Below are 72,089 nucleotides of genomic sequence, written 5' to 3' on the forward strand. Positions count from 1 at the left end.
ATGCTTTGGAGAATGAAGATTGGATCAAGGCAATGAATGAAGAATTTGAGAAAATTGAGAAGAATAAGACTTGGAAATTGGTACCAAGACCAAAGGATAAGAATGTGATTGGAACTAAGTAGTTTCATAAACAAGTTGAATTTGAAAGGTGAAGTCACAAAGAACAAGGCAAGACTAGTTTGTAAGGGATATGCACAAGAGGAAGGGGTTGACTATGGTGGAACTTTTTCCCCAATTGTGAGGTCAGAAGGAGTGAGAATTTTGCTTGTATATGTTGCTTACAAAGTATTCAAAGTGTACCAAATGGGTGTAAAATCTACATTTCTTAATGAAATTTTGGAGGAAGAAGTCTACATTGAACAACCTGAAGGATTTTTTTATCCAAACAAAAAGAATATGGCATATAAGCTACAGAAAGCTTTATATGGGTTGAAGCAAGCCCCTAGAGCATGGTATGAAAGGTTACACAATTATTTGGTGAAAATTGGTTTTGCAAGAACTAATGACAATAGCAATCTGTATCTGAAAAGTGAATCTGAAAACAAGATATTGCTAACTAAAAAATTTTGTGGATGATATTATTTTTGGAGGTAAAGATTCATTGAGCAAGTCATTTGCTAATCAAATGAAAAAGGATTTTGGGGTGTCAATGTTTGGAGAGATTAAATTCTTTGTTGGATTACAAGTGTCAAATGAATAAAGTTATTTCCATTACTCAATCCAAGTACATTAAAGAAATTTTAAAGACTTTTGGTATGGAAGACTCAAGACCAATTGGAACACCTATGGTGATTGGACATAAATTGTCGAAGAATCATAACTCATCTGAAGTGAATCAAACATTATGCAGGTCAATGATTGAAAAACTACAATATGTTGTACATAGCAGACCTGACATTGCATTAGTAGTTGGAATTGTTGCTAAATTCTTTGTATATCCTAGAGAAAACTATATGACGATAGTAAAGAGGATATTGAGATACATGAAAGGAACAGAAGACTATGGTTTATGGTACAATAGAAGCAGCAAATTTGAGTTGAAGGTTTATATAGATGTTGATTGGGCAGGAAATGTTGATGATAGAAAGAGTACTAGTGGAGGAGCTTTCTTTTTAGGAAGAAAATTGATTTTTTGGACAAGCAAGAAATAGAATTGTATTTCACAATCTACAACAAAGGCTGAGTATGTTGCTACAATAGTGAATTGTTCAAATATTGTATGGATCAAGTAATTGTTGAAAGGTATGAAGTGATCACTAAACCTATTATGATATATTGTGATAACATAAGTTCTATAAACATATCAAAGAACCATGTGATGCATACAAATACTAAGCATATTGAGATCAAGTATCATTAGTTGAGAGAATGGTACAAAACAAAGAAGTGAGATTGGAATATGTGAACGTAAAGGAACGGTTAGCTGACATATTCACCGAGGCACTACCTAAGGTTTTTTTTGAGTATCTAATAGGTCAGTTAGGAGTCATACCCCCACCTGAAGAAAACTAAATAGAGTTGTTGCATTGCATCAAATTTTGTAAATCAAAATATCATAAACATTGATGCAGGAGGTCACACTTTAGAAGCTACCTAAAGTTGTGAAAAGCAAGACACTGAACTATGAGCAAATGAAGTTGCAAAGAGCTAATGTTGAAATGACATTTCTATATCAGCCAGAACAGTGACATGAAGATGTATGAGAATGGTTGACGTCTTTGGCATTGTTGTCAAAGAGGGAGAGAATTCATTGAGTTATCATACGAGTATAGATACAAAGAGGGAGATGTATGGCAATTACCATTCCTATCAGACAAAGAGGGAGAAAATGATCAAGTTGTTATGGAGAGAGTGATCGAACTTGTGAGGTGTTTCTACAGAGGGAGCATCCTGAGCTTGCATGGATGAGAATCAAAATGAAACTAAGAAAGAGAGAACACAAACACAAAGGGAGTTGACAGTGAAGATTTTGGATTGCATAGTAACTAGTGAGGTGTTGTCATCAATGTCAAAGATGGAGATTGTTGGAGACTACAATTGGAGCAATTGTTATGTTGTCATTGATGTCAAACCTATTAGTAAGACAAAGTGTCAAACCTACTAGAGAGACATTTACTAATGGTGTAGAGTGTCATTTCATTTGATTGATGAAGAGGATTTGAAAAGAAGAGATAGCAAGGTGAGCTAGTGATGTTGATGAGTGATGAGAAGTTAAGTATTATGGAAATACAATGGGCACTTGATAAGCTAGTTCTTGACATGATAATATGTTGTTCAATCAATACATGAAGTGAAGAAGACAGTTATGTGAAGCTTAGAGTTGAAACAAGTCCAAAGGATAAGCTTGACTGAGTATCAGCATTGGTTGGTCAATAAAGAAGTTGAAGCAGAAGATTAAGAAACATAAGTAGAAGCCGAACAAATAGTTCAAACTAGGTGCTAGTTATTGCTGAGAAAATGTATGAAGACATGTCAAGTGACAGGAAAAGTTATAGTTTGAGAAAGATTTATTTTTGAGGTTGACGCAGTTGAAATTTTGAGTTAGTCAAAGCGTATGGAAGATAAGAATTGATGAGCTAGCATATTTAATACACAAGGAGAGTTTGTTAAGTGATCAAATACAAGGATTTGATCAAAAGTTTTAAGTAGAAGGAGAACAAAAAGATTGAAATTATCTATTTAAGGAGGCGTGAGAGATGTTTTCTAAGGTTGGTTTGTTGTTGATTGGTGATCTTAAGGAGAAGTTGTGAAGACCATAATAGCATAATAGAAGTGTGAAGATTTTTGTGAAGAGTGATTGCTTGAGGAGATGTCAAGCAAATTAGTGATGGAGATGGCGATGGAAGCTAGTCAATGAACCAACAGATAAGTGAATGGAGATTTGAATTTGGAAAGTGGATTGTACTTTACAGAACAAACCTACTATCACATTCTAACCCTTATATCAGTCAAAATCCTTTAATCAAGGTTGACATAATAGTCATTTTGTGAATCCTTTAATCAAGGTGGCATTATAATAGTATGATCCAAAGTCCTCTAACAAGGCCACTCCTAACAAGGTGATTAAATCTTTTAACAAGTCATATTCATTTGTGTGTTGTATAACCTTTAATAGGGTTGGCTCTTAACCAAGCTCACTTCATAAGAGTGAAAAAATAGTAGCATGTTACTTGGTAGTTTTTCCCAAATTGGGTTCTAAATTAAATTATGTATCAAAGTGTTATTTTCATGTGTGGATGTTATTGTTTTGCTTGCTATATTTTACAATAGTTTATTTACTAGCAGTCAGCACATATATAGAGATGAAGACACAAGAAATTGCATGAAAAGCTAAATTGTCAATGATACGCTATATAGAACGAGTGGGTATCTGAGATTGATTAAGTTGTTTGAAGTTAGTAAAAGTTGAATTGGTACATCTAGACATGAGGATAACGGATTCCCTTGTGCCGCTGAAAATTCTAAATCATTATAACATACATAATGCATAATTTTTGGCTAACTAACATATATATGTATATATATGTATATATATATATATATATATATATATATATGTATATATATATATATATATATGTATATATATGTATATATATATATATGTATATATATATATATATGTATATATATATATATATATATGTATATATATATATATATATATATATATATATATATATATATATATATATATATATAATTTGTTTGAAGTATATTGGGGAAAAATCTATGTGGACAAGAATTTAAAATATAACAATAATTTGGAATGCAAAATGATATGGTAGAATAAATTGTGCATAAAATACCACAAAATATGTGAGTTGTTTTTGTTGAAAATTTAATGCAATTGACTATGTGAATTAAAGTATGACAACTATTAGAGAAGCAACCCACACTTTTTTAAACGATGCAATATATATTACTATCAACCTAATCATTGCACCTCCTTTTGGTACAAGTGCTAGTTTATATCTTTATGCCTATGTATCTCTATCTATGTATCTCTCTCACTTGTACACAAAAAGGCCTTATTTCTTCCTCACTATATCTCTCCATATTTAGATATATCTTCACCTATATCATTCTATCTTTATCGATCCCTATATTTATAGGAGAAATTTGGTATCTTTGTCCCTGAATTGAGTTTTATGATCCAAATTCGATCCTCAATAATTGGGTCTTATTAATCAACAAACGTATTATTTAGTATTAAGTCCTTGCAAACAATTGGATTTGTAAAATGTTTAGTGTGATAGAACGGACTATAAGTAGAGATGTTCAAGAATTCCTTGCACAAAGATTGCAAGAACTCTCATATGAACTTAAGAGGAAGGAACCCCATTCCTTACACAGTTATCATGCAACAGCGACAAGAATTGGGACATGCATGTAATAAGCTAGTAGATAGGAGCTTACTTGCTTATCCCTACTCTTCCAGTCTCTATTGGTCATATGGATTGTACTAGATTAGAGGGACGAAAGGAGTATAATGTTGAGAAAGATCATCCAAGGTGGACGAGGGTTAGCACAGCTAATGGATTCAATTGGAATCTGCTAGCACCTCACTTAGGAATGACACTGCATACTTGTTATACCAGCTCTAATGAGACACCAACTAGTTGGGCCTGTTTGGGAACAAGTGAGCAAAGGTGAGAGATGATGAGTCCAAGATTTGTTTTCCTGTGTGGCCTTAAACAAACTTTAGTTAGACTATTTTTTGCTTATTATACTATAGACTTGTTTTAGACTGTAACTCTTTTTAAGATCTCAAGATACCTATGATGTAGTTTGAAATATTTATCAATTAATTAATAGCAATAATATACATATATGCTTCAAATTACAATATGATATAATGCAATTGAACGAATAAGTGTTATATGTGATGCTTGGTATACTAATATTGCTTATCGCATTTACACTCGGTTTACTCATCTATCTTGTATAATCAAAGAAGGGCATGCTAGGAAAGAATCAAACAAATAGCTCAATTATCCTAGTTAATTGCATAGTGTGGATCACTCGGAGACTTCTCCAAGGGACGACTCATCACCTCTGACAAATCATTTATTGATTTTATTACTTTAATATGAATGGGTAGTTATGTTTTGATGTGATTTTAATGGTAAATACTTTTAGGAGTTAGAAGGTATAAGTTATTAGGCTCGATCATATATTAGTATGTTGTAAACTAAACATATATATATGTTCATGTAATGTTTGTGTAATGAGCTGATGTTGAAAGCATGAACATAAGAGGTATTGATTTAGTTTATCTATTATACTGTGCATTTGGGATTTTTCCTCAACAGGGGCCATGTGAGGCAACATATCTTCACTCTTTGCTTTCATGTTATTAGTTAGATATTTACTATGTTATTGGGATTGAGTAATTGTAGTGTTATTAGTAGCAATGATTTTTTTAACCAATTTAATCCTAAAATCATTGAGCTACTTTAAGGATAGATGGGTTTTCTTGTATAAATTCATTGTTGTTTGTTATTACCCTAAGTTGATTGGGTTTGTGTTTTACTTAATTGTAATTATTTTTCATTAAAATGGGACAATCTAGATGAGGTCATGTTGCACATATGATGTATATCATATAAGCCATGAAGGGTTGCTCACTAAGTTTAGGGGTTACTAAGATATCTATGATCAAAGTGGACAAAGGGAGCTCTACACCAACCACTAAATTTCTTAGTCGTCGTCTACCAAGCAACAACGTTTATTTTTTCCAGTCACTTAGTCACCTATTGGTTTTTCTTTTCATTGTTTGGTTAAATACCCCTTTTAGTTTATCATTTGCTTGTTTGTTTGATGTTCATGCTATTAAGGAATGAAATTTCTAATTTTATTTTCTTGTTATGATACAATAATCTATCATGTTCTTTTCTTATTCTAATTTGTTCTTCCATAAAATTTTGTTAGCTTGTGGTGATTGATCACACTTTCCATGTAGCTATTTTTTCGGAGTTCCACATCTTGTAATTATTCTAACCCTAATTTTATAAGTGGCAAAAAAGCCTATATAAAATGGCTTAGGGTCAGGAATTTCATAATGCATGATGAGATAGTAGCTTCTTGCAGCAATATTGAGACACAAGAGAATACAAATTGTAATCAAGTTGTAATCACTGGATAATAAGAATATTGGACTTGTTGTTAGTGGACAAAGCCCAGGGAGTGGGTGAACCACATTAAATATGTGTCTTGTGTTCTCTTCTACGTGTTTGATTATTTTCCAATATTGGATATATTTGCATGTAATTGTTATTTCTGTCTCTTTAAATCCTAACAAATTTGATGAGTTCTCTTTGGCACTGGCTAATCTCTAGACAAACTGCACTAAAGTTTTTGAAAAAACTATTTTTCTTCAGATTCAAGAAAACATAGTCAAAATTTCTCAATTTTTGTTGTTTTCGATCACAAAATATACATGATCATGAAGATCAAATGCTGAAAATTTCAAAAAAATCACTGTGTTCTCAAATTTGTTAAAATTTTATCAACGGTACATTTTGTAAGGAGGATAGCCACGTCTTTTTTCATTAGTCAAACAACTATGTGCCAAGATCCTAATGTTCATCAAAGGATTAAAACAAGTCTCAATAAACTCAATTGTTAATAGAATAATAGTTTGAATATCATCCAACATATTTGTACCTTGTTATATGAATCTAGGTTTGACAAAGTCTATTGGCAAGATCACAACACAAATGTTGGCACGATGATCTCTCTCCATGAAACTACAAAATCCACCTCATCTTACACTTTGGTTAACTAGACAACTGCATTTCCCGCACAATACCATTAGTCTGAGTTATCTGAAAACACAACCAATGCATTAAATTTTAATTGATAACATGATGGTAATAATATTAATATCAAGAGTTCATAACTATTACATATACGCAACCCAAATGTTCAGAGTACAAGTTCCATCACTAGTCCAAAATACAACACCAATCATATTTTGTGAATGAAAGAACAACGCCTAATCCAAATTACAAGGGGACTAGTGAGTCTTGCAAGATAATAAAGGGGTCCACATGGGATGTGACATTATATAAGCCTCTCACCGCATAGTAGTAGTCCTGTTGATTTTGGCTAACCGGTGGTTGTACTGCTATTGTCAACTTCTAATCTAGGTGATTTATATTCCCTTCAAAACCATCTTTATCTTAATTAAAACATGTGTGCATTGATAAAGGGCATTTCTAATAAAAAAACCCTTAGTGTTGGCATAAAAAGCACTTGACGGTATAAATGCTCACAGCACTGTGATAAATGGTCAAAAATGACCATGATATCAGACCTACAAAGCACTTCAACCATGGCAATCACCCTTCACATTGAAACTTGGAATTAGACTGACATAATGACTAGACTTGCCATAATATCTTATGCTTGGGTAATAAGTTTCAACAATCCTATCTGGCAAAAGGATTATTTAATAATCCTTCCAATGAAACTCCCCCAAATGACACTTCCACACTTCGGTGTGACAAACTTAGCTTAAATCTTACTATTTCTCAATCTAGAAATGCCTACATTGGTAGAGGAACGAGAATGTAACTAATCCTAAGACATTTTTCCATGTATAAAACGTTCGTCAACTGTAACAACCAGAGGATCTAAAATTGTACTCCTCTGATTACTTTTGACTGACTTTGGATCTAGAATATCTGTTATTTCGGCACCTCCTTATTGCCTTAGCAGCTTTGCAAAAACAACAAAATCAACTTGCTGAAGCCACGAGGCAGCAGATTTTCAAAATTAGAAGAACACAATCTTTTTCTTTTGTTTTGCCTGTCAATATCGCCCGACAAGAACCCAAAAAATCCAGAGAACAGTGACGCCTTGATTTGAACACATTAAATATACCATGACAAATTTTATTGAATTTGGAGTCTTGTTTAGAAACATCTCTATATTTAAAAAAACAAAAAAATAAAAATAAAAACATGTCATTGGCGTGGTCTAAGCAATGAAAACAACCAGCTTGAGATAAACACCTAACTTTTACAGTATGCAACATCCACTCAGTTCCATGTGCAAGAGTCTCTTACAAGTGACCAACAAATTCAGAGAGTTAAATATTCAAAGTCAAGGCAAAATGTTAGGGGATATCTGGTTAAAACACTATGTATGAAGTCAATTTAGATGGTTATTGTGCATCTTCATCCAAGAAATCGACGAGAAAATTTCTGCTTGCAATGCTGCAAGAATGAAATTAGTTCCTACTGGCCTTATTATGTGGTTGGTTAGGAGACCCCTTTTTCAAACAAAATTAAAATATGTTTTGATTAATGGTCTTCCGATCTAGAATATCTGTTATTTCCGCACCTCCTTATTGCCTTAGCAGCTTTGCAACAACAACAAAATCAACTTGCTGAAGCCACAAGGCAGCAGATTTTCAAAATTAGAAGAATGCAATCTTTTTCTTTTGTTTTGCCTGTCAATATCTGCCGACAAGAACCCAAAAAATCCAGAGAACGGTGATGCCTTGATTTGAACACATTAAATATACCACGACAAATCTTATTGAATTCGGAGTCTTGTTTAGAAACATCTCTATATTTAAAAAAATAAAAAAATAAAAAATAAAAATAAAAACATTTCATTGGCATGGTCTAAGCAATGAAAACAACCAGCTTGAGATAAACACCTAACTTCTACAGCATGCAACATCCACTCAGTTCCAAGTGCAAGAGTCTCTTACAAGTGACCAACAAATTCAGGAGTTAAATATTCAAAGTCAAGGCAAAATGTTAGGGATATCTGGTTAAAAAGCTATGCATGAAGTCAATTTAGATGGTTATTGTACATCTTCATCCAAGAAATCGACGAGAAAATTTCTGCTTGCAATGCTGCAAGAATGAAATTAGTTCCTACTGGCCTTATTATGTGGTTGGTTAGGAGACCCCTCTTTCAAACAAAAATAAAATATGTTTTGATTAATGGTCTTCCTTTCCAAATATATATCCGTAGGGGAGAGCTTCTCATAGATAATAGTGTAAAGGTTTTTATATTACAGCATTGCAGATCGCTCTCATCAATCATCAGGAAAACGAACAGAAAAACTGGATCACTGAGTGTAATCCAAAACGTGAAATACAAACATCTTTACACTGTTATCTACCAAAAGCTATCTCCTATCACTCTAATGGACTCTGGAATTATCATGTTTTTAATATTAAATTCATAAGTATCTGCCATCCATTTTGAAATAAGTTGGTCTTTTCTGTCTTTAATGATACCAAGTAGTAAGTGCCAAATCTGTCCTTCCAAGGGAGTTTTCACTAATATAGAGATTTGCAACCTGACTCATTTGTTCCTGATCATTAAAAAGGGTAGGCTAAATGGTTTTTCCAGAGGTTCATTATTTAATATTAACTGGGACGAGGTCTGCTCCAGCTAATGCTTTTCTGATCCATAATTTCATGTCTGATATGCATTCTTCGTACCTAATATACGTCAATGAGACCTGAAGCTCCCCACACAAATTGAGGCAATGGATAGCAAAATTTTCTCTAAATATTAAAGTTGGAGGTCCCAAGCTGCGCAACAATTGCAAGTTTGTTGGAGCTCAATAATATGCACATTTACATCAAATGCTTCTACTGTGAATTGAGCATCCTTGCTGGTAAGAATAAATGTTAATGAAAATGTCACATCATTATTCTGAAATAGGAAGCCATTTTTTTTACCATTTCTAAATTTTTCTTCTTTGTTTCTCTTGGAGAAAGGTGTCCAAAAAGAAGATTAACAACACTATGCCCCGTCTCTAACACTCATTAGATTAGATACTACTTCATTCATATATACGCAGTGTAAGGACATGGATAAATCAAATCATGGAGCTTTTTTCTTTTAATAGTTATAGAAAAATATCACTTTGCCACTCAGTTAATATAGAGAATTATTGTTCTTTCACAAACAATTCCAGATGAACCCCACTAATTCTTCCCAAATCAATTTCAAAAAACATGAACTCTAATATACTTCATACAACCAAAATTTCAACGCATTACCATTTGCAGCAATCACTTTATAGTATATACAATTGGAAACAATAAATAATATGGAATTGACAACAAACAAACTCAATGAATATATAGGCAGAATTTCTACCCAAGTAAAGAAGATTTCACGATGCCAATTTAGATGGTCAAACCATCCACCTTCATATGTCAATATGAAGCCAAAATTCAGTAGCCTCTGAACCAGAAGTTGTGATGTACTTCCGTACACTCCATTAAAAAAATGCAAACCTATTTCCATGACTCACAGCAAACAAGCTATACTCTTCTACAGGAGCCTGCCCATTGGACATTGCAATGTCACTTTGGAGCTGTTGTGCAACACAAGCATCCTTCATGGTTGAATCACGTGCAACTTCTTCATGCAGGGGAACTGAATTTACATCACTATCTTTTGTCACTGCTGCTGGACCACCAAAATGAAACAGGGAAAATGTTGATGTGTCATGAGTTGGTGAGTTTGCAGAAATTCCATCCTGTTGAGGAGATGTTACCTCTGGTGAAGAAGTACAATTGGAAACCTCTTTCTGAGGGTGATGCTTTGCTTCCTGATGCACTATTTTGACCCCATTGCAGAATCTAACTTCTCCAATCTGAGGTTCCCCCAATCTAGAACTTGTAAGACCATTATAACTTACAGAAGCAGATCCATGTGAGGATGGAATCTGACTTACAGGAAGTAGAGATGGCAAAGGCTGAAAAGAAGGATGTGCCAAGGAAAAGCCAGGTAACCTACCCGAAGATAGTCCAAACCCACCTGGACCAGGAAAAACAATCCGATTTGGTGGAGTAACCGGCAATAGACCACTGGCAGAGACAGGGGACCATCCTCCACTACTTTGGTAGTAATTGTGGTTTTGATTGTGTTGAGAATGTAAATGAAACATTGGTGAAGATATACTTGGAAGGTGAACAGGCAACATTTGTTGTTGGGATGTCATTTCTGAAGTAGTGAATAAGCCTTTTGCTGCAGACACAGCGCTCACTTGGACAGTGGACAATCCCGTTGTCTTTGAAATATCTTCTACATGATTGAGCACCGGAGAACATGCAGTTGCAAGCTGTGACCCACTCCTGTGCCTCTCAAAGCTTCCAATGCTGCAAGGATTAGAGCAAGGGACATGCAAATCAGTCCTGCATTTGTTGGAGATTTTTACATCTCCATGTTGACAACCATTCTCTGAACCAGAGGAGGAATCGTCAGCAACCATAGTGTCCTTTGGTTTCTCACTAATGTTGTAAGAGGAAGGAATCACAATGCAGCCATTGTTGTCTCTACTTTGCGGACAACAGTCATCTGCAACTGATGTACACGAACCAGAGTCATTAATATGATTCCCAGTAAATAGAGGCACAGAATTTAACGACTCTGTTATTTGAACATGACTTTTAGATGTTGCATCACTCTCAGAATGGTGTGAATTGGATATCCTAGATTTTTCATCACTAGCATTGATTACACAAGAACCTATGGGGCTCCATTCATTTGTATTGATTGAAGCCATTGAAAGATTATCATTATTATCATGCATTGTGTTTAGTTTATTGCTGCATTGATTTATCTTCCTGTTAAAAGTCTCTCCCTTTTCAGAAGCAGCAGTCTTTGAGGCAATGGAATTTAACGGAATACCATATTGTGAAGGGCTTCTATTAGCTTGTCTCCGTAACTCTAAGGGCTCCCAGACTTTTTTATGTGAAACCATTTCCCCTCTGCTCCCACATACCGCCCCAGCAGAATTCTTCCCCTTATGAACTCCATAATCCAGAATAGGCCCAGCCATATGGCTGCCAATACGATAAAAAGGTTTTGGCATGTCATATGTAGCATCAGATCTGTCTGCAATCCTAGTCTCCCTAGCAGATTTGTCAAAACTGTGTGTATTACAACCACAAAGCTGATAATCATATCTATAATGTGACCTTCCACTGGGCCAGTGATATTTTTCATGGCACTTAGTTGTGTTATTTTTATTATCAGCCTTCCCAAAATTATCAGGCTTCAGACTTTTTGAATGTTTTTGGAAGCTGTGTATGGATCCAGCAGTAGTCTCAAAATATCCATGGGATGTTGGCCGTTCAGAGCTCCTGATATGGCTGTTTGTCTCAAAACTCATATTAGACCCTCTCCTAAATAATCGACCCGAAGATGTGTCCAGCATTGGACTTCTCCTTATCTTTGATTTCCGTCTAGCTGATTTTGACTGGCCAACAATGAAGGAGCCACTGCCATCTCTACCATTGAGCTCCTTATCCACATCAACAACTGAAAATGGCATGTCATACTCTTTCCCATTCCCATTTTCTCCGAGATCATAATGCATGGAAGATGTGGCCATTATCATATCTGGTGAAGAAGACCTCGCCATAAAAGTATCATCATTTTGAATTCCTTCACCATCATCACCAGAATGGCACGCAGACTCCTCTTGTTCGGTTGAGACTGCACCATTTTCAGATTTCTGGGAAATCAAGACAACTGGGTCCACCTCCAGGCTGTTCTTTTCTTTCTCTCTTCCTTTTTCTTTTAGCTTTTCCTTCCTCCTCAATTTTTTCTCTCGTTCTTTCAATCGTTTTCTTTCTTTCCGTTCCTCCTCTTCCCGTTTTTCAGCAGCCTCCTCCTCAAGAAGTTTTTTCTGCAAAACAATAAAAAGAAAGAAAAAGCTCTATAATAGATCTTTCAATAGCTAAAAATTATATACAACTGATGTCATCTACAAAAACTTTAAAGAGCTCCAAGGTCAAAATAATTATACATCTTTTAAATAATTTGTTCAAAGGCGGCAAAAATTTCTATTTACCTGCTTTTCCAACGTAATAATTTCTTTGCATGCAACATGTACACGCTCTTCCAATAGACCAAGTGCCAAACAAACAAAAATACTATGAGCATTTTGGCGTGCAGTTCCCTCTCTAAAAGCCTTTTCTACCTGACAAACAAAACGGAGAATTGACCTCAATGGCTTTTCTTGAAGAAGAGCATAATTACAGCGAGACAAAGCAAATCACATAACCTAGCTGTCTTTTGCCACTTTACTTGCATTAGAGCTTAATGTGTCCACTTACTCTATCAGGACTTTTAAACTGAGAGCTGAAAAGCATACTTGAGCAAAAGAGGAACCAAAGTGTTTACAATGAAAAAAAATCATCACTGCCCTTAACATGTAACACTGTCTGATTGAAAGATTAAATCTAATAGCAGCAACACTGACAATATCTCAAAATTTAGTGTATCAGTAGCATCTGTGTTTTGTCCTGTTACTGTATCCTACAAAATTTCACAGAACTTCTATCCTATGGCTAAAATTACATTTTACAAATTGACATTCTTAAAAGCCACCTTTCATAGCAACTCAAGCACCAATAATACAGTTAAAAATGTGTTTCTCTTGCACATAAATTTATAATGCAAAATAACTGTATTGACATTTTGGATTTGTATTGACTGAACAATAATCAGCCATTACTATCATTTGGAGCTGCAGACTTATACCACTCCGTCAATTTGCTAAGCTATCATACATGGAATTTAACAGAATTTAATTAAAACTTTAAAAAAAAAAAAAAAACTCGACTCAAAATACCTGGATGTCTCTTACCTGTCCTAGGGATGGCTAGCCATCTCCTGCACATTTTGGGACGTTTTGGAAGTACTTCTTTCTTTTGCTTGGAAAGAGGGCAAGGGAGGAATTACTAATCATTCTCTAGTCCTCAAAACATCCCATGCAAGAAACAGGGGTACCAAGGCAGCATGTCCCCAGGGATCACTGAACAGTAGTTTTTGTTTTAAGTATAAAATCTTGCTATATTTTTTAACAAAACAAAAGTGATTGTAATAATCCTTTAGACTTTCTTGAACATATAATTTGACCTATAAAAGATAAGCAGATTGCTACAAATTATTAATCTATAGAGTAAAACATAACTGGAGATTATCCTACTTCTGCTGATATAAATTATGCACCAATCCATAATTTTGAAGTTCAAAATATGCTTTTCTTTTTAGCTATCCATCTTTAACACCCCATCAATTGCAATTTATTGGCTATAGAATTGCAGATACATTACATTCACTTTCCGACTTGCAAATATATCATCCTTGCTGTTGTCTTCTAATCTATATAGTAGAACACTGTATCTATTGTTGGTCTCAATAAATTGCCCCAGCATTTGCAACATGAGTTTGTTGCTTTCTCTAGGATTAAACAAATGCAGTTAGCAACTACAATTGTCAGCTAGGCCAGTGGTTGCAAGTTAAGCTGCAATTTTGTTGTACACTTACCAGAATATCTGAAGACACTAATGCTTCTTACAGGTGTATTAACAACATATCTAATACATCACAAGTGGAAGGGTTTTATTTCTTACACAATAACGATGCAGAGATGTTGAGTTCTCACACTCCAACTCACATTGGACGTCAACTATTTTGCATCATCCAATAAGTATCTAGAGAGAACTAGGTTATGTCATTAAAACCCTAGCTAAATAACTCATATGCCAGATTTGAAAACGAGAAATTTGTGATCTTACAGACAGCCAGGTCTGCACAAATCCATGCTGCAGACTCACTGTACACAGCAGGGTCACAAAACACATAATACTGTTCAAGCAACTTTATGCAATTGAAGGCAATTCAAGAAGCAAATTTGTGCAATTTTCTAACTTATAGGATTCATTGTCTTGTTTTTTTAACGGTTGCACAGAGACATATTTCCAACCCCCAGGATGTGCATCCCATACCAAGATTTTGGGCTTGCCAAGTACTGTCCGAGTCTGAGTCTGCAAACTATGGTACACATGGCTGATATAACACATGAAAATTTATTTGATGAAGCTGTGAATGCTGTGTTCGAAAACAAAGCTGCATTTTGATTCCCTCCTTAATGTAATTCAAGATATCATATAAAAATAAGTATTCAATTTCAATTTGAGTGTATAACATTTTGCATATTATCATTTTTCTTGGGGTATATGTCTATATATCTATTGCACTTACTGTAAAATCACAAGCCAATAATCTTGATGACTCTACTCAAAGGTGTCTGCTTTATGTCCTATGCATCTATTGCACTTACTGTACTTGATTTTGTATATTTTGTTCAAATTACGACTTTTTTTTGTACATTGTTCTATATTAATTAGAACCCGGAACTTAGTAAATATATTACAAGTACCAATTAGTGATCAGAGTCATTTGAACATCTTTCAATAATACTATTAGTATCTGTGACATTGCAAAATTTAAACAAGAAATGAAATTTATAGAGACAATGTATCATTGCCTGGGTTGGCACCTTAAAATAGCTTCTAAGTTGGCATCTTAAAGTAATAAACGCATAGATCATATGTAAGAAAGAGTAAATGTAGTCAGAAACGTAAAAATTTATTCATTGGGATCTAATCGGTTATCCATGAAATGAAAATACTCCATATCTGACTGCAGTTAATTCTAATTCACATAAGATGCAATTAGAGCCATGCAAACTGACCTTTAGTACAAAGGGTGAAACATTCTTTCAGTTAAACTGGTCGCAAATGAGAACAAAGCATTGTAGAGCCTTTTCAAAGTAGTTTATTTTGTAGTTATAACCAAGTCCATGAAAGATTGTGCATAAAAGGCAAAATTTATTGATCTGATATGGTTATTTAATTTTTATGTGCAATTTAGCAATTGATGGTTTTAACTTTTTGCAGTAAACTAGCCGAAGCATAGAAATGGCTGCGATCAGTTCTTTTCATTTCATTATCTACAAGTTATCATTATATACTAGTTTTCCCCCATTTTCCAACTTCTTCTAATCACACTACTTTTGATATTTTCATCTGTCGTCAATTATTGTAGTCTTGTTTGTCTTCTTAATCCCCATAATTCCTGTCAGAGTTTCAGCTAATGGCATCTCAATCAATCACTTTTGTGACTTAGTATTCTTTTATCATCACTGCTATCTGTTAACTATGATTACTCTACCACCCAAATTCCAGTCTAACATAAAAATTAAATTCCTATGCCTCCAATGATGACATTTCTAATTAACAAAGCTCAAAAGATGACTAACTTTTTCATATCAATTGATAGACATAAGACTACCTCATTCTTGGTTTTACAATAGCTACAGTACGTTACAAATAATGTAAAGGTAATATATTTATTACATATCCCATCTGTTCTAATAACTTTTACAAAAGCACCATTGCTATAATGTTCTACAATTTTAGGTCATCTTTGACATTGACATGTTTTTCTGATTCAATTAATAACCATAAGTTTAACTATCTCTTGGTTTCACAATAGCTAGTGTACCTTAAAATTTGTTCTACAATTGTTAGTCATCCTTGACATTGACAGTTATTTACTTTCTTAATCAATTGAAACTCATTGGATTAACATATTCTTGGTTTCACAGTAGCTACTGTACCTTAACCAAAAATTGAAGGTGATACATATATGCCTTGTTAACTCTCCCACACATGATACTGCATGTCCCATTTGTTCCATAAATCCCACCAGTGTTGTAATGTTGATTTTGAAGTGAAATGTGTTTGGAATCAATGTTCACAGATTAATTTAATTTTCATAAATGCCACCAGCATATCATTCCACTTAAGATCTAGCTCATCCTAATGAAGTCCAAACGAAAAGGGTAAGGTAGCATGTAAATCATGGGTCACTGTGGCAGAATACGTATTCCCTTGGACCTGGCATTTAAGCTGAGAAGATTCCCTGTTAGGGTGCACCTATGGCCTCCTCTGTCTTCAATAGTTTTGATGAGGTAAAGGATATAGTTATGATTTTGACTTTGCTATAATATGTAAAAGATGTCCATATGTATGTACGTCTCTCTCTCTCTCTCTCTCTCTCTCTCTCTCTCTCTCTCTATATATATATATATATCGCCTTTTATCATTTGGAAGAGCCAATAAAGGAAAAGGCAATCAGTATGATTAAGAAGGTCCAAGCTTAATATATAGATTCGTACAAAGACACAGATTGTTTATATAGATTACCTCTCGGGTTAAAATAACTAGTGAAAATAATGAAAATGATTTTGAGACGTGCAGATCTCCATTAAGACTGAGCTACTGATCTAAATATTTATGAATTGGTTAAATGAAAATCCCCACTGGCATTTTACTTTGTAGTGCTTGGCTGTCTTCATCCAAATTTTATAGGATGAAAATATCTACAAATACATTGACCTCTTACTTTAAAACAAATAGATATGTGTTAAGCCAGCACTCCCTTGTTTCTTCAAACAGGAGAAATCAGATTACAAACCCATGGAAAAATTAAATTATAAACCAATAATAGCATAGTGTGATGGTTAAGTCGATGTGTTGTTGTTCTTGCCATCAAGGTTCAGATCCCATCAGGGATGAGGTCCCCCATTTGAGGCCTCACCGATTCGCAGCTTCAGGTCAACGCGTTCACCCCTTTTTAAAATAATTAAAAATAGAAAATAAAAGTTAAAATATGCAAAACTAATCTCTTAGACATGTTGGACTTTTCTAATTGTATTCTCATGTTAAACTATTAAAATAGGGGAAGAATGGCATAAGACATATACTGTGATTTTACTGGTATGTAGCTGTGATCCAGGTTTAATTCAAACAAAGTTCATGATATGGATCAATCTATCTGGCAATCTGCAAATTCAAACAAAGGCAGGATGCTGACTGTCCAGACAAACCCAGGCAAACCTAAACAAAACCCAGTAAAACTGCAATGAACCTGAAGCAAACCTGTCACATATTAGACCATTTTTTTTTTGTTTTTTAAATTTGCAATTTGACTTTAACAACGATGCACCAAACAAATCCTTAACTCCAAAAGTGACTTCTAAAGCACTTCAAATAGTAAAACAGAATAGTTTCACTTCAATGTGGATACACACACACACAGACCTTAAGGATTACAATGGTAGCTAGTTCCAGTTCTATGGGCCAAGGTCACCTCAACATGGACCCACATTTTCCTCTTGGAAATATGTTAATATTAAACAATAGGTTTCACATGGTGAGGATATATTTGGAGTTGGCGTAATTAAATATACACTAATTACATTTAACTTAATCTCGCTTAGGTCAATGCATTGCATAATACTTTGCATATGAGACAACTAGGAGTTTGCAGCTATATTAAGCACATGGTGTGGGAGAATTTCACTTTAGGTAGTGATAGTTGTTATCTCGTTCCACTTTATGTGTGAGATTCACCTTTGTTGCACATACTTCATTGCATAATAGAGGATGATCCACTTCGGTGGACATGTGATTCCGCCTTGCATAGGTGATACACTGATACTTGATCTACTATTTATCGTTGTCTCTTATTGCCTTGCCTATATAAGTAGGGCTATTATGTACATTTTAATTATATCCATTATCAATAATATCATTCTTGCATCTTAATGCAATTGTCTTGCCATTCTCTTGTAAAAGTTATCTTGGTCTTTCATTTGATCTTTGGGAGAGTTCTAGTCACCTAAAACTCTAACAATATATCAAAGCTCTCAAGGTGTAAAGACTCAATCTCAAAAAGCAAAATGTTGGTTTGATTCAATTGTGAGTGCAAAATACAGCAATTGTAGCAATGCCATCTTATCTGGGAGGCTATTTTGGTGAATTTTGATTATAGATTTGCCTATATTAGGGAAAAATCAAATTCAAGGCAAAAGAGATATTACCAAACTGAGTCGTCAAACAAGATAGTATCAAACTGAGTTGTCAAGAAAGATATTAGCAAACTGAGTCGTGAACCCTATATCAAAGCAGATTGCAGGCGCTGAATAAGGCTATTTAGGCATTGTAGCTTATTGGTGCAAATTAGAGGTTGGCATCATATTAAGGAGGTCCAAAACCCCCAAATGAATTTTTTTCCTTCCAAATCGAACACCAGAGGCCAATCTAGACTCATTTGATTTTCAAACATCAATATTCCAGTCATCTAGCAAACTACTTTTTCCAATTTTTTTTTTGTTTTGGGGTATAATTTTGTGTTTTATGCAATGGTGTGGGTTACTTCTAATGTCTATTCCTAAATTTTCTGAAAATCAGAAATCCCATTTTTTGCAACTCCTAGGGCCTTGTTTGGGCTCCTATGAACTTCTTTCCATGTGCATTTTTTTGGTACTTTACAATGGTCATATCAGATTAGAGTAAATGTGATCAAAACTTGTACTTTCAGAATTTGGCTTAGTTTGGTATTTTGCATAGCAACCTAAGTCTATTATAGCCCGATTGTGTGGTGTAATCATTTGATTATCTCAATCGCAATAACTTTGACAAAGTTAAATTATGAGTCACAAGCAAAAGGAATCATCTTACATTTTAGATGGCTTAACTCTTACCTAATCTTTATGGTCTCATTCTTGAGCTAAAGATAAAATGGTCATATTAGAGGATTGCTTGGTTTGAGTCTTGGTTCACATTTACACCATGCATTATACTCTGAAATCAAGGATACTTATCGTTCATGCATAGTTTGGACCATTATTTGTGAGCATTTTGGAGATCCGCATATATTCCCTATGATGAGGATAAATTAGATGAAATTGAATATAATGCATATTTATTGAGAGTAAGGGTAATCCAATGACTCCACTTTCCTCTCGTACTTATCCAATTGAGATCATAAATTCATCTCTTGTTGATGATTCTTTTGGTGGACATGTGACCTTGCATAGGTGATAACTTATCTACTCTTTGTCATTGTCTCTTATTGTCTTCCCTATATAAGCAAGCCTATTATGGACATTCTAAGTAAGTCCATTATCAATAATATCATTCTTGCATCTTAATGCAATTGACTTGCCATTCTCTTGTAGAGTCACCTAAAACTGTAACGGGATTCACATTAGGTGTGGTGTCAAGTAATCGAACTTATATTTTCAGATTTAAACTCATTTGTGTGGTATTTCTAAACAACACGTCAATGTTATTCTTAGAAAGAATGGTGAACATGTATAATTGTAATATAAACAAGTGGGCATATATTAAAAGTGGGAGCAAGCAAATGAAGCAACAAGACAGAATATTACCAATTAGTTAAGAATATATTTCAATAAATCAAACACCCTATACCCATTTATTTCCTAATATTGTGGTAGAGAACTATCATTTTTTTTTCACAACTCAAAAACAAGCTGTTATGAATAATAGACCATGGTGATGGTTGAAAATGGCATTTAAAAACGACTCCCAAGAGATTAAAAAACAACAAAAATAATGGTGAAAAAATAACGAGTTTATATCTATGCAAATGGATTGCTTTCATCATTCATGCTATTCACCTACCATATAGACAAAAAATAGTGAAAAAATAATGTAGTTCCAAAAGGGTATATGAAAATTTAATTGAACAACAAAATCAAGCTTGTCAAAGATTTATTGAATCCCAGAAGGAAATCATGAACCGAGCTATGGATGTGCATATTATGAAGTAACTGGTAAATATTTGCTTGATATTAACAGAGACCAAGAGATCAATATCTACAAAAGAATAAAAAGATGTTTCCTTAAGAAACGATCGTAAAGAATAGAAACATCCCATTCTAGCTAAAAGAAAGCTAACAAATAACTACATACTAACTAATATTAGAGACATTCTAATATTTACAATTGATTACAAATAGATAACTATTAACTAATAATAGAAGCTTATCTATTATCATAATACCCTCGCTTAATGGTTAATCTATACACAACACCAAGTAGTCCATTGAATTTGACAAATTTATTAGGACCAAGAGGCTTGATGAGAATGTCTACAATCTGATCCGAGGTAGGAACATACTGCAAGTCTATTGCCCATCTTCAACCAGTTGTCGTATATAGTGACATGAAAATCCACATGCTTGGTTCATTCGTGGAAGACTGCATTCCGTGCTAATCTGATAACACCTTCATTATAAACAAACAAAGTGATCGATCTTGTTGGTGACATCTGCATATCTCCAAGCATTTGACGAAGTCAAACAGCAACACAACCTGCCTTGACTATCCCTCTATAGAGGAGAGAGAAATTGCCTTCTACTTCATACTAGTCCATGTGATGGCACCGGATCCCAAACTGAACACATACCCAAGAGTTGGCTTTTTATCGTCAACAAAGCCTGCCCAATTTGATCTATGAACCCACTGAGCCTAGGATTAGAACTCCGCGAGGAAAGAAGTCCATAATCTGAAGTGCCCTTCACATAAAGGACATGCTTCGCTGTCATCCAATGATCAGCCTTGGGAGCTGTCATAAAGCGGGAGTTGTAGTTGACTGTGAAGCTGATAACAGGCCTAGTAGCAGAGAGGTAGATGAGGTTGCCTACTAGTTGCCTGTATGTAGTATCATCAACGAGAGGAGAATCAAACTGGGCTGATAACTTAAGACCTTTCTCCATGGGTATAGATTCATGCTTGCAATCTTGCATATGAAATTTGTCTAACAGAGCCCTAGCATATTTGGACTAAAAGATGAATATACCAAAAGACTGTTGCTAAACCTCAACACCTAGGCAATAGTGCATGAGCCCAAGGTCAGGCATATCAAAAGCATGGCATAAATTCTATTTGATTCCCTGAATCAAAGATGTTGAACTACCAGTGATGATCAAATCATCCACATAAATAACCGGAAGGATGATGTCACTGTCAATAGTTTTGATGTACAAATTTGAGTCTGAAGAACTCCTCTGGAAGCCTTGATAACTGAGGTACTTATCAATTTTCATGTACCATGTCCTAGCAACCTGCTTCAAGCCATAGAGAGCTTTCACTAATCTGAGAACCTGATGTTCTTTACCGACAACCTTGAAACCAAGAGGTTGTGTGATGTAGACCTCCTCGTGGAGATCAGCATTCAGGAACGCACTCTTGACATCCTTCTGATGGACCTTCAAGCCAAACTGTGTTGTCATGGCTAGGACTAATCTGATTGTGCTCATCTTTGCAGTAGGAGCAAAGATCTCCTCATAATCAATGCCTTGACGCTGAGAAAAGCCCTTTGCAACTAAATGAGCTTTGTACTTATCCAAAGTACCATCAGATTTGTATTTGATTTTGTAAACCCATATGCAGCCAATGGGTTTCTTCCCTGGTGTAAAATCAGAAAGAACCTAGGTGTTATTCTTTAACAAGCTTTGGTGTTCAGATATCATGGCTTGTTCCCACTCTGGAATTCCTTTAGCCTCATAATATGTTTGAGGTTCAAACACACTGTGAATGTTGGCCATGAGAGTGAAGTTAACAAACTCTATAGGTTTGCTCTTTTTCCAAGCAGTTCTCCCATCAATGAGCTCATCATCATGAAGATCAGCAAGTGTCTTAGCCCACCACTTAGGATGGAGAGGAGAATGACCAACATCAATATCAAGAGATGCTCTATGATCAGGTTCCTCATCTAAAGAATCTAGATCAAACTCAAGTGAAGCATCTACAAATCTAGGTGATCCTGCAAAAGAAGTTGGAGGTGTATGTACAAGGATCACTGGCATAACTAGAGCCGCAAGAGCTACTGGAGCCCTCCCATCAAATGGACCTAACGGAAGCCTAACTCCCAAATCATGGGCCTTCATAGGTTAGTCTGCTAGATCAAGAACAGGAGAAACAGGCATGAATGGTCCTCGCTACTCATCAAAGACTACATCACGACGATACAAGAGATGAGATATCTCAGTGTCAAACAAGTGGTAGGCTTTGTGAAGACTGTTGTATCCAACAAGCATGAGTTTCTGACTCTTGGCATCCAACTTGGTGCGGAACGCATCAAGGATCAAAACAAAAGCAAGGGAACCAAAAACTTTCAAGTGACTAATTCTAGGCTTGTGACCTGACTAGGCCTCTTCCGGAGTTTTACCTTTGACCGCTATTATGGGTGACTGGTTCAAAAAATAAATTGCAATGTTAGCTGCTTCTGCCCAGAACTTCTTCAGAACATGTCTATGTTCGAGAATCGAGCGAGACATCTCGGTGATTGTTTTGTTCCGACGTTCAACAACATTGTTTTGTTGTGGTATGTGGGGTGTGGTTAACTAGCATTTGATGTCATGCGTATCCAAAAAGCTAGAGAATTCATTAGAGAAAAATTCCCCGCCATTGTCTAACCTAATAGTAACAATAGATTTCCCAATTTCTTTTCAACTAAAGGTTTAAACTTTTGAAAGGCAAGAAATGCATCTAATTTCTTTTTAAGAAAATATAACCACATTTTTTAACTAAACTCATCAACAAACAATGGAAAATACCTGGACCCAAAAATAGGAGTGGCCATAGGGTCGCAGATGTCGGCATAAACAAGCTAAAGTACCTGAGAAGCTCGCCATGAATCGCCACTAGTGAAAGGTGTGCAATGTTGCTTCCCAACCTGGCATGCATCACAAACTCCAAGCTGTTGAGTCTAAATCTTTAGCAAACCGAGGACAAGCTCTTGCCGAGCAAAATGAGAGAGATAATGCACATTTAAGTGCCCATACTGCTAATGCCAAAATGTGCTAACAAAAGACCGTCAAGCAGCCATAGCTAAGTCACGAGAATCAGTAAGTCGTAAAAGGCCATGATCCTCAAGACCCACTGTAACAATAGACTAAGCTGCCCTATCAGTAATGGTGCACTGATGTGAACTGAAGGTGACATCTAACTATGGAGAGTGTCGTAGCAACTAATTGACTGAGAGTAAATTTAGTTCCATCCCTGGAACGTACACATCGAGGAAAATGAGATTCATCCCAGCAAACAGAATCTGAATGTTGTCTTTACCAACAACGGTGTACTCTTCTCCGCTACCAAAAATAACAGAATATGAATAAGGCTAGTAGTCAGTGAACCACTATCTATGATGGGTGAAATGACGAGACGCACCTCAATCAATGTAATAGGCAGACAACTTCACATGATCTACAGGTCTTTTAGCCACGAAGGCATAAAAGGCAAATTTTGTATGCTCAATGTGCTCTACACTGTTTGCTTTGAGTTGCGAACCTGATTGCTTATAGAGTGTGCAGCTAAGCATTTTCGACATTCAACCTTCATGTGACCAAACTTGTGGCAATAGTTGCATTGAATGTTCTTAGGGAGCCTTCTAAAGCTAGAGCAGAGAACTTCTACTGAGAAGATTGTTGAGACTTGCCTTTATCCTTCTGAAAGGATTTAGCAACAAAGGCTTGCTCTGTGGAGGTGGAGTTGGAACTATTACCGAACAATTGTTTCCACCGATCTTGTTGAAGCAGAAGTGTGCAGAGATCTATGAACTTCAGATCAACACTAGAAGACGTGATGTTGAGAGTCTTAATAAAATACTCATAGGACTTGGGTAAACTTTGTAGAGGGATAAGCACGATGCCCTCTTCCTCCCTCTTGCAACCACAATGGCAAGCAACTAATCACAGATTTCCTAAATCCTATTTAGGTGAGCCTGGAGCAATGTTCACTCATCCATGATAATAGAAAACAAGGTGATCTTCAACAAGAAAGCTCTTCTTTTGTCAAAAGTCTCATGAAGATTCTTGAGATGTGCCCACGCCGGATGGAATCTAAGAGAGTTGATCATCAGCTACGGATAATTTGAGAAGCATCATTGCCTCTCGATTATTTAGATCTCATGTATCTTGATCAGTACCAGGGGTAGTCGAACATTGTGCAACTCCCAAAACAATCTGATCAGTATTTCGCTATTCAAAAATTGCTATTATCCGCTACGTCCAAGTGCCAAAATTCCGACCATTGAATTTTGAATTGCTCTTGAGCAAAATATTAGTCATAGATGCCATAGCATGTTTTTCAATGAAAAAGCATGAAAATTTGTACAGGCACATACTTCGAGGCAAAAAAATAGAAGACCCAAAAAAATTGAAAGGGGTACCCCAAAAGAGAGCTCAAAAAACCCAAAAAGAATGTTGTTGGTTTCTGGATCCGCTAGCTTGAAAATCGAGGCAATCTAAAAAATTGACAACCTAATTGAGATTTCAAAAAACCCACCAAGAATCTATAACAAAAAATGATCCGATATAGATAATTAGGGTTTAACTTTAAAAATATATTTGGCTTCAGTCAGTTTTGTTTCTATGTATAAAAACAAGCCTTGTTTTCAGCATTGACCAAGGAGAGCTCTCATGCAACCAGAGTAATATGTATAAACTCTCATTTATAAAATGAAAATTAAGTCATATTTGGAGATTGGTTAAGTGTTATTGATGTATTTCTGATATTGATGTGTTAGAATCTGAGAGCCAGTTTGCAAGTCACATTCTACATTATGTACAGTACTATTATTTTGTGAATGTTTGAGGGAAAAAAAAATCATATTTTCCGATTTTTAATTTTTTGTGGCAAAATAAGTTTGATCTACACAATGCTTGTTTTGGCCAAGTTAGGTCAATTCGAGTTTGGTCATTCCATTTTAAGGAGAATTTATTGGGTCCCTATCATAACTACTTGAATAGAAACAATTCATTTATAGTCCTATAATTTTATATCTGGGTATTTTAGGTAAAGGCCACACAGTGACACACAAATGTGATAATGCAAACCAAATGTTCTTTTTTAAATTAACAGTTTGTAATAAAATTAAAAAGAGATATAACTATTTATTGGACTTGGGAACAAGTAAAAACAATTGATTTGGATTACTTCACAGATGTAGATCTGGATGGATGTGGGAGTCACAATTGGATAAGAGAATCCCTTTAGGATATCATTTTTAACTTTTAGGTTACAAAGAATTTGGAGATGGTAAATGATAACCCGACAACCTTCAGGGAAAAGTACAAAAGTTGTGATATGAAAACTAATGTTTTTTCTTTGTTAAATTGTTAATAAAAGAAAAAGGGGATGTGCCCTTTTAAGAGAATAAGGTAAACATAACAACAATTGTTTTTTGCTATTTTTCTCTGCAAATATTTATGTGTAGGGAGGAGGGATAGTAAGTTGGCAAACAAACAGAAGATGCAATTGGACAGGGTTCTATGTAAACATCCCCAATCTTGCTTAGGATGTCCATAAGTGCACTGGTAAGACATTAAAAGGTAATAAAGAAAAGAAGTGGGAAAGTGTAGAAATTTGTTGACCACAATGAAGTGAACAAATAGGGGGAAAAAACTGCCCAGGGAAAAGTTATAAATAATTACCATAAATAAGGATTCCAGCAACACAACTTATTTACAAAGAGTATTATATGAATAAATTGCATGACAACAAGTAAACTTGGAGAAAATTATACTTAATCAACATCAAGAATTATGATAAAGAATAGTTCCTGTTTAAAACAAAGCATTCTAAATGCATTGGAGCCATTTCATTGCATATTTCCAAAAGCCAACCACATTAGGAATTTGATAGGAAAGCACGGTAGGATGATCAGAGACTGTCCCCCACAACTAAAACCCAAGAGTGTGGAACGACCATCCAAGATAGTTTGACCCCTTGACCCACAAGTAAATCAAATTCTAATGGGCCATTTAATTGAAGGAACTGGTACGGTTGCATCTCCCTACCTTGTTTCCTCACTAATCCAAGGTATGATTGCTTGATGGCAATCGGATAAATAATTACTAATCTTATAATTCTTGTTAGGATGCTTAGAGACTATCTTCCTCAACCAAGCTCAAGGGCACAAATGAGCTCCAAGTCATTCTACCCCTGCGCTCACAAGCAAACCAACTTGGGGAGGTAACTGACGAGAGAAGACCAGCACTACTGAATCTTCCTAAAAAATTAATAAATAAATAGTAAACACAATAATATTGCATACCAATCACTTTCCTTGGTATAAGATTGTTGTAATTTTTGTAAGTCCTACTCAAGCCAGGCATGATCATTTAATTGTCGTTGAATGGCTAATATTTTTATAAATGATTTTATTGAATGAATGATTTTTATTATTGCATGATTTGAGGCATTGGTGACTGATGAAGAAGTGATTGTTGATGTGATGTTTAATGAGTGATGATGGAATGAATGTTGGTTTAATATATTAATGAATGATGAATCAATGAATGTGCTGAATGATTGTTTGCTTGATTTTATAAATGATTATCGCTTTTGTGGATTCATGAGTGATGATTGAAGTGATCCTTGAATGCTTGGAATGATTTCTACATTATAGTTTATTGGTAAAAATCACAGCCTTTCATAAAAATTGACTGACCACCCTCAATTGCTGCCTTTTGAGATTAATAAATCATTTTCCAAGTTGATCTCCCCTAGGTGTCTTCCTCAAATGTAACCTTCTCCCCTTTAAAATCTTCCAATATGAGGGAGAGGACACACCTCCTCATCATGTCTACCCTATGTCGAGAGTTGCACCCTTTCATAATGACTTCCTTTGAAATAGTACGACCCTTCATAATTTCTTCTTTGAAAGAATCACAACCTTCTTCCTTCCCATATCTTTCTTTTTTCATTAATCCTTTCTTGATTCATGTACCCAATTCTTGTTAAATTTCTCGGATCACTGCAAATGTAGTAGCAATACCATAATGTTTGGTACGTGTGTTCCAAATGCAACATTCTCTTAGATTTATATTGAGAATAGGCAATGAATAGACATGTCCCATGAAAGGACATGTCTATTTGTTAATCAAATAATTAATATAATAATATATTTAATCATATATATATATATATATATATATATATATATATATATGTTTGTCCAACAGAAGCTATCAAACATCAACACTCACTCTTAGCTAGGGAGGATAAACACAAGACACATATTACACCATTGGTAATATTAGGAATGACAAATGTTAAGGATATCTCACTTGATATCTCAGAGGTTTTCCACCATTTGATACTGCATTTGATATCACAAGTATTGGTCTTCCAAAATATCAACACATGATATTCATCAAGTACTCAAATAAGGTTTGATATCAAGAGTATTGGCCTCCCAAAATATCAATGATATTCAACAAGTACTCAAAAGATTTTGAGATCACATCTGATATCAAGAGTATTGGCCTCCCAGCATATCGAGATGCAAGACATTCACGACATACTTAATTTGTTTGATCTAATAATACATGTTATAGTAAGATCGTCACCTTACAATAACTTCTACAAATACATGTGACATCATTTAGAAGTCGTCACTTCCTCATGATATACACAGGGGGAAGGCCCATTAAATCACAGTCACGAGGTATATTCATGAATCACAGTCCTCTTGACTACTACAATTTATTGATCACCGGATAAACCATCTCAACGTGTTTTACTCCATCTACATCACTAAAGGTTGAATCATATTCTCTATCTGCTCCGTCTCTTTCAAGGTTGCCTCTAATAAAATGCCAGGCTCCCTCTGAATCTCAATCTCCCTTTTCCTGCACCAACATTCTCGAAGGAAATGATCAAGGCACATAACTATTATTTTAAATAAAGAATAAGAGAGAGATTGTAATGAATAGATAATTGTAATACTCAAAAGAAAATACTTATCTGGACATCAACATACTTGATTGTCCCCTCATCATCGTTGATATGGTAATTATATATATAACAATGAATTTCTTTCACCCTCCTTATAAGATATTATATTGATCTCATAAAAAATCAATTATTGAGGAAAATCACAATGTTCTATACATATTCATTCATATGTTATTGAATACATATATATATATATAATTATCAAGTATAACCATATCATATTAAACATATAAATGAATATTTATACAATGTTCATTACCAATAAAATAAATCTTATTTTCTTTTATATACTATTTTGAAGGTTATTATGTCTCCCCTTATTACATATTAATAATGCAAAGAACTTAAACAATGAAAACAAAACTTTACATATTACATCATACATACTAACATTAGGTCTACTTACCTTATAACTTGGTTGGCATGTAGATTAGGGCAAAGTATGACATGTCAATGTTATTCCCTTTACGATGCAATCGTATGTGGAATTATTTTGTAATGTCTGGTCACCTCCCTTGTGTGATAAAGTGGGCCCTTAATAGTTGACCACTAACCGTAAGCAATGTTGTCCTTTTGTTTTTACAATCATATGTTTATATTTCTTGGAAACGAAGTGCTGGTAATGAACTCTGTAAGGACATAATTCTCTCAGCAGGATTGTTAAATTTGTCGCTTCAAGTTTCCAGACACTTTTCTAAATATTAGTTTTCCCATATGAATCTTTAGCGATTAATCCATTTGATGAGTCAACAAGGGATATTCATTTTATTTTATTTTATGTCTCTTAATCTTCCATTGACTCCACAATAGCAGTATGCATAAGATATAATCATCGCATCCTTGTCACAGTTCCTTGTCGACTCGCATAAGATATCACATTGCTATGAAGTTAAATCCTTTATAATAAGTGAGTTCACTCTTTACAGCTTCCAGGTCAATCGTCCTTGTGACCACTTCATAAAATAGGAAACTTCCATTAGCACCGCATTGCATCAATCCATGAGCTACGTAGACCAGTCTAATGTCAACAAGAATGAATTTGGTCATGGTTCGATGTAGGTAGATTTGCATCGTTCTTCTTCTATCTACATAACTCTGTGGCCTAGCTATTATACAATCTTTTCAGAATGAGCATCTCCGCTTTCAATTTCCAACAGAACCAAACACTTCCCTGTAGCCTTGCGTTCATTGTATGAATGAACCGAAAGAAGATACCGAAACAGAATGAAGGGCACGATAACAAATGTCTTATCCACTTTCCATGTGCCAAGTTAGTTTGGTCTCCTTTGATTTGTTTGCAGATTGGTTGTTTCAAATGATGATGTTCATTGGTTTCTGATTTTCCAAATGAGTTAAAGAGCTTAGGAGGATATGTCTGGTTGTGTTGACTGTATGGGATGATGGACATATCATTGTAGTCAATCAAAGAAATATATATTTCCCATTGTTCTTTAGGTCTTGCCAGTAGTATTACCCCTTCTAACATTTGCAGCCTGGCTTTTATTAAGATAATATCTTATACTTTCTATAATAGTCAACTACTTGTCTGTAGTCCGTCTTTCAGTCTAGATAGGAATGTTTCCTATCCCGTCTCTTTTTTCTTCAGTCCAGATAGGAATGTTTCCTATCCTGTCTCTAGTTTTGTTTCTAATTCCGTCTTCAATCTACGTTGTTTCTTTTAGAAACAACGTCCTTGTAATTCTTTATAAGGAACACATTTGTTCCTCTGTTAATCAATGAATCATCCGGAAATCCGTTAATCTGCCAACTCTTCTTGAATCTTGTAACATAGTATCAGAGCTATTACTTAAATTTTTTTCGAAAAAATTTATAATTTCTTCGTGAAATTATTTGTTTAAATTTTTTCAAAATTATATCTGCTGAATTTCTCTAAAACCCGCTTAGGGTTTTCGGCCTAGAGAAATTCTTGAACTCTGGTCTGCCTGTGTTTGTTCAACACACTCTAGCCCCATTTGTCCATGCACATCGATCCTTGAAGAAAAATCTGCCATTTTTTATCAAGAAATCTGAAGTTTTTTCAAGCTTTTTTCAGCTAGGGCCTTTTTTTCGAAACCCTAATTTTTGGGGTCGAAAAAATATTTTGTTTGCAGATTCTTGGTGAGTTTTTCGAGAACTCAACTAGGTTGTCGTCCGTTTTTTCTGGGTGCCTAGATTTGTGTCTCGATTTTCGAGCCAGCAGATCCAAAAAAGAACAGCAGATTCCTTTTGGGTTTTTCGAGCTCTCTTCTAGGTCATTCTCTGATTCTTTTGGGTCTTCCGTATTTTTGCTTCGAAGAACGTGACTTCACAGATTTTCATTGAAAAACGTACCATGGCATCTCTAACAAATATTCTGCTCGAACATAATTCCAAATTCAATGGTCGCAATTATGGAACCTGGAAGCAGCGCATCATCGCAATCTTCAAATATCGCAACACTGCTCAACTTGTTCTCGGTGTTACGCAGCGTCCGACTTCTCTGGGTCCTGATCAAGGCGAAGCTGCATTTTTTGCCTTCTGAATTTGGTTTTGTTTTTCTTGGGTTTGTTGATTTTCTCCTCAAAAATCATTTCAAGTTGTCTGTAATACGCAAGGTTGCGTGAGATTCTGGGTTTGTTGATTTTCTCCTCAAAAATCATTTCAAGTTGTCTGTAATACGCAAGGTTGCGTGAGATTCTGGGTTTGTTGATTTTCTCCTCAAAAATCATTTCAAGTTGTCTATAATACGCAAGGTTGTGTGAGATTCTGGGTTTGTTGATTTTCTCCTCAAAAATCATTTCAAGTTGTCTGTAATACGCAAGGTTGTGTGAGATTCTGGGTTTTACCGTTTTTTCCACAAAAACGAAGTTTTGTAAATGCAACTTATTTTGAGTCATAGCACTCTTCTGGCAAAGCTTCTTGGTTTCAGCATTCTGTAGATCCAAGGAGGGTCTCAGTTATCACAGAATGTTCCGACATTCGTACGTTGACCATTAAGGGAGGGTATTAAGATAATATCTTATACTTTCTATAATAGTCAACTACTTGTCTGTAGTCCGTCTTTCAGTCTAGATAGGAATGTTTCCTATCCCGTCTCTTTTTTCTTCAATCCAGATAGGAATGTTTCCTATCCTGTCTCTAATTTTGTTTCTAATTCCGTCTTCAGTCTACGTTGTTTCTAAAAAGAAACAACGTCCTTGTAATTCTTTATAAGGAACACATTTGTTCCTCTGTTAATCAATGAATCATCCGGAAATCCGTTAATCTGCCAACTCTTCTTGAATCTTGTAACAGCTTTTGCTATGTCACAGTCTTCAAGTGTTGAATATGCAGTTGTGCCTTATGACTGATAGTTTCTTATCTGTCATATATGGGACCGATATCTTGGTCTTCACTAGATGAAGACTCCTTGTTGTCAGCCGGTGTATATATCATTTCAGAAGATGTCATCACTTGCCTTAAAGTTGCCTCCTTTCTTGACTAATTCACAATGTCGTGAGGTTCCACGCCGGTTGCTTACAAGATAAGTGTATTTTCTAATGATGTATTCGTGAGTTTTTAAGTTTTCTATAATTGGACTGCTCCTGTCTTCGTCTGCCCTCAGTGTCATTTGGACGAAAGGTGATCATTTCAATAGAAGAAATGTTGAATCCAAATATGATGTTTCTGTTCCATCTTTGAATTTTCGTATTTGCTCACTGGTTTAGGCTCTGTGATGCATATTTAATGTTCTATTATTCATGATCTATACATTTGCAACCTGGCTCATACCATGTTGAGTTTCTCAGATCACAGGAAATGTAGTAGCACTGCCATAATGTTTGGTATGTGTGTTCCAAATGCAACATCCTCTTCGATTTATATTGTGAATAGGCAATGAATAGCACTGTCTATTTTGTTAGTTAGATAATTAATACAATAATATATTTGATCATATATATATATATATATATATATATATATATATCAAATACATATATCTCATATAATTATATATATGTTTGTCCGACAGAAGCTATCAAACATCAACAATTCTCTCCTCTTCCTACCTTGTCTCAAGAAATTATTTACCTTTTATAAATTTAATCCTTCAGTAGTCATGACTCTTTATTTCATACATTCTGGCCATTCATTGAACTTAACTAATTTTTAATTTATGCTCATAATTATTTTATTATAAATTAAATATGTTGATGTATATTTTAATTTATTACTATTTTATTATTAATCTCACTTCAAAAGGAAGCAGAAATATTGATTACAGATAGAACTGTTAAACCCCATCAGAAATGGCACCAGAAATAACCCTTCCCCCGAGAGGAAATCAAGAAGATTTTCACCATATATCACATCAGAGTCTTTCCAGTTTGACTATCAAAAATCTAAGGAGGTTCAAAATGCATGTACTTAATTCTAGTGCAAGTCTGATTTCCTAATCACCTTTATTAAAATCAAAGTCACTTGACTTGCAATTAGCAACAAGTAGAGAAGCCAAAGAGATAACAACGAAAATTCTTGACAAACACTTGATATTAAAATTAAAATAAACAAATTGAAACCAGAAGAAGTCTCATTATGGAATATACATCTATATCAAGCTATTTGCCTTGATACATGTCGTTAGATGTAGTTTATTATTTATGCTTATTCATCAATCAATGAGAACTACTAATATTTCATGAACATTTGAATATTTTAATTTTTTCATATTTGCCAAATTTTTGCCCAGCACAAAAAGGTTAATCTGTGCAATACTTGTTTTGAACAGGTAAGGTGATCTCTCAAGTTTGGTTGCATTTGAAGCACAAGTTATTCGATCCTTGTTATACTTGTTTGAATAGAAAGGATTCATTTATATTCCTAAGATTTTAGCTCTTAAGCATTCTTCACAACTGATGGAGGAACTAGAGATGATGTTCTGGTTTAGATTTTTTTTAAATATTTGGTTTGACAGCAAAGATTCTATTTAACATCTAAAATAACAGTAGAATTATTAAAGACTTGCATTTTGGCTAAACCTGACACAGCTCCCCTTCACATGCAAAATAAGGCAACTCAAACTGAAAAGCCCAACATGTTGTGGGGAATTATCCTTATGACAATCCAAATAAAAATTTTGATGAAAAAACATCTGAGACATTATAAGAGAAAGGAAGGCATTCATCACATGAAGCGCCATGTATAAGGAAATTACATTCAAAACTAGTAAATTATACTATACCAGCAACCTCCTACCAGAAAACATTAAAGCTAAGTGTAGGACACTATAAATATTGACATACCAAGCTGCATGTGTACAAATTATAATTATGCAAATCAAATTTCTAACTATAATTCAAATCAATTCATAGACAAATCATAATTAGAAGTCAATAATTTTTATGCTTCTATGAAGGTATGAGAAATTTAAAATTTGAATATATATGCATATTCAAGTAATTAAATTATTAAACAATTCAGAAAACAAGTGTGCGACCTTCTCGTTAAATGAGTTGGTTGACCCTACTGTGACAAAAGCTATGCTCAGCAATATCTAAACCCAAATGAGTGAGCCAAAAGTAGTTAAGGACAGACAAAAATGTTGAACGAGAAACGAATACACCCATTACAATAGTTACCAAGAGATGGAAACTAGTACCAGTATAGACCAAGATGGTTACTAGCACACAATTTTCAAAAAAATAATAGATGAGTACCAGGAGACAACAAATATTGAAACTCATTTGAATATTCAAATTTGGAAATTAGAAAAATAAATTAAAATACACGATTACTAAACATTAAAGCTCAAGTGTAGGACACTATAAATATTGACATACCAAGCTGCATGTGTACAAATTATAATTATACAAATCAAATTTCTAACTATAATTCAAATCAATACATAGACAAATCATAATTAGAAGCTAAGTCACAAGGTTCAAGTTCAAAGTTCAAGTTCGACAACAATAGACAAATCATAATTAGAAGCTAAGTCACGAGGTTCGAGTTCAGAGTTCAAGTTCGACAACAATAAAGTTCAAATGAAATTCGACAAGTCAAAAAAATCAGAAAAAAAATCGACATTAAATATGCCTTATGTAATTTTCAAAAAAATATAAATATATGTTATTAATATTCAAAATATTAATAAAGTAACATAATAATAAATTAATTATAAATATACAAAATATTAATATATTATAACTTTTAATAATAAATAAAAATAAAAATTATTACTATGTAAGTCTTTTTTTTTTTTGATTATAAAATAAAAATATTACAAACAAAGTAATACAATACATATTAATAATAAATAAACATAATATTAATGTTTTAATAAAAACATAGTTCCCAGAATCGCCCAAATCGCAATAAGATTCATGCCTGGCAATTTTTTCTAAATCATGAATCACTAGAGCCAACTTTTTTGGGTGAATCACTTGAATCGCCAATTTAGGCGATTCATGGCAAAAATCACCAGAATCTTTGCCATGAATCAACTGCGGCAGCTAGGAAGTTGACTTGAAAATTATTATTCACCAGAATCTTTGCCGTGAATCGGCTGCAGCAGCTAGGAAGTTGACTTGAAGTTGACTTGCATCATCTTGGCAGCGTAGTAATTCAGCAAGGAAATGTTGTATCTGTACAGCAGAAAGATATTGAGGAAGCAAGAGTTAAAAAAAAAAATGACAACAAATAAAAAATGTTCAGAATGCATAACGGACAATGCCCAAGGGAAAGGAAAGACATAATTAAGTAGTAAAAATATCAGTGGTTCCCAGAAAGAGTGTGAGATCAGAAGAAAATCACAAAAATACTGTGTTCCATGCAATTTTGTGTGGGTTTCAAAGTGCTGATTTGGTCTTGGTGGCGGAGGCGTTGCCCCTCCACCCTGCCCTGTATCGCGACAGGGAGCACGCCTGGGGCGCTGCCCCTCAACCCCACTAGGGGCATTGCCCCCTAGACCCCCAGTCGCTACGGTTATCAGTCGTGGGAAGTCTGACCAGTTGATGAGACCTGAAGCTGCTGCAGGCATGGAGTGTCTATGGTGGAGAGAATAACAGAGCAAACCTTTCAAGAGGGGTGATACGCTTTGAAGCACTTGGAGTAGGTGTTGGACGTAAAGCTGTCTCATAATAACTAAGGCAGCTGTCTTATAAAAACTCTTTACCCCATGCGGTAAACACAAACTTCCATGTTTATGTATGTTAAGTTTTAACTTCTATTTAATGATGTTATAGTGTTTTTAAGTTATATTCAATAAAGGGTGCATGAAATAAGTTTTAAATTGTTAAAATCTCTAAATTTAAAGGGTTTTTTCAAATTTGCTGATTCATCGCCGATTCATGGGCGATTCATCACCGATTCACGATTCGATTCGGCCTTGCCGATTCCGATACGATTCCGATTCTTGTTACTTTGAATAAAAATGTACATATTCATGTTATTTTAATTACAAATAAACTTTAAACTTTAAATATATCACATTAAATAAACTCAAACTACTAAATTAATCTTCAAACCTAAAAAAACTCAATAAATTACAATCTTTCAACATTAGAATTAAAATTGCCAAGTCAATGGGATGATATTGAATAGCGCCAAGAGCCACGAGCAGCAGAATACCCTTTAACGGTGCCACAGAGCCACAAGCAGCAGACAAAGGCTCTGAAATGTTGCACAGCGAAGAGCAAAGAGCACCAAAACCACATAAAATGCTGAAGAAGCACAGTTGAACAGCCACCGTACGCCGTTGAAAAACCATGAACAGAAAGCAACGAAGGTTGGGAAATGATGAACACAGAATGTTGGACCAGGCAAGCAATGGCTGCCACAACTGAATATTTCAGACAAATAGATCAAATATATTTGCCCTAGCTCTCGGTCAGTGACAGTTTTCAATAGCTTGATGCCATTTCAGTGAATGCAGGGGCCATTTTTTTAATTTTTTTTCTGCCAAAAACCCTAAAAACAATACAACAAAATATATTTTCTCAGAGACAGTCACTTTGTCACCACACGAATTCGAACCTAGAGCCAAAAAATCGGCAAAGCTTGTGACTTGGATTAATAATCGATAATCTTTATGTTTCTATGAAGGTATGAGAAATTTAAAATTTGAAAATATATGCATATTCAAGTAATTAAATTATTAAACAATTCAGAAAACAAATGTGTGGCCTTGTCGTTACATGAGTTGGTTGACCCTACTGTGACAAAAGCTATGCTCAGCAATATCTAAACTCAAAGGAGTGAGCCAAAATTAGTTTGGGGACAGACAAAAACGTTGAAGGAGAAACGAATACACCCAACACAATAGTTACCAAGAGATGGAGACTAGTACCAGTATAGACCAGGATGATTACTAGCACACAATTTTCAAAAAAAAAATAGATGAGTACCAGAGGACAACAAATATTGAAACTCATTTTAATATTCAAATTTGGAAATTAGAAAAATAATTTAAAATACACAATTACTAAACATTAAAGCTAAGTGTAGGACACTATAAATATTGACATACCAAGCTGCATGTGTGCAAATTATAATTATGCAAATCAAGTTTCTAACTATAATTCAAATCAATACATAGACAAATCATAATTAGAAGACAATAATTTTTATGTTTCTATGAAGGTATTAGAATTTTAAAATTTGAAAATATATGCATATTCAAGTAATTAAATTATTAAACAATTTAGAAAACAAGTACGCGGCCTTGTCGTTAAATGAGTTGGTTGACCCTACTGTGACAAAAGCTATGCTCAGCAATATTTAAACCCAAAGGAGTGAGCCAAAATTAGTTAAGGACAGACAAAAAAGTTGAAGGAGAAACAAATACACCGAACAGAATAGTTACCAAGAGATGGAGACTAGTACCAGTATAGACCGGGATGGTTACTACCACACAATTTTCAAAAAAATTAATAGATGAGTACCAGGAGACAACAAATATTGAAACTCGTTTAAATATTCAAATTTGGAAATTAGAGAAAAAAAATTAAAATACACGATTACTAAACAACTTCAAAAAACATAAAATGCTTAAAAATAAATAACAAACATATTAAAATCCCGAATAAATGCTGATGAAAACAAAATGTACAAGATATATGCTAATGAAAGAAACCATTAATTCTACTCATATTTGACAATCAAAGACATGATACAGACAGTTGAATTCTGAACTATTATAGCATAGAGGCAGCAGATGGAAACTGGGATTGGAAGGCCATTATTTCAAAACAAGGTACAGAGGTGCTCAGAGATGACAATATTTACAATCATTTAATAAAACTTCAGTTCCCATAGACATCTTAATCCTTTTTGTTGTTCCTCTTCTTACTGTTGCATCATTGTGTTTGATAAGTAAATTCTGCTTTAAAAAAACATACATTTTTGTGCAAAAAGCAGAAAATTAGAAGTCCTATTGCATTTTAATTGTTTTAACTCTTGTTAATTGACCAATATTGGTACTCAATAAAGATCACCAATGTATTACTCTCTATACTCTGTTACAAAAGACCCAGGTCAAGACTAGTCCAGACCTGGTTCTGATCCCAATCTAGGTTTCGCCACAGTCCAGCCGAGAATGGCCCTTTGCCCTGAGCCACAGCCTATGTGAACATGCAAGGTTCCAACAATTCCGTTTAAGAAAGCAAAAAAAGATATAGAACCTATAAAATTTTCCTTAAAAATGAACTTTTAAGGATTTGTGGGTTGGTTAAAAGCAGTAAAATCATGAAAAATGGCATGTCCCATGAAGGCTCCTGTGACCTAAAAGGTCTTCAATTGGGTTTCAAGTCAGAGGCTCTGCCCTCAATCTCGTAGGAACTGATGTCTCTTCATCCTCCTGATTTTAAAAAGTAAAAACAACAATTGTTTTGGGCTCCATCGGATGGAAATGCAAGGATTTTCTCCAGGATTTTTCCAATTAAACCCAAGTAATTGAAGTCCATTTTTACTTTTGGTAAGCAAAGTCAAACCTGACTTCAATCTTTGAGCTTTTTATTAATTGACTGCCAATTGACATTAATATATAAATTATCAGCTGTGTTCTCAAATCTGTATTTAATCTTGTACATTCTATGTGGATTATGTCTAGATTAATAAATATGTATGTATGTATAGCCATACTAAACTCAAAACAGAGCCAGCAAACTAAAATTTATATTACACATATATAAACCCTTTGCAGGAAGATCCCCAAGTTCCAAGTGAAACTTACAATAGACATAAAGTGAGATCCAGAGATGTTCCCATATGTGTCTGTGCAAATGATCCAATTCGAGACATGAGTACCAGGGGTCAGGGTATGAGTCACAATGTAACTATTCTTTACAGAGAAATATATCAAAATGCAACTTAGTATCCTATCAAAGCTTCTGGCTTCAGCAACTAAATATCAGTCCAGTGGTATAGAATAAACTTTCTCATAAGATAGCCAATTTACAATCACATATACTTTAAATCTTATCCACAAATTGCATTTCCTCCTAATGCATCAATAACCTACTTAAGAAAAAAGCAAAAATATTACATATGTCAAGAAAATATTAGTGTGAATTACTTTTAGATCCAGATACTGACTCCTGACCAACAAAATGATTGAAGAATCGCTCAAGAATACATGCTCACGAACTCCCGCAGCTACTATCAAAGAGAGAGAAAGCAACAAAAGCTACGGTTATGAAAATGCTAAAATTTATGTATCAAAGAAATTATTTAAACTTCATTTTTGTTCCTGCAATTTGGCTAAGAAGTTGGCTGATGTTTTTCATATTTCAAAGACTGGCAGCAAAGCAAAACATCCAATGCATTATTTTCTTAAAATATGAAGGGAGCTTAGCATACTGCAAATTTATTAGAAATAGTATTTGGGGTTGAAGAAAACCAACTGAGATGAAAGCATAATTATGACCAGTGATTTAAGACTAATTGATTAAAAATTAAGAAATAGGAAAATGTACCTGCTCTTTGAAGATAACAGTTGCAGCATCTAAGAGAAAATCGCGGGCCAGTTCAGGACTCTTTGCATGCTTTTGTGGGCGCAAGCCTTCAGTTTCCAGATCATTGCCCTCTTTGTCTGTTGAATCTTCATCCTGTCATTTGCATCAATTGTTCCGACCAGTTCAAAAATATTTCTTGGCTTTATCATATAGGTAGGAAACAATGTTCATCACGAAATAATTTGCACTACCTCTTCCTCCTCTGTTTCTTCTGCATGCTCAAAAAATCTTCTAATACTTTCACCTTTGGTAATGGTGACAAAGCCATCACCTACAATGAGCCGACGATGGACACATAATCGACCCTCCAGTGCATGTGCCTTAACAGAGAGTTCTGTACATCTCCCATCATGCTTCCAGGCTCTTAATGTGATAAAACATGCAGTTATGTTATCTAACTCAAGACCATCTGCTTGGACACTTCCAGACAAACCCACATCTTCAAAGCCTAAGATGTCAGACTTTCCCTCCCCTGTTCCTACGGCCCACTCAAAATGGTGGTATATTTCTCCAGCTTCAGCAAAGCATTCATGCCAGTCAGCTTGTATTGTGCAGTCTGAAACCTGTTAAATCAAAATTCCAATGCTCAACAGAATTCGGCTAACAAATCAGTTAATATATTTTTCTCATGCGTTTAATATAGAAAAAAGATTTATAGGACATGGTCACGTCTAAAAGTAAATCAGACCTCATACTGAAATGCAGTATCTGCAACACAAAACCAGGTAGTGCAACGAGGTTCTCTTCGTGTGCGCTTCAGTTCTTTTAGTTCCTTGAACTCACGCAGCACATTTCTCCTGCAATCTCTGCAAAATCGCTTACTATCAAACCTGCATCGTGCATTATGAATCAGCATTAGAAAATCCCGAGTACAAGCTCAGTAACGTGTCTTGTGTCAGATATCAATAATTTTTGTCTCTAAACATCGTACAACCAAAAAAGGCCCCAAAAAAGAACACTATATGTAGTACTCGTAATTTTTCCACGGTTCATGACGATTTCAAGAGTGCTTTTGGAATCAAACGGAATAATTTATGATTTTGTCTCATGCAATGCTCTAACACAAGCTGGTACATGCAAAATATGCCTTGTAAATTTCACCTAAACATGAGCCTTTCAATAAAATCCTCCTCCTTCAGACGTAATAAAGAGAGCCGCGTTTCCTCTCCTAGTGCTGACCAAAAATCAACCAAAGCCTCGCATGAAAGCCTTGCTGTATGAAGTGCACAAGTTTCTTTCATCCCATGCCCCCTTCCGGAAGTGCTAGTTCCTTGGCTTATCCATCCTCGACCTCCACCACCACAAGCATCAGGATACAACAGTTCACGCTCGCGTTCCCTTGCTCGTGCACTGTCAAACACCTGAAAGAATAAAGATTAGAGCTATAGCCTTTAACATAGCCTACAAGGACCACATACCTAAAAGAGTGAAGTGTACATAAAACTTACTAAACCAAAAGATTTCCTGATAACAAATGCAAATATTGATGGGAAGCAATTAGAGATGTACATTTTGAAGCGCCTCAAGTGATGTTCCAATCAAGAAACAGTCCAGTAGGGTCAAGACACTATCTCGGGTTGTAGCTAACCCACCCCATGGGTGAACTGATGGATCACTTGTGTCATCCTGAGTGCTTGAAGACAATAATTTTGATCGAGTTTCCATATAGTTTCTATTTTGTGGCTGCCCACACACTGCATGAGCATATGCAGCTTCCTGGTGTATGTTTTTCCCATAAAGGACAATTTGAGAAAATACTTCCAGTAGCAGTCCATTGCATCGCGAGCAATATAGGTTCTTCCGTACTTGTTCAAACAGAGTTTGTTTATCAATGCGCAACAATTCCTGTCGAGAAGATGATGGGAGTTCGCTCCAAAACTAATCACATGCAATTATGACCATTTCAAATAAAATTAATAACTTGCCTTTATATAACAACATGTTAAATATAAGATCAATGAATATATAGATAAGAAAGATTGCACTATCTCAACTACTAGCATACCTTATGTCAAAGGCAAAAATATGAACACATTAAAGACTATTGCTTTGGGACACTGCTATCCAATAAACTTCAATTTTCCTTCATGTTCGAGCTTTTTCATGACACCATTTCTAAACTTACATTTTCTATCTTTAGAAAACATAGAATCATTATGGTTATTTTGAACAGCATGAGCCACGAATGCCTGTGATAGGCTTGCCCTATGGTCTATAGGAAACTTACTTAAGTTCAAAAAGAGGTTGCAACCGATTAGATCATTAACTTCATGTATAATTTGAAACCCATGTTATAAACGTAAACCAAAAAAATTTACTAAATGTTATGACAACCACCACAGAACAGGGAAATTTGAATGAATTATGACAAATATTAAACAAATGTAACATAAAACAATTAAACAGGACTTGAGCAACACTAACAATCGATCTAATATATAGTAGCAATCAAATATTGTATAAGTTTGACCAAAAAGAAAAGCTTTGAACTCCAATAGAAAACAATGAACTTGATGAGTTTCCAATTATTATTCATCCGATAGAAAATTTGATAGAGCCTATCCGAAATCACTTTTAATTTTCAGGTATTATTGTCATACCAGTTAAAGAGACCTTTTCTACATTGCTTCAATCTTACCAAATAAATTTCAAAGAAAAATGACTTAGTACACAAGTAGCCAACTAATTCATAGTAAATAGAACAATACATATGACCTCTCAAAAATCGTTTTCAATTTCCAGATTGTATGGATAAATACTGTTGGAAGGTTTTTACTTTCGTAAACATTGACTATTGCAATTATTAATCAACTACAAAGCTTGGAGGTTCATGGGATACAATAATACACTAAGGGTTTCCCATCCAAAGAAAAAGATATCGTGCGTTGATTGATGCAATGAAAATTAAAACTGCATAGATTATAGGTCAGTGCAATGATAAGCTAAATGTTGGAAATCCATCTAAGATAACAAAGATGTTGGCAAATCATCCAAGGGAAAATCATAAAGTAGCAAGATCACTGACAGAAGGCAATGATATTCATATCGTTTAATTAATCAAACGAGCCTTCACCATCAACGGGGTGGGCTAATTGGATGTTTAAGACTATTTTCACATGTAATAAGAAGTGGACAGACCGATGTTTCCAGATATAACGAAGGAATTTTGATTAAGATGTCCGAAATTGTTTTCAAAGGCAACGAAGAATGGATAGAATAGAGATAGTTCCAGATATTAGGTATAAAAATGGAGTGATAATCAATCCAATCATGATCAGGCATTGGCAATAAAAAGGGAATCGAAAAGGGCATCATGATCATACCTTGTAAAGCTGAGCATTGGTGACATGGTCTCGTGAACAAGACCATATGGCATCTTTGGCATTTGTGCCCGATCCACCACAACTGGAAGTGGATGTTGACGATGAGTGAGTGTGTATGTGATGGGCACTCTTCTGGCTCAATCCAGGCATCTTATCTTTAATTGCTATTGTGTAACCCTCCTTCTATATCTTTCGCCATCTAATGCTTCCGCCAGCAATCACCCTGCAAACTGTGAATCATTTGAATTAACAATATAATACCTTCCAATCCCGCAACCCTATGATCTTCTGTCAATACAGGGATTCATCCGTGGCTGCCCAGCTTGTATTAAACCCAATTCAGATCGATACCAATGGACAGGTTTACTGATGAGGAGCTTTCAAACAGAATTAAAAACCCAAACGAATCCAGATGAGTAAAAAGGAACCATTTCGATTCTCACAAAGGTTAGCCCAATGGATTCAAAATTATATCCGAATAACAAACCAGTCCGAGTCTTGTTTTTTCTCTCCTTTTTATCTATCATTTGCAGATCCGGCTTACGCAAACAGAGGATTGGAAATCTATGTAAAAGCTTTGAGTTTCTTTAAAGAACACTCCGCATTTCTATTCTCCTCTATTTATTTTTAACTTCATCTAAAGAAAGGATGGAGACTGAATAATTCGCAGGAGCCCCCGGGGCCCCCAAGATGGTAATAACATTCTTCACCGTCGGTAAAAGTGAATATCATTTTACGGTTTTCCTTAACCTCCGACACAAAACGGATTTAATCCACTATTACGGCGTTATGGTGGTGTGGGAAATGGATTTGCATTGTTCTAACAAGACTTCAAAATTATCCACATTGAAATTGACAAGGTTGGAGGATTGGCTCATAATCATCTAAATGAGCGATTTCTTATTCAATAAAATATTATTATTGTATATAGTTTAATTTTTGGCAATGGCTTTATTTAATGGTGTAAAAATATCTTGAGCTCTCTTGTTATTATTTTATATTTGTGTGTTTATGGGTTGATTATGTACAAAACTTGATGATATTAAGAAACACCTTCACAAAACTATTATATATAAATGAAAGTCAATTTACATTCTTTAATAATAATTAAGTCTCATTAGATTTGAAGAATATTATAAGATGTGTTATGTAAAGATGCAAGATGTCCATACACTAACTTGAAATATAAATGAGATTCTGATGTTTTGATATGATGTGGTCCAATGTTACTTTGGTGTATTAATGACCTAGACTACAAGATATTTAGTGCTTAATTCAAAGTATTTGACCAACAAGCTGATAGACAGCAATTAATAAAAAGTAAAAAATAAGGAACATGTTAGGAGGAAGCATTTCAAGGTGATCATTTCTAGAGGATAGATCCACAACATAATTAAGTCTATGAATAAGATTAATTGTAGAGAAGGTTAGCTCAAAAAATTTAAGGCTTGCACAAAATGATGGGCAGCATGTTCTTGTTTATAGCTCATCTTATCAACAAAATAGGACAAATTGAGCATTAGGATATTACATTTACAATATGACTATTGGTGGGTGAAAAATAAGAGAGATAAAAAGAGAAAGGTATGCACTTTGTCCTCTCAATTTTACTCAAATTGTAATGTGTAGCTGAGCTACATACATCATACATGCTAAGGTAATAAAATAAGTTGGCATATTGATGCAGTAAAAGGTTGATGAATCCCCAAAGGAGATGACCAAACCCCATAGCAAAGAGTCACACACTAAGAACACAACAAGATATAACTAAAAATAATTTCCTTTATTAACGAAAGATCCAATTACATTGTATGAACATCAAAATATGTCAAGTTGTAAGGCCTTCTTAGTTATGACTAGTACAAATAATCCAAAATGCTCGATCATACACTTTTATTATTTTCGCCTTCTTCCTCCTAACTACTTGTTATCAACTCATCTTTCATCAAATACATCTTACATTACATATGTAGCCATCAATGCACACATGTCAACTTTAAGATCACAATTTCCTAATATAGGAAACATGTTATATAATATCATAGTGGACCCTTGAGATTAAATGGTTAAATACATAATTAAGCATAAGAGAACCAGTGACCTTAGATATAGGTCCTCGCATGATCCAAGAACCCGCATGTAAAGCCATGAAACCTCATAAGCAACGATGAGCTTCGTATAAGCAAAATACCATGCATTTTCTAATGAGTCAACAAAGATCACACCACCCAAGAATAATGAATTAGATATCCATGCATATGAAACATAAAGACATGTGACCTTAGGAAGATGAGCCACAATAAGTCCTTAATAAGAAAACCTGTTTCAATAATCAAGAATGTGTGATCCAAAGATCACCACCTCAAGTTCTCGTATCGGAACTAAAAAATAGAAAATAAGCAGACTATGGATGATGCAAGATAGTTAATAACCCAAGGATGATCTTGCATCAAACATCTTGGAAGCCCCAACTACTAATGTTGTTAATGTATGTGAAAGAGTCAAATTAGTTGTTATATTGTCATTGATGTCAAGCCTTAATTGGTTAGACATTATGCTAATTCAGTAGAGTACCATCTCGTCTTATTGATAAAGAGGATTTGAAGAAAGTGCAACGATGATGTAAGTGTTGATAAGTGTATGGTATTCAATGGGCACTTGAATGAGTTGAATCTGACAATATAATGTTGGTTTGTTATTTTACATGATTTGATTAATTGTTGAGATCACGTATAAGCAATTATAGTACTAACTGAGTCTAGTGTTGACTGAGAAAGATGTAATGTTAACCAAGCATTAAAAAGAAAGAATAATTTAGAAAATATTTAACTTGAGGTTGATATTTGATGAAAATAAAGATTGTTCAAGAAGTTTTAGAGATAAGAATGAAGTTAGTTATGAGATCAATGGCTATAGAAATTTAAAGAAGATCTAATGAAGGAGAATTGATAATTTGAATTGGAGCACAAAGTTCAAAGTGGAAGCATATTACCCGAGTGTCTAGATTCAATGAATCTAAGATTGATGAAGATCGATGATTGTGATTAAGAAGCAAAACTTGGAAGATTTTGAAGGAGCAACAAAAGTTTTCTATTTAAGGGATGAATGCATTGTTCATTATTGTTGATCAAGTTGAAGAAGAACGTGATAGCTAAAAGGATAACCAATCAGAACTACATTGTGAAGATCAAGCAAGAGAAGTGCTAAGTGGATGGTTTGTTGAGTAGATTAGCCAGAAGCAAGCAAAAGGAAGAAAGAGAATAAATAGAGGAAATAGATAGAATGACACGGTGATCTAAACAATCAAGGTAGTGTTAAAAACTAATAGATTATTTCATTGTTACTCTCTAACCATTATAACAGAAAATCTCTTAACCGAGTGGCCCTAACAATCTTATTTATAAATTCATTATATAGTGACATTATGTTGAATGTTTTGTAAGTCCTTTAGAGCAGACCATTCTTTAGATATTTTTGGAGTGATAAGGTCTAGATGATATTTGGTGAAAATCCTCTAACAAGGTTGCATTAACAATGTGTATGTAACCTTTAACAAGGTTGGCTCCTAATAGAGCTCACTTTAGAAGAGTGAATTTTTTGGGTTCTTAGTCCCAGATGGTTTTTCCCTTTATAGGGTTTCCATGTTAAATACTTGTGTCAAAATTATGTGAATGCTTATTATGTTGAACAATATTTTCTCCTGTTATCCTCATTTCATTGTACATTCTTCAATATAGTAATTGAATCAAAGAATTTATGAGTGCCATCAAAGTTACTAGAGGAGACATTAGTGACGAAGAAGTTGTGAGTAAAGTGTTGAGAAGCTTATTGTCCATCTATGCTAATAGAGTATATGCTCTTCGGGAATTCAGAGCTATACATGGTAATGTTCTTACTCCTGATGCCTCGGTCAATAGGTTGACTGCATTTGAGTTAAGTAACTTTGACAATAGTGTGCCTAAGATTGAGAATTATTTCAAGACGTTACTAACTATTGGAAACTCAAACAAATATAAGAGTAGCGAGGATGAGAATGAGAGATATACATGGTAATATTCTTACTCTTGGTGCCTTAGTTGGTAGATTGACTACATTTGAGTTAAGTAACTTTGATAATAGTGGGCCTAAGATTAATAATTATTTCAAGACATCACTAACCATTAGAAGTTCAAAAAAAGATAAGAGCAACAAGGATGAGAGTGATTAAGATTTAGATGATTTAGATGGAAGTACCGATGTTAAGGAGGCTATCGAGAGGTAAAGGAAGATTCAAAGGTAAACTACCTATGATATGTGTTGAATGTGATGGATTTGGTCATATTGTTGCTAGACATCCTAACAACAACAAGAGTGACAAGAAGGAGAACAAATATCAAAAGAATAAAGACTATAAAGAAAAAGAAAAAAGCCATGCTACATTACTGAGGAAGAGCACACTGAGTCAAATTCAGACGATGAGAATGAAGGTGAGAAAGTGGTATATGTTGTTGTTAAAGAAAACTTGATGAGGAAAGGTACGACGAAGGAAAAGACCTTATATATCATGTTAGTAAAAATGGAACATGGATTATTGATAGTGGATATTCACATCACATGACTGGTTATATAGATAAGTTTGATAAGTTAGAGGAATGTGATGGTGGATTTGTACAGCTTGAAAATGATGCTCCATGTCCTGTGAAAGGTAGAGGTTCAGTGATGTTGAATGATACAATCAAGGAATGAAATATATTTTTTTGAGTGTTGCACAATTGAATAACACAAGTCACAGAGTGGAGTTCTAGAATAGAAAGGTGAAGATCTATGATGGTGATTGGAACTTTATTAGTGTTAGAGAATAAATAAGAGATAACTTATTTTACCTAGATCTTACTATTGCCTATATGATAAAGTTGAAGATGTATGGTTATGGCATAAGGGGCTTTGTCATGTAAATTTTGAAAATATGGCCAAAGTGAGTAGAAAGAAGAAAGTGAGAGGCTTATCTAGCCTACATAAACTTAATAATTCTATGTGCAAACAATGTCAACTCAGTAAGAAGACTAAGTCTAATTTTTTGAGCAAGTTACATACATCAAAGGAAATTATAGAATTGGTACATAGTGATTTGTGTGGTCTTGTGAGAGTTGAGAACTACTTCGGGGATAGATGTTTCATTTGTTTGTTGAGGATTATTCTAGAATGATGACTATAATGTTTATGAAGCTCAAGTCTTATGTTTTTGACATGTTCAATGGTATAAAGATAGAGTTGAAATGGAAACTAGTAAAAAACTGAAATGTTTGATATTTGGTAGAGGTGGTGAGTTTATGTTTGATGAATTTACTAACTATTGTGTTGAGCATGGAATTAAGAGACACGTATCTTGACCGAGAACACCAAAGTAGAATGGGATTGTAGAGAGAAGGAACATAGCTTCTTCTTTTTTGTGTTAAGATAATGCTAGTTAAAAAGGCATTGCACAAATGTTTTGGAGAGAACCTATAAGCATTGTTGTTTTCACTCTCAACCAAGTTCAATTGAAGAAAGTAACAAACAAGATACCATATGAACTTTGGTATGGTCATATACCAAATGTAAGTTATTTCAAAATCTTTGGAAGTAGGTGTTATATTCATAAAGATGCAAGAAGTGGGAAGTTTGATTCAAAATGTGATGAAGGTATAATCCTAGGTTACTCTACTAGGAGCAAGGCTTATAAATGTTTGAAAAAAGTGGCCAACACAATGATTGAAAGTGCAAAAGTTAGAATTGATGAGTTTTTAAGTAAGAATGATGAGGTGAGAAAAAAATAACCTAAAGAGTACAACATATTAGTATATGTACAAGATAATGCACCTGATATTGTACTTGAGCACCAAACTAAGTCATTGCAATAATACATTGAGCTAAAACAAAGAGCTATTGAGAAACAACATGTATTACCCAAGCCACAGACATAATGACTCCAAAAGAATGTTGAGCCCCAACTGAGTAAGAATAATGTTGAAGATCATAGAGTCCAACCTATCTTAGCAAAGTATATGAGAAATAATAGTTCACAAGATCAAATAATTAGAGACAAGAGTGTTGGAGTTATGACAAGAAATAAGTTGAAAGATAATACATGTTCAATTACTAAATTTGAGCCTAGAACTATGAAATATGCACTTGATAATGATTGGATGAATATCGTGAATGAGGAAATTGAATGGGTTAAAAAGAATAATACCTAGACCCTAGTACCAAGACCCAAATACAAAATTGTGATTAGAACCAAGTGGCTATTCAAGAACAACTTGAATGAGAAAGGAGAAGTTGTGAGGAACAAGGCAAGATTTGTTTGTAAAGGTTATGCCCAAGAAGAAGGAATTGAGTATGGAGAGACCTTTGCACCTGTTGCTAAATTGGAAGGATTTATAACATTATTGGCTTATGCAACTTACAAGGAATTCAAAATCTATCAAATGGATGTTAAGTTTGCATTTCGAAATAAAATTCTAGAGGAAGAATTGTACATTGAACAACCTAAAGGATTTGTGGAGTGGTGTAGGGGCACCTAGTCAAAGCTCCTTGTTTTGGTTCCTAGGTTTCTAGTTTAATTTTGGCATGTGTGACTCTAGCCAAGTCAGGAGTGGGAGTTTGGACCTTTCAAGGTCATCTCTTTGTGTGAGTTTGTTCCTAGGTGAATTTTCCATTCTAGGAGATCTTGGGTTGCTTGTTTAGTGTTGCTTATGTTAGGGGTTATGAGTCTAGGACCATAAAAGCATGAGGAAGGTATGGTTTTTAACCTATGTTTTCCTTCATGATGGTTTTGCATCCCATTATATGGATAAAAGATCCTATATGTCACTTGGAGCAAAAAAGAAGAAAGGTGTCAAAAAGATGTCAAATATTGACAAAGTTGTCAAATAGGGTAAAGTGGAAAAAAATGTATGGATTGATTCTCTAAAGGCTAGATCATGCCTAGACATCATGAATGTACCATGTTAGACCTACTTCAAGAGCTCCAAGTGATATATGTTAAAAATTTGCAAAAAATGCAAAAGTTGTAGCAACTTTGAAAAGTTGCTTGACAACATTTGAGCAAGAATTGCATATGTCATGGTTTTGAGCTTGATAGTTGAAATAAGTGTCTAAAACCTCTTGGTAAACTTATAAAAACTACAAAATGACCCATTCCAGGAATTGGACATTGTAAGAGGAAAGTTTTATCATTAAAGAACTACAAATTTTGTCCAGTTTTGACAATTTTTACATGTTTTAGTTGGCGTCTTCACAATAATGGATTGGATTTTGAGATTTCTCTTTGGATTAGTGTAGTTCATGTTTGTACAATCCTTTTTGTTTCATATTTCTAGATTGTAGAAGTTCATTTAGTTAGGTTTTGAAAACCTATAGTAAACAGACTGTGCGTTGCTCTAGTCTTGGCAATTTTAACAAAAAATTGCTTCTCCATGAGTTCCTACCATGTATTCATCATGACCTTAAGGGAAATGAGAATCAAGCCATTGTACATAGTGTATGTAAAATATTGGGCCCTAAAAAGATGCATAGCTATTTTTAATGCGATGCTCTAGGCAAGTCACAGTTACTTGGTTAGGCAATCACAATGATTGTGGGAAGTTTTGGAGGTGTGAATGTGAGAGATAATTCAAACCATGATTTTCAAAATGGAGAGGGGTAAGTTATGATGCCATAGGAAAGAGGAGAAAGTTTCAAGACAAGTTTTGTTATGATTTTGATTATACCCTAGTTAGCACTGCCATTCTTGATGTGAAACCCTTAAAAGTGGGATAAAAATTTCTTTCAGGTGTACAAATGACTCAAATATCTGAGACCCACAAAATATTTTAGGTTTTCCAAAAGGGTATTTGAATCCAAAGTTTCTTTCTACTTAGTTCAAAGAAATTTGGAATTAAAGTCCAAAAACCCAAGTAGGAGGGCTAGTTCTATTAGGCCTATTTTTGGCAATTTTGGTGTAAATGCTAAGAGCTTGAGGAAAGCTAGTGGGATTTGTGTCCAAGAGCCTAGATGAGGTATAGAAACATCATGCATGATCCCCTCACTCCATATAATTAAGGAAATGAGTAATAAGATACAAGACATGAAGATTGATCAGTCAGCTTGTAGAGGCATTTAGTGAAGGAAGAGGCAAAATTCATTGGTGTAACTTGATAGTGAGAAGTTGGAGGATAGGTTAGAGATCCTCCAGAGGTTAGAGTCCTAAGGAAACCCTAGTAGGCTAAGAGAAAATGTTGGTCGATTCCTAGAAGAAAATAGGACTGAGAGAGCAAACTATTTTGTATGACATCAGAGTGGTATCAAAGCCTAAAGATTTGGCTTGTGGTTAGATGTTTCGGACTGAAGAGTCAGTTGGAGTAACAATCATGGTGACCAATGCAAAGTTGGCCAAAGAAATGGGTGAGAATAAGGAGAGAAACAAGATCCTTGAAGAATCCCTAGAAGAAATGAAGACCAAATTGGAAGAAGTTGTTGAGGCAGTTAAGAAGAAAGACCAAGAAGGTGAAAGTAGCAATAAGGGTAAAGAGAAGGTTAATGAAGAAGACCTGATCCTTGAACCATACCCTCCAATAGATGAAGAACCATTCCTAAAGGTCATCAAGGCATTAGGTGGAAAATTCCTAAAAGGTATTCATTTGTTTAGTCGGAAGATGGATACTAAACTTGTAATGGAGTGGATTGAAGGATGAAGAACCACTTCGAGTGTCAAGGTGTGACTAAAGCACAAAGAGTTAAGGTAGCCAAATCTAGGCTAATGGGATCAGTGTTAGAATATATAATCCATTAGTATAACTGTGAGGGGGCAGGGGGGCAGGGGGGTGAATCAATTATACAACTATTATCACAAACATTAACCTCAAACAAACTTAAACATGTGAGTAATATAAACTAAAACCATAATAAGATACTCATGCACAATTAACAACAGATATGTTAACTAGGGAAAACCCTGGTGGGGATGGTACCCACAATCTTGATGATGTACTAATATAAATATTCCTTGTTAGAGGATAGACCCTGTCAGGAGTTGTGCCAACCCTATTAGGAGTTGTGGAAGATAGTTGGACCCACTACCCAAATAGCTTCAAGGTTAAGATCAAAGAACCCATTGTCCAAATGATCTGTGTATTATTCCTTGCAGAATAATAGAATGGAAATATACTTCCTTGTTTTGTCTCTGTCCTATTATCCAGACTTTTGATCCTTCAGATCTTGTAACCAAATCTCATATTGCACATCCAATGATCCCTTGGATCGTTTACATGCATTCAGTAAGTATTCTGCTCCTTCTTGAGTTGTGCACTAATACTTCACATTCCACTTGATCCTCTCTCTTCTTCTCTACTTACAAACAAGGAAAACAATTTTCCTTTATACTATATCTTCATAATAATCCCTTGAGTCGATCTTGAGGCTTTCTTAATTAATTAAAATAATATAATTAATTAATTCACAATTACAACAATACTATTGGTTCACAGTCTATACAAAAATTTACACATATGAAACCATGTCTTGTGCACACGCTGGCATCACTATACAATCATTCTCTATCACTATTAATTGTGCATCACCTTCATTAAATCTCAAATGAAAGATAGTGATAGATTATTAGAACTCTATTTTTTAATGCTCTATTTCTACGTTGCTTCTAGTAAAACAAGTGTAACTTTCGTAGAACATCAAATCAAACTTAGTCCTTTGCAACACATCATCTGGAAAACCTCAAGAACATGTCCTCCACTATGCATCATTTGAAACTTCCTCAGCTCCTGTGCATACTAAGATTATTGACAACTATTCTTCTAGTCTTAACAAAATTATTGTTGTGTTAACATCAATGACAAATATAGTCATGAATGTAACATATCAATATTCTTAGGATACTCCCCCAATGTAGTATCATCAGCATTCATGCTAACAATCTCCCCCTTTGGCATTGATGGCAACATAGATGAAAAATATCTAAGTTCCAAGAATACCAAACTGTACTTTTCTTCTGTCTTCTTCTCAAATCCTCTTTATCAATTTGAAATCTTTTCGAATGTTGTACTATTCTTCTTCTTCTTTTAGGATCAACAATAGTTGTTCACAGTGAACAACTTCCAATACTCTCTAGTTACATCTGCGCACTTGCGCATCCTTCTGTGCACTTACATGAATCTATCTAAATCTCCCTAAAGAGATAAATCTCTCCCATTTCCATCTCAATAGGTTCTTCTCTTCTTATGTACATTCACTCAATGTGTTTTTCATGTACATTCTCTCCCCCATTGACATTAATGTCAAAGGTGTCAATCACAATATCAATTGCTAATCAATTGCTTAAATCATCAACTAGCTCGAGTGTCCAAAGACATTGTTCAATACCAAATACCTAGATTCCTTCATGAATCAATACATATTAGATACTCCCCCATACAGGAAGCATCAACATTCAGTCCAATCTAACCATAGTGCTTTGTACCACTAAACTAGTGCACTCCTTACATCAACTAAAGTAGGTAGAGGCATAACCCCTAGCATACCTCTTAGGTACTCAAAAGTATCTTTAGGTAAAGGTTTTGTAAAGATATCTACAATATGATCTTTAGTGCTTACATACTCCAACCTTATTTCTTTCTCTGTTGCCTTTTCTCTCAAAACATGATACTTTATAAATATGTGCTTAGTCTTAGAATACAATACTGGATTCTTAAACATAATTACTTTTGTAAACTTAATTCCAATATCCTTCAACATGTGTTTCATCCACATAACTTGATTACAATTATTTGTAGTTGCAACATACTCTGCCTCAACTGTACTCTGAGATATACAATCATATTTCTTGCTCAACCAAGAAACCAATCTTCCTCCAAGAAAGAATGCTCTATCACTAGTGTTATTTCTGTCATCTATATTGCCTGCCCAATCTGCATCAATATATGCACACAAGGTGAAATTTCTTGATCTATCATGTCATATTCTATACTCAGATGTACCTTTCAAATATCTAAATATCCTCTTTACTACTACATAATGATACTTTTTTGGATTAGCTTGGAATCTTGCCACAATCCCAACTGCATTTTCTATATCTGGTCTGGTGTGAGTCAGATATTGTAATCCTCCAATCATAGATCTATACTTCTTCTGTTCAATTGTAGGTGTCTCATCCTTATTAGATAACTTGTGACCAGTTATCATGGGTGTACCAATAGGTTTGCAATTCTCCAAACCAAATCTTTCAAATACTAAGTTTGTGAAATAAATATCCCATCTTTATTCTACACAATCTGCAATCCTGGGAAAAACTTCATTTCTCCTATCATGCTCATTTCAAATTCATTTTTCATCTCTTTAGCAAACTTATCACTTTCTTCATCATTTCCTCCAAATATTATGTCATCCACAAATATTGCAATGATAAATAGACCATCATCAATTTTCCTCAAATACAAATTACAATATGTTGTACCTTTGATAAATCCAAGCTTTGATAAATACTTATCCAACCTTGCATACCAAGTTCTAGGTGCTTGCTTCAAACCATACAATGCTTTCTTTAGTTTTCATATAAAATCTTTATCTTCTGTTAGAGGGAACCATCAAGTTTCTCAATGTAGACTTCTTCTTCAAGTTCACCATTAAGAAAAGCTGATTTGGAATCCATCTGATAAACCTTGAAATTCTTGCTTGCTGCATAAGCCAAGAACATCCTTACTACTTCCATTCTTTCCACAGGTGCATAGGTTTCTTCATAATCTATGCCTCCTTACTATGAGTAACCCTTGCAAACAAGTCTGACTTTGTTTCTCACAACTTCTCCTTGCTCGTTCATCTTATTTCTGAATTCCCATTTGGTTATTATCACACTCTTGTCTTTAGGTCTAGGAACTAATTCCCATGTTTCATTCATCTCAATTTGGTCTAGTTCTTCTTTCATAGCTTGCATCTAGTGATCATCCTTACATGCTTCATTTGTGCTCTTAGGTTCCACTTGAGAAATTGGACACAATTCCTCATTTACTTTATTTCTTGTCGTCACACCTTTATTCTCGCTCCTAATTATTTGCTCTTGAGGGTGATTCTTTGTCATGTTTCTGCTGAAAGTAGGAGTTGACATCTCAACTATGATTTCTTCCCTAGGTTCAAATCTTTGATCTTCTCTGTGCTCAACATATACTTCATTCTTCAAATCATTGTTAGTCTCAAAAAGAAGTTCAACATTTTGTCCAACAATTCCAAAATTATCCTCTTCTTCATCAGAATTATAATATACCATTTTCTCTTTCGTACCAAACTTTTCATTAGTCCTTACATTTGCGCACTCAAGTATTGTCTTAGTTATATAGTTGAAACATGTATATGCTTTGCTTTTCAATTAGTAACCAAGAAACACACCGTCATCACTTCTAGGATCAAACTTACTAATATCATCATCTCTCTTTATATAACACTTACTTCCAAAAAATTTGAAATACTTAACTGATGGTGAGTGACCAAACCATAACACACCAGGTGTCTTGCTCATACCTTTTCTGATCAGTACTCTATTCAAAGTATATACTACAATGTTAACGACTTCTCTCCAAAATATCTTTGAGACATCATTCTCAAATAACATTGCTCTTGTTGCTTCTGCTACTATCTTTTTCCTTCTTTCAACAATCCCATTTTTGTTCAGGTGTTCTAGGTGAAGGTAACTGTCTTTTGATTCCATTCTCTTCACAGAACGTGTTGAACTCTATACAAGTGAATTCTCCACCTCTATCTAATCGTAAACACTTAATCTTAACACCAAATTCATTTTCAACTCTATTCTTAAATATCTTAAATTTCTCAAAAGCTTCAGACTTCTCTTTAAGAAATGCTACCCACATCATCCTAGTGAAATCATCAACAAAAATCATAAAGTACCTTTCACCATAGAATCCTCTAGTTCTTGCAGGACCACTCAGATCTATGTGAACAATTTCTAATTTCTCTATAGTAGAGAAGTTCTTGCTAGGAAAAGACACTTTTCTCTGGTTAGCCAAAATACATTCTTTGCAGACAACATTAGTAGGCTTAATAATCTTAGGCATATCTCTCACTTCAAATGTACTGCTAACTATTACAATATTATCAAAGTTTATATGACAGAACCTTTTATGCCATAACCAATTGTTATCAACTTTTGTAACCAAACATGTTATTTTAGTAGGATTCAACTAAAATACATTACACCTAGATCTCGTTCCAATATCAATCAACTTATAATCTTTGTCTTTGATAATGCAAGTCTTCTCTATGAGCTACAACAGATATCCCTTGTCTACCAATTGTCCAACACTTAACAAATTATGTTTCAAACCATAAAAAAAGTAAACATCACCAGTGTTAGTTTTACCATCAAAAGTAATAGATCCAATCCATGTAATATGACAGGTTGTATTGTTACCAACTCTAACAATACCTCCATCATGATTTCTGAACTTAATAAATTTGTTCATATCACTAGTCATGTGATGAGAACATCCACTATCAATTATCCAATCTAATTTCTTCTCAACTTGGGTAACTAGAGGTCTTTCTTCTTTAATTTCTCTATCAAGGTTATCTTCCTTAATAGCCACAAATCCTAATTCATCATCACTTTCTTTTTTTTTTCTTTTTTTTTTTTAAAGAGGGGTAAACGCTTTGACCTGGAGCTATGAACCAGTGAGGCCACAAATAGGGGACCTCATCCCCATGAGATTTGAACCTTGATGGCAAGGATAACAACACAACAACTTAACCATCACAACATGCCACTATTGGCATTCATCATCACTTTCACTCTGATCCTTTTCATCAGATTCTTCATCCTCATTAAAATATAAACAACTTCTATTCTTATCTCTTCTAGGCTTAAATTTTCTTATGAACTTTTTCTCTCTTTTAGGACATTTAGATGCAAAATGAGCATATTCATCACAAGTCCAACACTTAAAGATTTTCTTACCATCTTTTTCTCTTCCTACCAGAAGGGTTATTCCTTCTTCAATCTTCTTATCTTCTTCAGATTTGCTACTATTGGCAAAGTTTCCTCTTGCACTTGTACTTCTTGACAAATTAGGTTGAATGTGCATGGCACTGAAGGATGTATCAACTTTGTCTTATTCTCTAGACTATCTCATTTTCACTTCTACAAATTATAATCATCCAAGCAAATTTTCCTTTGTGAAATCTTTCAGGGCATTCCCAGCTGAATCATCTGAGTTGTTTTCTTGAATGGTGGTGGTAGACTTTTCAAGATCTTCCATATAACCTCATCATCATGTTTAGTTCCACAAAGAGATCAAACACCTGTAAAAATTTCTAATATTCTTCCTATATAATTTTTGATGGACTCATATTCCATCATCTTAACATCTTAAAATGTACAAATCCAACTTTTTAATTTCATTCTTTTTGCACGATCATCACCTTCAAAAGTAATTTCTAATGCTTTCCAAATTTCATGAGAAGTTTGAAATGTCTTTACCTGATTGTATTCATTCTTTGGAAGAGCTTATAGTAGGGCTTCCTTGGCTCTCATGTCACACATGAACAAATCTCTTTCTCCCTCACTACATTCCTCTAGCTTTGATTCTTCAACAATTGCCTTCTTAGCTTTCATCAAAAGCTGGTATCCTGGACCCATGCACAACAAATGAGTCTTAATATTTTCCTTCCAACTATCATAGTTGGCCCCATCAAATGTCAAACTATCTTTCCTAAACATATTCACCATTTCTCTTTCAAAGCTATTAAGCCTTATCTTCAAGGACTTGATGCTTTGATACCAATTGCTAGAATATATAGTCCACTAATATAATTAAGAGGGGGGTGCAGGGTGAATTAGTTATACAACTATTATCACAAACATTAACCTTAAACAAACTTAACCATGTGAGTAATATAAGCTGAAACCATAATAAGATACTCATGCACAATTAACACCAGATATGTTAACTAGGGAAACCCTTGATCAGAGGGAAAACCTCAGTGGGGATGGTACCTACAAGATGATGTACTAATATAAATATTCCTTGTTAGAGGATAGACCCTGTTAGGAGTTTGTTACATCATTTAGTACATATGAGTCCCTATTAGGAGACTTTAAATCCATGTTAGGAGATTCCAACCCTATTAGAAGTTGTGCCAACCCTGTTAGAAGTTGTGGGAGGCAACTGGACCCATTGCCTAAACAACTTCAAGGTTAAGATCAAAGAACCCACTATCCAAATGATCTTTGTATTTTTCCTTGTAGAATAATAGAACTGAAATGTACTTCCTTCCTCTATCTTTGTCCTGTCAGCCAAACTTTTGCTCCTTTAGATCTTGTAACCATATCTCATACTGTGCATCCAATGATCCCTTGGATCACTTATACACATTTAGTAAGCATTTTGCTCCTTCTTGAGCTGCACACTAATACTTCACCTTCCACTTGATCCTCTTTCTTCTTCTCTACTTACAAACAAGGAAAACAACTTTCCTTTATACTACATCTTCATAATAATTCCTTGAGTCGGCCTTGAGGCTTTCTTAATTAATTAAAATAATATAATTAATTGATTCGCAATTACAACAATATTGTCGGCTCACAGTCTATACAAAAATTTACACGTGTGAAACAATATATGTGTACATGTTGGCATCACCACACAATCATTCTCTATCACTATTAACTATGCATCACCTTCATTACATCTTAGATGAAAAATAGTGATAGATTATCAAAACTCTATTTTTCAATGCTCTGTTTCTGCACTACTTCTAGTAAATAGGTGTAACTTCCATACAACATTGAATCAAACTTAGTCCTTTGAACCACGTCATTTAGAAAACCTTAGGAACATGTCCTCCACTACACATCATCTAAAACTTCCTTAGCTCCTACGCATACTAAGTTTACTAATTTATATTCTTCTAGTCTTAATAGAATTACTGTTGTGTTAACATCAATGACAAATAGAGTCATGAATGCAACATATCAATACTCTTCAATGCTTAGGATAATCCCCTAATATGGTATCATCAACATTCATGCTAACAATCAACCCTAACATGGTGGAAGTACTTCCAAGAAGAGAGGGAGAAAGTGGGAAAGAAGCCCATTGTGAACCAAAAAGCCATGAGACTAAGGTGAAATAGAAATACCTACTAGAAGACTATGAAAATCAATTACATAAGAAGAGGAAAAGTTTAAAACAAAAGGGCATGGATGTGGCAACTTATACTGAAGAGTTTCATAAGTTGTGTTTAGGGTCAAAAGTATAAGAAGATGAACCTATCAAAGTATCTAGGTATCTAGGAGGCTTGAAATGGAACATACAAACATACAAGAAGAGATTAGCCTTAGGACTCCTAAAACAATCCATAAATACTTCCAACTTGCTATGAAAGTGGAAGAGAAGAATAAGAAGAAAGTAAGCTCTAACTTCAGAGGTAGAGATAATAGCAGAGATAGAAGAGGTCAAAGAGGCTATGGTGGAAGAGGATCAGACTCTGGGTCACAAGGAGACAACAAGGTTACTGAACAACAAGAAGGAAGTTCAGGAAGAGGAGGTTTCAATAGGGGTAGAGGCTCTAACACTACTTGGAGAGGAAGGAGCAGCAACCAAGGCAGAGGATCCTACTTTGCCACCATGAAGTGCTATCATTGCAACCAATTATGACACCTTGCATATATGTGCCCTGAAAAAGGCTCAACTTCCCAAGGAAACACAAAAAGGGTCAACTATGTGCAAGAAGAATCTAGTAACAACACCAAACACTCTAAGGTACCCCTAGAATCAAAGGAAGGGGAGAACTTGATAATAAGAAGAATGTTGATCAAGGAACTGATAAAAAAAGAACCAAGTCAAAGAAGGGCACTTTTTAGGATTAGATGCAAAATCATGGGGAAGGTGTGTAGAGTCATCATTGACTCAGGCTCAACTAATAACATAATCAGCGAGGAGGCGGTTGGCAAGTTGAAGCTAAATATAATCCCACATGCCAACTCATATAAGTTCACATGGCTCAATAAAGGACAACATATTCTTGTTGGAGAGCAAGCATGGGCAGACTTCACCATAGAGAGATACAGGGATAGAGTGTTATGTGATATTCTTCCCATGGATGCATTCCACCTTCTACTTGGAAGACCATGGAAATTTGATAATCAAGCCATACATGATGGAACCAAAAATGCCTAATCATTCAAGAAGGATAGGGTGACTTTCAGGATTCAATCTTTGGTAGAAGAAGGAGAGATGAGGACCTCAGGTTCAAGTATGCTCATGGTTGGTGAGAAAGAGTTCTTAGAGACCCTAGAGGAAGGAGATGGAGTTGGGTTTGCATTGGTTTTGAAACCTAAAGATGAAGTTGTTGCCAAGAAAGCAAAGATGCCAAGGGAAGTACAAGAATTGCTTGAAGAGTACAAGGCTATTGTTATTGATGGACAACCTGTCACCCTACCTCCTAAGTGACTTGTTAGCCACCAAATAGACTTTATTCTAGGAGCTACCCTACTCAACAAAGCTTCCTATGAGATGACCCCTCAACAAAATGAGGAAATTACCAAGAAAATTCAAGAGCTCCTAGACAAAGGCCTAATTAGGAAAAGCATTGGCCCTTGTGCAGTCCCTACTATTTTAGTACCCAAGAAAGGAGGAACTTGGAGAATTTGTATTGATTCTAGATCCATTAATAGAATCAACATCAGGTATAGGTTCCCAATACCTAGAATTGAAGACCTAATGGACTATTTAAGAGGAGAAAAATATTTTACCAAGATAGATTTGAAAAGTTGCTAGCACCACATCAAAATAAATGAAGGGGGTGAGTGGAAAACAACCTTCAAAACTATAGAATGTTTGTATGAATTGGATTGTGATGCCATTTGGTTTATCCAATGCTCCATCTACTTTTATGAAGCTGATGAACAACATATTTTCATATTACATTGGTAATTTTGTTGTTGTCTATTTAAATGTCATCTTAATTTTAGCCAAACTAAAGGGGAGCATATCAAGAATTTACAAATTATTTTTTAAAAATTACATGAAGAAAAACTAGTGATAAACTTGGAGAAATATGACTTCATGAAACAGGAGCTAGTTTATCTTAGCTTTGTTTTGTCTCAAGGTAACCTTAAAATGGATCAAGACAAGGTAGATGTCATTTTAAGTTGGCCTACTCCCAAGACTGAATCAAATGTGAGAAGCTTCCATGGTTTGGCCTAGTTTTATAGGAATTTTATCAAGCATTTCAATGGCATATGTGCTCCTATATTGGATGCAATCAAGGATAGAATGAGGAAAAAGTTTCACTGGACCCCACAAGTTGATCATGGTTTTGAGACACTCAAGAAGAAGATAGCAGAACTACCTACACTTGTGATTCCTAGTTTTGAGAGACTTTTTAAAGTGGAGTGTGATGCTAGTAATGTGGTTATTAGGGTTTTTCTAAGTCAAGAAGGAAGGCTAGTGGATTTTCATAGTGAGAAGCTCAATGATGTGAAGAGGAAGTACTCTTCCTATGACCCAGAGTTATATGCTCCAATCCAAGCTATAAGGAAGTAGAGGCACTATTTTATTCCCAAGGAATTTTTTGTATACTCAGATAACCAAGCTCTCAGTTTCCTTAACTCCCAAGACAAGCTCAATAGTAAGCATATGAAGTGGGTAGAATACCTACAAGCCTACATATTTACCATCAAACATAAGAAGGGGTGCAGAATAAGGTAACTGATGCATTGAGTAGGAGACTCCTCATAGTCCAAGAGATTCAACTACAAAGCATAAGCATTGAAAGATTCCAATACATATATGCTAATGATGAGGATTTTTCTGAAATCTATAAGGTATGCAAGGAGTTCAAAAACAACTTTCATGGTGAGTTTTCTGATTATACATTGCACAATGATTTATTGTTTAAGGGATGTAAACTTTGTGTTCCTAGAGGGTCAATGAGGGAAATTTGATCCAAGAAAAACATAATGGGGCACTTAGTGGTCATTTTGGAATCAATAAGATTCCAGAGTTAGTCATTAGGTTCTATTTTTGGCCTTGGATGACTAGAGATATCAGAGAATATGTGGAGAGTCATATAGTGTGTCAAAAATAAAGGGGTGCATCCACCAATGTTAGTCTTTTTCAACCACTACCAATCTCTAGTAGACCATGGGAATGCATAAGTATGGATTTTGTAGTTGGCTTACCAAATACAAGGCATGGGTATGATAGCATTTATATGATTGTGGATAGATTTAGTAAGATGACCCATTTTGTCCCTTGAAAGACCATACATGATGCTTTCCAAATTTCTCATTTTTTTTTAAAGATGTGGTTAGGATCCATGGACTACCTATGAGCTTTGTTTCAGACAGGGACACCAAATTCATGAGCCACTTTTGGAAGACATAGTGGAAAAATCTTGGAATTAACTTTTCTTTTGGATCTACCTATCACCCATAGACAAATGGCCAAATAGAGGTGATAAATAGGAGTCTTGAAAACTTGTTGAGGTGTCTCACAAAAGAGTATGGTTAGACATGGGACCAACTCATTGGGCAAACTAGATATGCATACAATGACACGATGAACAGTTCAATTGGTAAGAGTCCTTTTGAAGTTGTTTATGGTTTGCATCCTAGAGGGATATTTGAGTTAAGAGAGTTGAAGGGTGGAGCACCAAGTAGTAGTTATGCTAAGGACTTTACCGAATCCATGAGGTAAGTCCATGAAAACGTGGGGAAGATAGTAGCTGAAAATGCTGACAAACTAAAACAAAATATAGATACATTAAAAAGGGATGTCTAATTTCAAATAAGGGATCTTGTGATTGTGTGCCTAACTAATGAAAGGTTACAAAAAGGGGTACCACATAAGCTCCATTGGGTCCCTGCATAATACTTGAAAAGTATGGTAATAATGCCTATAAAGTTGAGCTTCCTGGAGAGATAGGGTTGTCACCCATTTTCAATGTTGCAAATTTAATTTCATATAAAAGACCTATTCAAGATGTTGATCAAAACCTTCAAGAGATTACACAAGATGTAGTAGATCTGAATCTCACTTTTGCTCCATCTTTGATAATAGATAAAATCCTAGATTCAAGGGTCTACAAGAATACTAGGAAGAAGGGCTACATGGAACATCTTATCAAATGGGTTGGCAATGATGATGTTGATGCTACTTGGATAAATGAAATAAACTTCAAGAAGTTTGGCATTGACTTCAATCTACTCAATCCAAGGATGGATTAACTTCTTTTGTTTGAGGGAGTATGTTGCAAGAGCACCTAGTCAAAGCTCCTTGTTTTGGTTTGTAGGTTTCTAGTTCAATTTTGACATGTACAAACTCTAGCCAAGTCAAGAGTGGGATTTTGGACCTTTCAAGGTCATCTCTTTACATGAGTTTGTTCTTAGGTGAATTTTACATTTTAGGAGATTTTGGGTTTCTTGTATTAGGGGTTATGGGTCTGCGACCATAAAAGCACGAGGAAGGTATGGTTTTTAACCTATCTTTTCCTCCATGATGTTTTTACATCCCATTGTATGGATTGAGGATCCTACATTTCACTTGGAGCAAGAAAGGAGAAAGATGTCGAATATAAACAAGTTGCCAAATAGGGAAAAGTCGACAAAAACCTACGAATTGATTCTTTAAAGGATATATCATGCCTATACATCATGAATGGACCATGTTAGACCTACTTGGGGGGCTCCAAGTGATTGATGTTCAAAATTTGCAAAAATGTAAAAGTCATCAACAACTTTGAGAAGTTGCTTGACAACATTTGAGCAAGAATTGCATATGTCATGGTTTTGAGGTTGATAGTTGAAATAAATATATGAAACCTCTTGGAAAACTTATAAAAACCACAAAATGACCCATTACAAGAATTGGGCATTGTAAGAGGAAAGTTTTGTCATTAAAGAACTACAAATTCTACCTAGTTTTGACAGTTTTTACATGCTTCGATTGGCATCTTCACAATAATGGATTGAGGTTTGAGTTTTCATTTTGGATTAGTGTATTTAAAATTTGTACTTTTTTTAGATTACTATATTTCAAAAGTTCATTTGGTTAGGTTTTGAAAATCTTTTGTAAACAGACTGTGTGCTAGTCTAGTCTTGGCAATTTTCACAAAAAATGGCCCCCCCATGAGTTCATAAGGGAAATGAGAATGGAGCTAGTGTACATAGTGTATATAAAATCTTGGGCCCTAAAAAAATGCATAGCTATTTTAATGTGATGCCCTAGGCAACTCATAGTTACTTGGTTAGGCAATCACAATGTTTGTGGGAAGGTTTTGGAGGTTTAAATGTGAGAGATACTTCAAACCATGAGTTACAGGATGGAGAGGGGTGGGTGATGATTCCATATTCAAGAGGATAAATTTTCAAGACAAGTTTTGTTATGATTTTAATTAGACCCTATCTAGCACTATCATTTATGATGTGAAACCCTTAAGAGTAGGAATAAAAATTGCTTTTAGGTGTACAGATGGCTTAGAGATCTGAGACCCAAAAAATGTTTTAGGTTTTCCAAAATGGTATTCAAATCCAATTTTTTTTTGCCACCTAGTTCAAAGAAATGTGGAATTAAAGTCCAAAAACCCAAGTAGGGTGGCCAATTCTATTAGACTTGTTTTTGACAGTTTTGGTGTAAATGCTAAGAGCTTGAGGAAATCTTATGAGATTTGTATCCAAGAGCCTAGAAGAGGTTTGGAAACATCATGCATGATCCCCTCACTCCATATAAGTTATGAAATGAGTAATAAGAAACAAGACTCAAAGATTGGCTAGTAAGCTTGTAGAGACATTTGGTGAAGGAAGAGGCAAAATTCATTGGTGTAACTTGGTAGTGAGAAGTTGGACGATAGGTTAGAGATCATCTAGAGGTTAGGGTCCTAAGGAAACCTTAGGAGGATAAGAGAAAATCTTGGTCAATTCTTAGAAGAGAATATGGCTAAGAGAGCAAACTACCTTACATTACATCATGGAGCCTAATCAAAAGCATCTAGTATTTAAATTGGACAAGGCACTGTATGGATTGAATCAAGTATTAGTATGAGAGATTGCATTCATATTTGATCATAATTGGATTTGTTAGATTAAGTGATAACAATAACCTATACTTGAAAAATGAAGTAAAAAATAAGATCCTAATTGCTAAAATATTTGTTGATGATATAAGATTTAGGGTAAATGATTGTTGTGCAAGTCATTCGTTGATTAGATGAGCAGAGAATTCAAGATGTCCATGTTTGGCGAGATTAGTTTTTCATTGGTTTAGGAGTTTATAAAACAAAATGAGGTATATATGTAACTCAATCTAAGTACATTAAAGATATATTTAAGATATTTAGTATGGATGAGTCAAGGCTAGTTGGCACCCCTATGATCATTGATTGCAAATTATCCAAGGAAGACAACATTACTGAAGTGAATGAGACATGGTATAGATTAATGATTATAAAGTTGCAACCTATAGTACATAACAAACCTAATATTGCACATGCAATTGGTATATTTGCAAGATTATAAGCTAATCCTAAGAAGAAACACATGACTGCGATTAAGCGAATATTCAAATATTTGAAAGGAACAAAAGACTATGGACTATGGTATAAGAAAGAAGATGATTTTGAGCTTAGATTTTATGCCAATGATGATTGGGTAGGAAATGTTGATGACAGAAAGAGTATTAGTGGTGGAGATTTATATTTAGGATAAATGTTGATTACATGGCTGAGATAGAAAAAAAAGCTTGTATTTCCCAATCTACTATTGAAGTTGAGTATGTTGTTGTTTCTATTAACTATTCAAATATTGTTTGGGTCAAGAAACTATTGGAAGGTATAAAAGAGGAAGTCAGGGAACCTATTATTATCTATTGTGACAATACAAGTGCTATTAACATATCAAAGAATCATCTAATGTGTGCAAAATCCAAGCACATATCTATCAAGTATCACTACTTGAGGGAGCAAGCTCAAGATAAATAAATTAGATTAGAATATGTGGATGTTTTTTAGTATCTGTGAGGTAAGTTAGGGGTCCTTCCCCTATCCAAGATTCACTAAGCAAGGATGTACATTGAATCAATTCATGGATGATTAAAATATCTTTATCAAGTTTATGAAAAAGTTCTCTCTTTAGGGATTATTTCCTGAAGTTGTAAAAATGATTGTAATGAAGCATATGTAATTAGTACTTGCAAGGTACAGGGTATAACTATAAGGTTTAATAAGTTTATCATTCAAGCTTATAGTTACTGTTACCTAATTTTACCCTCGCCAAAATTTGAATTTTGAATGCAAACCCCACCCAACGGCCACTTACCATCTTTAGTATTATTTAAATGCATGGAAATATCAAAAAATAAAACATTTAAAACTCTATGGTATTTCCTATTTCCCTAAGTTATTTTTGCTAGCCCACAACTTTTTGTGTCATTAGATCTTTCATGATCTACGGTGGGCGCTTTCCCGCATCCTCAATATGCACGACCTTTACATAATGCGGGGAAGCCCCTTCGTGATGCATGGCAAGTGGGTCCATTTTCTTCTTGTGGGTCGTAGAGGGAAAGAGCTATTGGTGAGCTGGTAGTTTGATTGGTACCCCCTTTCCTGCATTTTGTCTTTTTTTAGACTTTTTGACAATGCAGGTAAGTGCCCTGGTGACACATGTCCTAGTGACGTCACATAGGATATTCACGCAGGTTCAGAGGGCATGTGTTATGAACATCGTCTGATGCAATAAGATCGAGGGCTGGCGCTTGCCCGCAATATGAAGATGGAGTGATGTTAAGGAATGTGAGAAAGAGCCTCACTATCGCGTGTCCTTGTGGGGTCAGGTTTGTTCCATATGCTACAAGGTGATACCAAGGTGGTGCTAGGTTGCTGAGTTGGATGCCAGGTTGTGCTGAGTGTTTATGGGCCCAAAAAATTTAGTGGGGTAGGCGCAGTGTAATGAGGATCTTCATGATCGTAGATCTTACGAAGATCAATGATCAGTGCTTTCCCACAATATGGAGATGCAAGGTAATTAAGCAATGCTACGAAGCACTTGAAGGACACGTGTCCCAACAGGCCCAGTTAAGGCATTAACAATTAGAGGCTGGCAGTTATGTGACCACCACGATCAGGGTCTTGAGGAGATGGCACAGTTAGTTATGAAGATGTGGTCAAACTTAGGAAGACTTTGCGAGGTGGTAGAAAAATAAAAGGCTATTGGCTCACGTGGCTCATCTTGATGACAGAGTTTAGTTGACTTGCTGACTTTGCTAATTCACGAGCTAGAAACAGAAGGGATCAAGTTTTGTTGCACGATTTGATCCTCATGATCAATTCCAACCACTCTCGAGTGAATGCTAAATTTAGTAAACAACAGGAAAACACTCTGCCACCTCAGGTCATCCACCTACTTGGTCAGAATGGTTAATGGTGCCCTTTCTGTCAGGGCCCTATTTCAACAGAATATCAGGTTTTATTGTATATGAATCTATACCCAGATCAGATTTTCTCAAGATCTTTATCAAGACTTAATGGTAGTGGTTGTGGAGTAACTTCAGAGAAAATATCTTAGTTATGCCTGAACTATAAAGGCAATTTTTGTAGATTTTGTTCGCGTCGGCTCTTCTCTAACTTCTTTGATATTACTCTACAATTTCACTATAAATTCCCTTTGTCTTTGAACTATATGAAATTCTACTTTATCTCATTCAACCATTGATGTAAAGTGCAAGAACTATTTGCCTCTCATTGGTGTATTGTAGAGATCTGCAATCTTGCATGATTGTATCTCTTTTGGCCTATGAATAGTATATAAGTGAATCCTCTCTTTCCTTGTGTCATTCATTTGGGTTTTCTAATTTGCATGTGATTGTTAGATTAAAGCAAGTCTAGATGTGTATATATTTTGGTGTCATGATGGTTCAATAGTGCATGTATGGGCAGAGATTGGCTTGGACACTCTATTTTGGTGCATCACCCCCTTAGGTTAGAGTAGGTAGATTTACTTTCATGCATTCTTTCTCCCTTTTCCTCTCCAAGAGTAGTTAGGTGCATCCTGATAGTAAAGGAAGCCAACCTTCTCTAGAGACTCAACCTTACAGTTCAAGTCCCATAGCTTGGAGGTTGTTTCCATGTTTCATAAGGTTGTCCTTAGGTAAAAACTTTGGACAAGGGTGCAAACCTTTGTGACAACAGTTTTTGGCATGCCCGGTGGGACAAGATTCAAAAAAATTCAAGTCTACTGGTGTCAAAAGGAAGATTTCAAGATTAATACCAAGGAGATAGTATTGGCTTTGATGTTCAAGCCTTCAAGAGGCTCATTATTCAAGTACTTGGAAACTTTGAGCTTCAAATACATCTAGTTCTAGACCAAAGCTGCAGTAATTCATGCACAAAGCTGAAACAAGGGCATCTTCTAGAGGTAAATTTCAGTACCAAGAGCTTTCATTTTCAAATCCTAGAAGAAGGAAGGCTAGAGTATCCTTATCACCAATTAGGAGTGCAATAGTAACAAATACACTTACAAGATCTATCTCTACTCCTCCTGATGTTAGATCTCAGCCTAGATTGCCATCAACACATATCGATAGATCACTTGTCTATATGGCACAACCTAGGGCTCATGCTTTTGCCACCTTTAATGGTGGAAGTCCTCTTTTATTGGCCCAAAGACATGACATACCAATAGCTACACTCAAAAGTATACTATAATTTATTGGCAAAATTTCTATCTCTCCCTCAGAACACATTCAAGAAGCTACAAATGTCTGTAATATCCATGGTATTATGGAAGATGATGTTGTAGTTAGGCTTCTAGCCTCATCCTTGAAAGGAAAAGCACTAAAATGGTATAGAGGTTTGGCTCATGGTTTTATAATAGATTGGGATGGATTAGGAGCAGGACTGTGCAGACACTTTGAGGACAAAAGTGACCATTTGTCACTTTTAGAACAATTGACTACTATAAAAAGAGTCCCCCATGAATGTATGACTGATTTAAACTATAGATTTCAAAAGACATGGGATAGAATACCTACTTCAGTAAAATCTAGCCTTGGTAATGCCTTCTTGCATTACCTCAGAGCTTTTAATAGTGACATTGCCACTACAATCCAAACTATGGGAGGAGATACCTTGCCTAATGCTTATGACATAGCAATAAGGTCAGAAAACATCCTAATACAAGGAGGTAAGCTAGCTCCAAGGCCTCCTATGCCTTTTTCCCCTGATGTTCTGAGTCACCAACCAACAATGGCTCCTCTTCCTACAACTCCCAGATCACAATCCCTTTCTCTAGTCCCTCAAGCTTCCACATCTTCAAATGGAATAGATGAAATCAAGGAGATGATGCAATCTATGATGCTAAACATAGATAAGAGATTGCAAGGCCAAGAGAAGAAGCTAGAGGGTAGCTTCTCTGTGATGTAGAAAGTGAGTAACAAAGTGGTAACTTTAGAGAGACAACAAGCTCAAGGTAGTAAGGCTCATCAATTGCAACATCAAACTCTGAACAGTGGTAGGCCTCCAAATCAGAATTATGGGAATAATTCTTTTGATCAGAATAGGTAGAATAACCATGCTTCAACCTCAAATGTAAACCAAAGTAGGGCCATAGTTCCTCAAAACAACATGGCCCAAGATTAGGATTTTTATCCCTCCTGTAACTACTCCTACGCCTATTGCATGTGTCAGAAGGCTGAATCTTATTTGGCTTTGACCATCCAGGAGCCTGCAACAAGACAATCATACAAGGAGGACCAATTTAAAGATGCCTCGTATATGTAAGGACAAGGTGATTTCTCCTTTATGAATCATCAGGTGGAAGAACATTGTAATGTAAACTAGGATTCCATTGCACACAACACTAGGAGCAAAAGAAGAGCTATTAAAGATACTATACCTCATGAACAAGCAATAAATGATCAATCAAATACCTTTTAGCAGTAGAGGCGGAATAATGGCAAAAAGGATGTAAGTGATCCTCCATCTCAACCTCCTACAAATGTAGCTCCCAAGGCTTATAGCAAAGTACCTACTAAGCCATTCAGTGTGGTAGAACAAATGAAGAAGACAAATGTGAATATTTCCATGTGGGATGCTGTTGCTACTATACCCATGCAAAAGAGGTTGTTGTAGCAAGAATTGGAAAGTATTGAACCAAAGGGTCAACCACCCAGCATGGAAAGGCCACAAGCCTAGTACAACCATCAAGGGAGGAAGAAACAAGTAAAAAGGTTAGACCCCCTCCATTTTATGTTTCTCTAATTATAGGGGGTAAATTAGTCCACAATTGCATGATTGATTTAGGGGCTAGTAGTTCAGTGATGCCTAGGTGTGTTGCTGATGCTTTGGAAATGAAATATGAGCCCATTGTTAAGGATGTCTTACAGTTGGATGGTAGTACTGTCAAGATTGTAGGGATCCTTAGGAATGTGGAAATGGCCTACATGCATGACTTGGTTGTACTGTAACTCAAGATATATCCGTTGTTGAAGTCAAGCCACATTTTGCCATCTGTCTGTCAAGAGACTTCACTGCCCAAATAGGCGGTTATATATCTTTTGATTGGTCATATATGTCTTTTAGGACAAGATATGGGACCAAAGATTCAATCAAAGTAGAGCCTCTAGCCCTCCATCATACTGAACCCTACACCCCTAATCTCATCAACATGAATTGCACTATCCTAGAAATGGATGAGAATGACATAATGAATGAGCCTACTACTTCCCTAGAAGAGATAACTAATTTTCTCTTAGATGAATGGGCTAATGCATATCAATTTGATCCTATGTCAAAAACCCTTGATATAGGCCTCAGTACATATTGTATATTAGAGAAAGATGCTCTAGTTCCCAATCTTATGGAGACTAAAGAAGATGTGAGTGGGATATGGAGTATGTACTTTGATGGCTCAAGGAATAAGAATGGATTAGGGGCTAGTGTGATGTTGATTTCTCCTACACAAGTAAGGTACTACTTCTCCTTTAGGCTCTAGTTCAGTTGCACTAATAATGTGGCCGAGTATGAATCCTTGGTTCAGGGTCTCCTACTTGCTCAGAAAAGAGGAATTCAAGCTTTAAGTGTATATGGAGATAGTGAGTTGGTGGTTAATCAAGTGAGAAATCAAAATATCACCAAGAACAGTATGCTCAAGTGTTATAAACATAGGGTATGAGATTTGCTTGAGGGTTTCAATGCATTTAATATTCAAAGCATCCCTAGAAAATAAAATAGTTATGCTGATAGACTTGCAGCAATAGGTGCATCTCATAATGTGCCAGGGAATCTTGAGGAGAAGAAGAAGCAACAAATCAAAATGGTAGTAAGGCCTACCATCCTTGAGAACAACATCCATTGGCAAGTGTTTGAATTTGATGAACAAATTGTAAGCTTCTTGCAGAATGAAGCAGAATTTTTAGATAGAAACCAGTCAAGACTACAGGATCAGTATGGTGATCAAATCATTAATCTTAGTTCCAACAAATTGCCTAACGGTCTCATTACCTTAGAGAATATTTTCAATCCTGATGACCAAGCAAGAGGTACAGTCGTGAACCTAGCTGCTGACGAAGATGATCACACCCCAATCACGATTGCTAATGGAAAATCCTTAAACATGGGGAAGGTATGTTCTGAGATTGAGCAAGAAAGTTTTATTCATCTATGTCAAGAATTTAATGATGTATGATGACTTAAAGGGTTTTGACCCAAGGTTGTTTCAGCATACCATAGATTTAATTGATAATGTCAAACCAGTAAGACAAAAATAGAGGCTAGTGAATCCCAAAATTGAACCCTTAATGAGAAAGGAGCTATCCAAATTGATTGAGGCCAATATAATTTTCCCCATCAAGCACTCGTCATGGGTAGCAAACCTTGTCCCTGTTAGGAAGAAGAATGGAGAAATTAGATTGTGTGTGGACTTTAGGGACCTTAACCAAGCTTCCCTTAAAGATCATCATCCTCTCCCTTCCATGGAGTAGATTTTGTCCAAGGTCAGTGGTTCCAAGAGGTTTTCATTTCCTGATGGATTTTCTAGCTACAATCAAGTACTGGTCAAAGAGTTTGATAGGCACAAGGCTACATTTACCACCAAATGGGGTACCTATGCTTATTGTAAGATGCCATTTGGGCTAACCAATGTAGGTGCTACATTTCAGAAGGCAATGGAGATGGCCTTCAAAAATGTGATTGGAAAGTTTGTATTAGTTTGCCTTGATGATATCACAGTGTATTTAAAGAATGTAGAAGATCATTTTGATCATTTAAGATAGGTGTTCTCAAGGTGTAGAGAGTTTGGGGTATCCCTTAACCCGAGCAAG

The 72,089-nt window shown here is 35.1% G+C and overlaps 1 protein-coding gene across 1 annotated transcript; it reads right to left on the reverse strand.

Moving 5' to 3' along the window:
• Positions 1-10,008: 10,008 nt before the first annotated feature.
• Positions 10,009-43,476, reverse strand: LOC149575338 (uncharacterized). Its single transcript, XM_089815108.1, has 8 exons — positions 42,760-43,476; positions 40,946-41,314; positions 40,538-40,797; positions 40,125-40,266; positions 39,628-39,999; positions 39,398-39,529; positions 12,848-12,976; positions 10,009-12,682 (listed from the first exon to the last, which is right to left on the reverse strand). The coding sequence occupies exons 1-8, from the start codon at positions 42,907-42,909 to the stop codon at positions 10,265-10,267; spliced, it is 3,972 nt and encodes a 1,323-aa protein (XP_089671234.1). The 5' UTR covers positions 42,910-43,476; the 3' UTR covers positions 10,009-10,264.
• Positions 43,477-72,089: the final 28,613 nt, after the last annotated feature.

The sequence above is a fragment of the Cupressus sempervirens genome, chromosome 2 (assembly GCF_028749045.1).
Source record: "Cupressus sempervirens isolate cs-2001-9-10 chromosome 2, ASM2874904v1, whole genome shotgun sequence".
Classification (NCBI taxonomy): domain Eukaryota; kingdom Viridiplantae; phylum Streptophyta; class Pinopsida; order Cupressales; family Cupressaceae; genus Cupressus; species Cupressus sempervirens.

Coding starts and splice junctions, on each gene's coding strand:
- LOC149575338 (XM_089815108.1), bottom strand. CDS start 42,909: ATGCCTGGATTGAGCCAGAAGAGTGCCCATCACATACACACTCACTCA. Junction 40,000..40,124: donor ATACTGCATTTCAGTATGAG/GTCTGATTTACT, acceptor TTGATTTAACAG/GTTTCAGACTGCACAATACA. Junction 12,683..12,847: donor TTATTACGTTGGAAAAGCAG/GTAAATAGAAAT, acceptor ATTGTTTTGCAG/AAAAAACTTCTTGAGGAGGA.